General features: G+C 38.8%; 4 protein-coding genes and 1 long non-coding RNA gene across 5 annotated transcripts in view; 1 reads left to right on the top strand and 4 right to left on the bottom strand.

The window, feature by feature from the left end:
- Window positions 1-3,782: 3,782 nt before the first annotated feature.
- LOC140942009 (ERI1 exoribonuclease 2-like) lies at window positions 3,783-11,453 on the bottom strand. The gene is made up of 9 exons (XM_073391002.1): window positions 11,323-11,453; window positions 11,080-11,156; window positions 10,651-10,734; window positions 8,848-8,975; window positions 8,410-8,584; window positions 7,946-8,046; window positions 7,008-7,089; window positions 6,142-6,230; window positions 3,783-5,212 (listed from the first exon to the last, which is right to left on the bottom strand). Exons 1-9 carry the CDS (start codon window positions 11,388-11,390, stop codon window positions 3,809-3,811), a joined length of 2,208 nt encoding a protein of 735 aa, XP_073247103.1. The 5' UTR covers window positions 11,391-11,453; the 3' UTR covers window positions 3,783-3,808.
- Window positions 11,454-17,111: 5,658 nt separating this feature from the next.
- On the bottom strand, window positions 17,112-18,335 carry LOC140942008 (trace amine-associated receptor 7e-like). Its single transcript, XM_073391001.1, has 2 exons — window positions 17,897-18,335; window positions 17,112-17,578 (listed from the first exon to the last, which is right to left on the bottom strand). Exons 1-2 carry the CDS (start codon window positions 18,333-18,335, stop codon window positions 17,112-17,114), a joined length of 906 nt encoding a protein of 301 aa, XP_073247102.1.
- Window positions 18,336-37,257: 18,922 nt separating this feature from the next.
- Window positions 37,258-55,043, bottom strand: LOC140941226 (uncharacterized). Its single transcript, XM_073390205.1, has 13 exons — window positions 54,913-55,043; window positions 51,514-53,317; window positions 49,660-50,286; window positions 48,566-48,663; window positions 47,617-48,479; window positions 47,168-47,393; window positions 45,594-45,995; window positions 44,131-44,224; window positions 42,642-43,408; window positions 41,625-42,120; window positions 40,630-41,071; window positions 39,915-40,073; window positions 37,258-38,691 (listed from the first exon to the last, which is right to left on the bottom strand). The coding sequence occupies exons 1-13, from the start codon at window positions 54,943-54,945 to the stop codon at window positions 38,607-38,609; spliced, it is 6,096 nt and encodes a 2,031-aa protein (XP_073246306.1). The 5' UTR covers window positions 54,946-55,043; the 3' UTR covers window positions 37,258-38,606.
- A 4,121-nt stretch (window positions 55,044-59,164) lies between these two features.
- On the bottom strand, window positions 59,165-60,621 carry LOC140940624 (glycogenin-1-like). The gene has a single exon (XM_073389614.1). It carries the CDS (start codon window positions 60,546-60,548, stop codon window positions 59,379-59,381), a length of 1,170 nt encoding a protein of 389 aa, XP_073245715.1. The 5' UTR covers window positions 60,549-60,621; the 3' UTR covers window positions 59,165-59,378.
- Window positions 60,622-69,923: 9,302 nt separating this feature from the next.
- LOC140941163 (uncharacterized) overlaps window positions 69,924-72,089 on the top strand; it is a 3,908-nt gene continuing 1,742 nt past the window's right edge. Inside the window, exon 1 of the long non-coding RNA XR_012166428.1 lies at window positions 69,924-70,064. This is a non-coding gene — a long non-coding RNA (uncharacterized lncRNA). The remainder of the gene's footprint in view (window positions 70,065-72,089) is intronic.

Below are 72,089 nucleotides of genomic sequence, written 5' to 3'. Positions count from 1 at the left end.
GCAGTCTGCATTTTACACTCAGTCTGCATTTTACCCCTGGTCCGCAGTCTGCAGTCTGCAGTCCGCAGTCTGCGTTTTACACTGACCGATTCCTGAAACGGTTAAGTTCGATTTCAGAGTTATACTATTGAGAAGAAATAAGTATCTATAGGATAATTGTTTAACGAAAAATTATCATACTGACCTTTTCCTCCTGCTCAAAAAATGTGCACGAAATGTTAGGTCGTAAGAACATTCAGCCGCCATCTTGTCTTCGATGTACTGTTTTACGAAGGAAAGACTGTCCTCTCAAGGGCGACAGCGAGGCTACAATAAATTCACTTTCATCGTAGAAATACCACGATACCTTGACGAACACTTTTGTGGAACGTAGAACCCAATACACGTCATTCAGCACCAGAAAACAGCCTGCAAATGCTGGTATTGAAGGTAAACAATTCACAGAAAATGCCTCTGTGGCACCAACCTCATCCCCAGGGGTCCCTTTTGTCATGCGCTGGAAAAATCGGGACCCCGAGGTCCCGATCCCCGTCGCTGACCAAAAGGATCGCGGCCTCTGGGAACGAGATTGCTGTGGTACTTCAACAGCTCATATTGACGCATGCGCATACAAAATGCCCTCCTGTTTTGTTGATCATAACTTTAAGGCACATAAAATAACATAATAAATCATACAGTTTCAGTACAATATCATCAGAATTGACTCTCAGCACCTTACGCGCGCGAACTTTCTGTTTACCCAACAGCCGTCACGTGAGCCTCTGACCAAGGACAACCAACAACCATTTTGACAAGCATGCAAGTAAACATAGTCACGTAACCGATGAAGTCAATAGAGCGTCAACCAGACCAGGCCTCAGTTGCGCTGAACGTAGTGGTGCATTTGTGTCATAAAATAGTGTAGATACCACGCTAAAAAATGCTACTGTCAGTAGTAAAAATGTAAAAACCGTGCTTTCTCTATGTAATAAAGTTGCTGATTATTTACTCGGTTTTACGCGTTGGCTCAGTTTTGACTGACTTTATTCGGCCTTTGTCTATCGGAGCCATCCTATACAACATGGTTACGTACAATCAAAACACGCAAACGCCAAGTTTGGACTTCGAAGCCACTAAAAAGAGGAGAAAGCTTTGAGCAGCGGAAAGGAGAGCACATGGTCAAAGTCTTGGGGCAAAAATAACGTTAGGATGTGACTTTGGGAACTATGTTGTTTCAAATAGAAGTAAGCTCTTCTGGTGAACAGGTCTAGTCTTTCTAGTGGCGGACAGGGGGAACAGAAGTCGAGAAAACGCTAGCTGTAGACTGAGCCCCCTTCTTCCTTTCCACACACGCTTGAGCATGCTGAAAAAGACGAAAGCGACTTTCCTGATCGTGCACGAATGACCCGATGTGATGTAATGGTTAGCGCCTAATAAAGAAGTCTGATAAGGGGAATCCCCTAATTTGGGGCTCAACAGTTCTTTTGTTGAAATGGGTAGTACGCCAATATAAACACTACTCCAGCAGATACTGTTTGTATTCCCTTCAAGATTAGCATCGATTTCTCTTGCGACGACTGTTCCACCCATGAGAAATTGAAATCAATTTTTGTTTGGGCGGGGGGGGGGGAGTAAACAAGGAGTACTGTATAGTGTAGGGAAATGTGACGGTGACGAATGCTCCGAAAAACCCCTCAGGTAATAGCTGAGGACGAACAACAGCTACGATTTTTTAATTTCAATATTATTTCAAGTACAGTAAACAAAGGCGAACTGTAAAATTTAGACGCGCCCTGTGGTTTGACTGGACAAAATTATGTTAAGACTCTATAAATCTCGACAAGCCCGTACGTACGGTCTTGACAAGTCTTGTCAATAAACTATACAGTCGAACCTACGTAAGTTGTCTCCTACGCAACCGCACTGATTTGTCTCGTCACGTAATGCTCTAGCCTTCCATGCAGACGTTGCGTGACGAAACAAAAATGGCTGCGACAAGGAGAAGCGAAATGAGGAGACAGCGAAGGGAGAGAAACTTCCCTCTTTCTTCCCACCTCGCAACTCAAATCCAAAATCTCCCCTCTCCTAACCCCTAAATATAAAGAAGGTCTGGTACCCAAGTTACGGCTGCGAGAAAAACTACTCCTACAACGACCACCTTAAAATGGGGACAAAGGTGGGTCGCCGTTTTATGGAGTGGTAGCCTTTGTAGGAGTAGCCTACGAGAGCAGACGCTTTTTTGGGCTCTTGTTTCACGCTAGCTATTTCACTTCCGCAAACAATTGTGGTCCTTCCTATCCGAAGACATTTTAACAAGCTCAATTTCATTTTATTTTTATCATAATCAAAAACAGAGGCAAAGAACTTACCATGTAGCGCTCGATCGACTTTGGGTGGATGTGTTCACGGTCCATTTTATGCATTTTAAAAATCCCCAACCTAACTTTCTTATCCTCTCCTTCTCACTTGTACAGAGCTTCTCGTAAACTTTTCCTTTTGAAAACCAGTGAGTCTTGTGGCGCCTAGCGGCAGCAAATGAACTGTTTCCGACATTCCTTCCACATTAAGCAACATTCAAGTCGCCAAGGGTACTTCTCGTACTGATTGCGTCTTATTCTTACTTGTAAACATCCCCTGCAGGAGGCTTCTAATTCCGCCAGCTCAATCCCGTCTGAAATATAAAGCTGCATGGCGCACACAGTTTCAAAACTACGCGCCATATTGGACATATAAACAATTTCAACCTCATTCCCAGGGTCCTCTCTTTTTGCCCTTAAAGCCTGGGAATGAGAGACGAATCCACGAAAATGGTTACACTGTAAGTTTAACTCAAGATTAAGCCAAATTTCAAGCAAGGTATTCTTTTCTAAAAACATGTCACTTGAGTTTACAAAATACTGTTGTGTCTTTACTTTGAAATTCAGTGATGATAACACAGAATGTTACTCTAAGTAATGCATAGAAAGCAAGGTAAATACAAATTACAAATTGGATTAGCGCTAATCGGGGACCCGGTTCCTGAAAGGCCGATTAGCACTAACCAGGATTAAAATTTTGGTCCATTTTTGAATTTTACCTTCCTGTTTATTGCTTAGAGTAACATTTTGTGCGAACATTACTGTATCTCGGAATACAGGCTCAACAATACTTTGTAAGCTCGAGTTGCATGTTCTTAGAAAACAAAACCGTAATTAAAATTTGGCTTCATACTGGGTTAAAATTAACCATCTTTTGAGGAACCGGGCCCTGATCAATACAGCACATGAACAGCGCACGTACGCATCATTCTCTCTTGACGTAAGTAAGTAGCATTGTCCAGACTAGATTTTTTCAATACAAAGCTGCGAAATTTACGCAGCTACCTTCTGTACTAGCCCTAAGCAAGATAAGAGACTACTCCAAGTCAAAATAAAGCTCTTCATAGTGGATGAACGATTGATTTTGTTAACTTTTATTTTCACATGCGCAAATGATTCACTTTTTTTTTCATTTTTATGGTCCTCCCGGGGGGGGGGGGAGGGGGGAGGAGCGCGGGCTCATTTCCCGAACAGCGGCTGGTAATCGAGCCCAATTGGATATCGTGATCGATATTTTGACCAAAAGTGTAAAAAAGCGCACAAACTTCAAGACACAGTTCACTAAGTACACAAAATACAAATTACAACTTATAAATCAGTAGACGGAAGCAGTTTTTGAACAATAGTTATCTTTGCTAGTCCTTTGGATTGCTCACTAAATTCCAGACCCTGTCACATACGAACTTAATTAACCCCTAGAACACCTTAACATTAACATCATGCGCATTGAGATATCTTTTGATTGCACACTTTTATAAACAAACCTCCCAACGAAAAAATTTACAACCACTTTTAGACTTCTTTTTATCAGCGTTTGCACCAGAAGTTGTTCTCCCGTGACTAAAAGAGCATGTAAAGAAAGCTCTTCCCTGATTAGGGCCCGGATTGATGACCGCTCTGCGCCGAGTACGACGCCCACAGTGACACAGTGGTGGGGTAATACCACCTCCACTGAAGCAAGCCACAGGGGCAAAAACGGGGGAGTTCATGTTCCCATTATGGGGTGGGTTGAAAGAAGGAAATTTTCGTATTGGAGTAGTACATGGTTTGTTCAAGCATATTGAACTGAGAGTGGTTGCAACAGTCGTTGCTTTTGCCTTTGGTTTGTTTATAGCAGTCATTCCAATGTTATTCGAAGCTACTGTTATAGATTTATTGTTTTTCAGTCCTTCCACCAAATGTCTCTCTTCGATTAAGCTATGGTTTGCTGGTAACCTGAACAGGGGCGTGTTTACATTCTGAGGTTCAATATTTGATGCTTTGCATGGTTGGTTGCAGGAAGTGTAATCCCTTTGTCCCGTTCCAGGAAATACTCGCTGATTATGGCTTCCCAAAGGTGTATGCAGATGGTAGCTCAGTGTCTGTTTAGCAAGACCTCTTTTCACAAGAAACCCTTGTGTTGAGCAGCTCTCCAATTCACTCCTAAACAAACCATTACAGCATCCTCTTGCTCTTTTGTTCAGACTTGATAAGCACGTTGCAGGAGTTATAAGAGACTTGGAGGTCTTTTTGAGTGTGGCACAGGCGTCATCGCAATTCCCAACAGAAATGCCTTCACTAACAGAACTTACCGATGCTCTCCTTTTATTTTGGCCATTTGCTTCACTGTTGTTCTCACTCTTCACAGCTCCCCAAACAAGGCTTTTTTCCCTTAGATTTGTCATTTTATTTTCAGGAAACTGGTCAGCTCTGGCTCCGGTCAGTTCTCTTTTTACAGTGATGCTCTTTTGTGTGCCATGTACATGTACATTGTGACACCCTTCTTGAGCCTTACCAAAGCTTAAGCTTTCGTTTACACTTGTTTCTTCAGTACAAGTTTTAGATGGTTTAACGTGATAATTTGTCGATCTATTTCCAGGAATCTGGACAGATCTGGGCTTTTTCATCTCGCTTTTCACAGTGACCTTCTGTCTTGTGCCATTTCTGCATTGATTCTGTGCTTGAAAATCACCAAAGTTTAAACTTTTGTTTACACTTGTTTCATCGGTACAGTTTTTAGACGGTCTAGCGTTATGTTTGTTATGAAGAACTTGCATATCTTCAGACATCAAATCACTCTGGTTACTGGTATGGAATGCCCCAGTACCGTTTGCTTTCAAATTATTTTGGGAAAGACCAGGTTTCATAGCCACAATGTTCCAAAGTTTTTCCACTGCCTAGAAAAACAAAATTAATAAAGTCTTAAGATTATGTTCGAGAAATAAGCAATCTAAGAGATTTAATTGGCGGAATGATGCATAGAGAATGTGTTAACTCGCCACTGCTTAGCCTACCACGCAGACGTTCTTAACGCGTGACGAACCCCTAAGAACGTCTGCGTGGGAGGTTAGCCACTGCTGTAATTATGTTACCTTTTGTGTCATTTTTCTTCTCCGTTTATAACAAATTTCTTGGGATGAGCCCCTTCAAGATGACGTATAAAGCGAGGATCAGTGGCTATAAAAGGTCATTTCTAAAAAAAAATCTGACAGTTCTTTTTTGATCTTTGTAAGAGAAAAAACAGGGAACACTAGACTTAATTTTTTTGTGTGGAAATTTTCACTTTCAAGCTAGGTTGATGAGGATAGCACACCAATTAAACAACTACATGTACGCATCATAAATTAATTTTATTGTTCACCATAGATTATATTAACTACATTTTTGAAAAACTTTGGTCAGTGTAATTTATAAACGGGTAGCAGTCTATTGTAACAATACAACAATCTCTGCTTTGCTCAGATACGACTTAAGTTTATCTTTTCTATTACTAACTTGCCCCGCATTGTTCGCAAAAATGTTTTTAATACTATTCTGTACACTTCGGTGAAATCTTCGAGAATCACCTTTGACCATTCGGTGAGTTACGTACGGACTTATTCCCTTTTGTTATTGTCTATTGTGCACATAATAATGGTAACTCGTTTCTTCTATATGTTATATATTTTTTATTTATAATAAATTACTACAAGTAATACAATAAGTCATGTATAATACACATCCAACTAATTTTCTAATAACTTAGCCAAAATGTCATTCCTTTTTAGCAAAGGAGCAATTATTATTTTGTCTTATTTTTTTAGCTCTATGTTCTAGGTATATTCACCCCATCGGTGCTTTTTGTTATCTGCATGATGCATCCATCAGACACCATCCTCCATGCTAAGCAAGCTGTGTTTCGAGCATCATCCAGACCTTTAATGAATAAATAAAAAAACTGAATAACAATTTAGAGTAACATCCTTCTGGTGGTTTCTCATCTACCTTGTTCCTGGTCACATGGGAATTTGGTAATGTTGGTTGTTGAGGAGGGGGCAGGGTGGGGGGAACTGGAGTACCCGGAGAAAAACCTCCTGGAGTAAGGGAGAGAACCAACAACAAACTCAACCTGCATTATGATGTTAATGCTGGGGTTAGAACCCAGGCCACATTGGTCAGGCTCAGTCTCCAATTATCATATCAAGACTAGTTTATAGTAAGTTGAGGAGACCTGACTCATTATGAGCCGCGTGGTTTCTTTCAGGTCTCCTCGCCATTTACTTTTTCTTTAATCCCATATTATTTCCATCTTGCGTTGTAACATTTTGTATATATGGCAAATAAAGAATGAATGAACGAACGAACGAACGAACGAACGAACGAACGAACGAACGAACGAACAAACGAACGAACGAACGAACGAACGAACGAATGAATGGGTGTCTCCCCCGTGGGCGCATCGAGACACCTAAGGCTGGAGACTGAGCCTACACATTGGTGGGAGGTGGGTGCTCTCAACACTGCACCACCAGCTTGTTCCCTATAATCCATTTGTTGGACAAACCAACAAATGTAGGACAACAGTATTTTTCTATTTTAATTATTTTGTTTCCCTTATTAGACGATTTCCAGTAGTTTCTTTCACATCTCAATTAAAAAGTGTAATCAGAAAGCAATGGAAACCTGTATTTTTTTAAGAATAATCAATAGTACCTGAATGTTCTCTACCAGCAAATTGAATCCCAAGGTCTTGAAGAGCCCCTGCTAGTCCTTGAGGCTTACGACTGTAAAAGTTCTGTAGAATCAATAAGGTGAAACCAAATTTCAGTTAAAGAGAAAAACGTTACTCTTACAATTTCTTTTAACTTAAAAGATTAAAGCAAACCAAAGAAAATTTGTCTCAATGCAAGTAGAGAAAGAATCTTTTGTGCAGTCTAGGATAGACTCATTAAGATTAGATGTCCTGTGCCAAATGCATTATTCCTTGCAATTACAGGGTGACTAATATAAGACAGGCTAGAAATTCGGTTAATTGCTACTCCTTTCTCAGTATTCATGGACTGAAAAGAACAGTGTTCTCCATCTTGCTGTCACAGATTTACTGTTGTTAAGTACTATGTGGAGTACAATACACTGTATCTACATGTTTACGCCGTAAAGGGTTTTGTTTATCGTTTGTCTCATGATAGTCATTTGACATTGTTGTGCCACTTCGACCACATACTGCAGGTTTTCATCAGGCGATATTGTTGATTTACTGAGTAGGACTATTTGTACACTGTGCAATGTAGGCGATTATTGTATAAATACTTAATATTATTTTTTTTTCAAGATATTGCTAGCTGTCATACACTAGCTGGCTAACCATTCACAAAACTCCTACTAGAGCATTTTATGGCAGGATAATTTGTCACTGTACTCTTAATTTTATTTAATATAGGGACAAAAAAAATCTTGTAAGGTCTTAACATTCAGCCCCCCTGCACTTTTAGTCAGTCAACAGAACAAGCTGTAACGAGAAGACTGGAGGCAGCAATTTTGTAGTTTGCTCACTCCTAATTTTATAATATTATTTTAACTCCCCTGTACAACCATCTTAAGGAACTACTAACAGTGAACTTGTCCTTTAGGCACCATTGCACTATACAAACCTTGTATGTAGCTCGCAGGTCAATCCAGCTTCTTAGGGGATGTGGCACTCTTAACTGCTTTCTGAAGCATTCATTCTTGAGACACGTTCCCAAGTCCCAATCTTCATCATTGAACATATATTGATTTTAAAGGAAACAAAATCAGAGATCTAAATGACTCAATAGTAAAAAATATCCAATATAGGCCTAATGCAGGCCTTTGAAAAACAAGCCCCAGTTCTTTTTTTCAAATTTTGTAGTTGTCTGAAATGCTTTTTCTAGTTATTTACTAAACTATAAAAGTTTCCCTGGAGATGAGAAAGTTTATTTTTATTATAATATAACTTGACTCCCCTCTCTTTATTCCCACATCTCTATCAGTGAACTGTCAATTTATTATTTCATAACATGCACATTGAGATTGCCCTTTAGGAGGAGAAAATTGAGATTGAACTGGATTGATAGCAGATAATTCAATCAAATACCTGACCATGTCACAAATGTGCACCATTTTGTTAAATTCTCTGTGGGCTTATTTTCATCTTTGTTTAAAATCTGATCACAGGGAAATTTGAAGCCTTTTTTCTCTCTCATCTCCTGTAACCAGCGTCCAAACAGCATGAGACATGTCCCAACTGGAACTCCTTCATCCACTTGACTCTGCAAAATTAACATAAAAGAATCAGTTAAAAAACCCTTTATCTTAGCTCCTCACCCATACGTGGGGTTTAATCACTATTTTGTCTTATTCAGGCGGGTGCTTATTATCTATTTTTAGCTTGAAGTAGGAGGGGTGCTAAATTGAAGAGTGGGTAATAATCTCATTTGGAGGTGGACACTAATTCAAGCATTACTATGGTCCGTAACTTCTGACTAAATGTGCAACAGGATCAAAGGGAAACTAAAAATGTAGGCCACTGTACCTGAGTGATACCTGTTAGCTCTGTACAGAACTCACTTAGTCTTGCATGCTCACTTGGTTGTACAAACATGTGAAATTCTGATTCCATCTCACCAGTGGAAGTATTTAGAAGCACAGCAGGAAATTCAACTGCTCAAAACAAAAACAAAACAGATGACTTGAATATATTAAGGAAAACAATAATAGTGGATTTTGCTATCGGGCTGGTGAATTCTGTTTTTAACTTGCCCGATGGGCAAGTGATATTTTTTGAGCAATTTGAATAACAGAAGAACTGTGAAATCAATTCTGCCCATCAAAAAGCGATTGGGGCTAGTTGAAATGACATCCCGGCTAGTAAATGCCTGAATGGCAAGCTGTAAAAATGATTTTCTTGGCACCCTGTTATCTCATCTTACATGTACCGGGGGTAACTCTTCCTTTGCTTAACAAGCAAACCAGAGGGTGAGGACAGGGAGAAGGGAGTCCTAAGACAATAGTAGGGGCAGGAGGGGTACAGAAGGCAGGAGAGGAAAAGGTGGGAGATGAGAGTTCTAAAAGGGGAGGAAGAGGGCGAAATTACTCAATAATTGCAATCAAAAAAGGGGGAAGCCAAGAAAAAAGGGGTGGGAGCTGTTAAAGCAAGGTACTGGAGTCAGAAGGTTTGGACCTCCTTAAACTCCCCCCACCCACCCACCAGGGATGCATGGTAGATGTCCAAGCTAACAATCATATAGCACCAGAAAGTGTCAACAGTGAACAAAAAGGGAATTCCTCATTAATTTTGATTAAGAGAACAGTGTATACACTACACTTAAAGTCCCCACCCACTCTATTAAATTAAATGTAGAGCTAGTGTTCAAATTGTCAGTTTTTCAATCTTTTTCTGGTGTTATATTCAGTGAGGTTATCAACTCAGTTGTTAGCATCAAGTCACCAGAAATGCTTTTTTTGCTTATCAAGGCTTAGAGAACGAGATACATTACTCACTTGTCAGACTTCTTTTGTCTCATCACTGCACATACAATACACATAAATTGTATTGTTATGTCTCATGACTTCAAGAGCTAGATATATTTCACACACTCCTTTATTCATTTTTATTTCTCTGAGTGTTGTGCCTGATAAAATTTTGGGTGACATAACTATATAACCTTTCAGGTAACATAACTGTGGTTTCAGGTGAGACAGTATCTTCAGGCCAGATGACCATTGGTCAATAGACCTTGTCACGGTTTTCGACAGTGTTTGTATGAGAATCTAATGTCGAATAATTTCTGTAAAACGGCTGTTCTGAAAAAAATATGAATGTAAACTAAAGCTACAAAGCAAAGGATTGTACTAAAAATGTTTGGGGCGTACCTGTCCTAAAATTTCTCCAGAGGCTTGCTTTAGATTTTCCATATATTTGTCTGTAATTTCTCCCTGGACTTTCTTACAGACAAATGTATAGAAAATTTAATAAAAAAGTGGTTCTAGGTCTTCTAGCGCATGTTACGCCCTTGATTTTTTTCAGTAGAATCCTTAAGAATGAAGCTTTAGTTTACAATTGATATTTTTTTCAGACAGAACAGCTGTTCTACGGAAATTATTTGACATTAGATTCTCATACAAACACTGTAATTTCTCACGTGTTTGGCTACTCGTCAAGATGGCGTCGAAAACCATGACAAGGTCTACAGAAAGTGGTTTTCAAAACCAAATTTTTGCTATGACAGCCTCAGAGTCTCTGAGGAAAATGTTCACCTAGTACATGCTGAGGAAGGTCATTGAATAGAGCCCTGAGTTCCAGCTACACAATCAGCTCATACTGTTGATGACTTACTGATCTCAGGACCATAGTTCATTTTCTTGTCTTTCCAGCATGTTGATTCAAAGTCAAGAACAATCAAGTATGTAAAATATTGGCCTGTCATTGTTAAAAAAAGATAACATCAATAGAGAATTTTACAATATACAATTGGCAAAGATTTAACGACAGTAATAGTAATCTGCAAGCCTTTTTTCACTTTATGATCTAATAATAATTGATTAATTATTAATTTTTCTTTAATTTGATCATTGATGAATATCTAGTATTTGTAGATACCGGTAGCAGAAAATGCAGTATTAAAAAATACAAAGGAACAATATATATATATATATATATTGCATTACCGATGCAGATAATTTACATTGATTCGAGGTTCAAATTTGAAGACAGCTAAAAAAAACTAAAAAGGTGTTAAGCTTACTAATAAATTGGATTTCTTACTTGGTTTTTTCTCCTTTTCTTGGCCCTTCGATCGGCTCGTGGAGGATGAGGGCCTCTTCTTTACAAGACCTAAACATCTAAAAACGAGCAAGGCGGTAAAAGAAATCAATTGCGGCTGGATTTGTAAATAATTAACATGTTTCTCACAACGCTGCAACGAGAAATATTAAGGAAAAGTTAAAGAGCAAGCCATAAGTGCGATTGAAATGATCACCGACTATGACCGCTTGATCACGTTCTTACCTCGCTAATTCTTTCGCAGATACTGCGTTTGAAGATAATGGCTGTAGTGATGTATCGTTTCGAGACATATGTGAAAGAGAAGGCGTTAAAAGAAACGAGAAACGGCAGTTATTTTTTAGAGAAGTTTCAGCTCGGTTTGCTGTGTTCAAAATTCGCGCATGCTAAGCATGCTCAGTATAAACTTGTTCCTAGTCCCTTTCGGTCGTATGCACGGGAACGGGGGCTGGAATTGGAAGGCGGGAACGCGAATTACGCTGAAATTTTACCGTGTCATTTCACCAAGTCAGTTTACGCAGGAACGTAGATTCGGTCTCCAACCACGGCTAGGCGCATGGTTTTATTAGCCACTTGTCAGTTGGGTCATGACTTTTACAACCTGATTATGCATAAATACGAACTTCTCTCCACTCCACCTTGAACAGGATTCCGGAACGATCTGGTTACTTCGAATAGATTTGGTGGCTTGTACGGGGGAAGGAAGGTGCACGATATCGGATATCGATACATCTTCAACAAAATCACTGCCACGCGTTCATCGTGCAGTGGTTTTCAAGACCAAATTTCGGCACTGTAAGACACAAATGGAAAGGGCCGAATTCAAAAGAATGCTCATCTTTTGGTGGAAAAAGAAAAGCTTTCAGTTACAAATTTTGCCCTTGAGGACTTTGACCTTGTTTTCTTCACTGTGCAAAGTGCAAAGAATCGAGGGGGGAATCAAGACATTCCAAGTAGAGGCCGAGCCTAAAACGAACGTCATTACTGTAAAATCTTTCCGAGTCACTCTTGTTATTGCCAACATTGAAATGAAAGAAGAAGGGAAAAGTTGAAAGAGTCACTTTTGACAGGCATTAATGACAAGTGAGTATCGGACCTTTCTAAGGGGTTATGAAAGAAATATTTTTAGAGCGGCGAGGCGGGAAGGGACTTCTCTTTCTCTCCCTCCCCTCCCCCCAAAGAAACGCCTGACTCTCAGGCAAGTCACCTTCGTACTCTTCCAACGACTACATTTTCACTTCAAGTCCAAAAAACGTTCTCTGCATTTATGCTCACATAAATTTTTTTTTTTAAAAAAACTGAATAAATAACATTAGTTCACAGATAGAGTAGCCTGAATTTCAGACATATCTTCGAGTCGCATGTTCCCTCAGAGACCGCGTCTCTGTCTGAAATTCAGGGTACGGATAGAGATTATATAGATATTTGCCTGTAAAATGGCTTAAAAGTTAGTTGATAATAATAGCTGCTGGGATTCCGAGTGTCTATAATAAAATAAAGTAAACTCAATCACATGCATTCTGCACCAATACCGGCTCAACTGACGTTTAAACTGAAAAAATATATATATAAAATGTAATATGTATTTTTTTGTAGAAAGAAGGTGTTTTAAGGTTTAACCTGTGTTGTCTGTCATAAACATTTTATGCAGACAAATGCGCTATAAGGCTTTTGCTATCGGAGAATATGACATTTGAAAATGTTTCATTGCCTAAATTGGCCGGCCAATATCCGGGCAAATTAAATACGTAGTAGAAAAACACAAAATATTTAATACAAAAAATTATAGACCTTGTTTTTTTTTCACTAAGAACCTTTACTTGAAGTTTTTACTGCTTCTTTAAAATCTGAAAACACCATTTTTGAGATCACGTCATGTTCCAGTTTTACGTCAGTAATAAACATTAAGAGACATTTTTTTTTCTTTTTAAATACAAAGGTATGGGACTGTGAGCACTCAGGTTTAAATTGTGCGTGACTTCTCCCGCTTTTTATGGTTTTGTTTTGAAAAAACAAGGAATTAAAACTGTCATTGGTGTAAATACCGCCCGTTGAGATTTTTTATTTTTGGAAAGGAATATTATCGACAATCCCTCATACCTGAGTTTCAGCTATTTGTGGCTAATAAAACTACAAACAGTCTACAGGTGAAACCAGGTGAAACCTACCGGCATAGTTTTTTAATTTTATGCCACATCAACACCCCCCGCAAGCATTAATCCTTTTAATGTGAACCTAGTTAAAAATCACCTGTTATTAACATGAAAGACAACATATGATTTTCAATTCCCTGTCATTTTAGGGCGCGGCACCGGCTTTTGACAGTTTGCCAGGACGCTAAACGACGGCAGGCGACTGAGAAACGTTATTGACTTTGTCTTCGATTCATTTACCGATAAGACTTCAGTATCAATGCTTCAGAGAAGCTGTACTCTACCGACCATCGTTTAAGCTAATATACGGCGAACAGTTCGACGTTGCTGGCACTTTCAATATGGCTATCGGATTTGGAATCGTTACAGTAGCATTTCTCGCCACATTCGCCAAATATTGCTCCAAGCGTTGGTTTATTTGGGTCATGGGAATATTAATTGCTGCCGAAGTTGCCATGTTTCTCAACGCTGGAAATCAAAAGAAGAGCAGGGGAAGCGAAGAAAAAGTAGGCGGTGAAATCACACGTTCGGCGAAGAAAGAAGAATCTTCTGTGGCAAAAGGACAGGAAAAAACCGCTTAATTATGAGGAAAGCGCGCCCAGTAAAAAAGGGATAGTGAATAAACTCATTCATGATAGTAACGGAAAACCACTTTAACGAAGAGTACATTCAGAGACAAAAAGTTTTCAGTTGAGAAAAAGGAGGTCGTCATACACGAATTTCTTCGCTCTTTAGCACGAACTGTACCTAAACTTCACAACTTGGGTGTGACCTGTCAGATTTACGATGAGAATTGTCAGGACTAAATAACAGATGTCTACTTAAGTGCATGTTACATTCAGTTAGGGGGTAAATTTTAAATAATGTTAGAATACAGGGTTACAAGAACTACTTTTGAAATCACTTTTCTTGTCAAGAGTTTCATAGCATTGAAAACAATTCTGCTAAATGATTAATTAATGAGAAATCACTGCTTATATTGCAAGTGTAACTGATTTTAATCAGATGCGTTATTCGAAAACAACTGCTCGAAGGCCATGAAGGATCCTGGGGAACAAGCTTACTGAATAATGAATAACGAGGAATGCATGGCTAGTAAAAGATGGAAAGTGAACAAAGGGATTTCACAATGATAGTACTGACCAAAAACCACTTTAACGAAGCATCCATAAATGTTTTTCAGTAAAGAAAAAGGAGGTCATCATACTCGGAGTTCGACGCATTTGCTTTTTGTACCTATCTTCGCAACTTGGGAGTGACATGACAGATTTACAGATGAGAATTTTCAGGACTAAATAACTTATATCTACTGATCATGAAATGTATTGTAAATTCAGTTTGGGGGTAAATTTTAATCGATCAGTTAGAATACAAGGACCTACAAGGGGTACAAAAAATTAAAATGAACCACTTTTCTTTTTATTAGTTTCATGGCGTGGAAAACAATATTGCTAAATGATTGGTTAATGAGAAATCACTGCTTATATTGTAAGTGTAACTGATTTTATTCAAATGCGTTATTGGAAAACAACTGCTCGAAAGCCTTGAAGGATCTTGGGGAACAAGACTGGTTAGAAAGCAGGTGGTCGAATAAAGGCAGCAAATCAATTGGAATGTTAATCTGTACATGATCGATATTTCCTGCAGTATCTGGCCTGTTGCCTGGGTGCCCAAGATTGTTATATACCGTTCACCAAAGCACACACTTTTCTAAAATCTTGGGAAGAAAACGAATTAACTCAACAGCAAGCAGCGAAAACACCCTACCGCGGGTATCATTTTGTGTTGTAAAGAAGTGATTTTGATTTTCCGGGAAATCCCGTAGGCTCAATGTGATACACCAAGCCCTACAGAGTGTAAACCTTTTGGATGAGATCCACACTTGGAAAAAAAGCCCCTTAACTCAATGAGTCATTAGATTGAAAATTAAATGTTCTAGTCAATGTAAACCCCCGCACCCCTCCCCCACCCCCCCGGCCGGGACTTAGTGGGGCATTTTCGCAGAATTTTCCACTATTTGACGAGCGAAAGGGTCGCAGGTATCGGGACCTTTGACGACTTTTGCACGCTATCCAAGAACAGAGGGGAATTGAACTGGGGTATTGTTAAAGCAATTTACACGTACATGGGGTTATAAATTATCAGGCAAATGTGGCATTTACGACATTATCTTTGCCTCTGATTTACTCCTTAGCTTGCACATTTTTGCGACATATTTGCCATGAGGAAATTTGGCGCAGGTCTACTTTTTCGTCTCGGCAAATCCCTCTCAACAGGGGAGCAACCGACTAGTGTGAGATTTTTAGACGATTGTAAAATACGCTCAAGCACAAATTCGCCATTCGAGCCACATGTACGATAAGAAATAAATAAATAACGATTTAAAGTTAGCACATCCACTAAGTGGTTCTTTGTCTACCTGATTCCTGGTCAAACTTCAATTTGAAAATATTAGTTTTTGAGGAGAGGGGAAAACCAGAGTACCCAGAGAGAAACCTCTCGGAGCAAGGGACAGAACAAACAACAAACTGAACCCACAAATGGCGTCGACGGTGAGATTTGAATCCTGGCCACATTGGTGGGAGGCTAGTGCTCTAACCACTGCGCCGCCCTTGCGATAATAAGCAATATATGCGATAAAAATAGGTACATTATGTTTTTTATTAATCATAAAGGTAAATCTTCAAACCTTGCTCACTCCGGGGTATGAGCTCCTTTACCAGTGTCTTCAACAAACTGACCGGCAACCGTGGCCTTCTTGACGGAATACCTGACCTATGTATACCATGATCAAAAAAGAATAACAGCTGCCTCGTCCTCAGTTTCTCATTATCGCTTATTTGGGGGCATTTTTAGAAGTTATTGAATAAGGCTGAGTATGATCTGAAAAATTATGGAGATCGAGGAGGGTGTTGTCCGCCGAGGTCGGTAACACCTTCCAAGATCTTCATAATTCTTTACATGAGGTTAAAAACATTGAAAAGTTTCAAAAGGGATCACTGTCTCCTTCAGAGAGGTTCCAGAATTTTGCGGCTATTTTGAATAAGTGGATGCTTTACCAGACGAGATTCCAGCAGGAGTTTCACTGAAAAAAGTGGAACCTTGTCTATCATACCATTCATAAAACATTTTCGAAAATTTTGCTTGGTTACGTTCTTTTGGAAGGAACCTTTTCTTCTTACCAACCAATTTTAATGGTACGATTACGAACGGCCGTGGAACTGGAACTGGTAAGTATGCGCGACATTGTAAATTCAACAAAGACCAGTTGAAGAAATTCAAACGAAATGTTACCCTAGTTTTTTTTATTTCATTTATGTGCCTGAAATCTTTGTCACGGTTCGCAGTTTCCTTGTTTCTCTCCTTAAGCATTGTTAAAAAGTTTAAGAAGTAAGAAACAACAAAAGTATTGATGCCTTTCGTCATATCACATGTGGGGATGACAGTTCAAGGAATCACCTAGAGTTTGGTTCATATGGGAAAAGATTAAACAAATGAGCGGCTCTGCTTGGAAGAATGCAGATCACGATCTGATTCCAGATTTAATTAAAAACAAATTTTCAGTAGGCATAGCTTCTGTTCGGATAAACTGAGTTATCGCTTAGCTGTTGAAAATCTTTAAGAAATGAGCGAGAATGGGAACCTCGCCTGTTGTAGTGGATTCTGGTTTAATAAAACAAATACTCAGGATACGTATGAAGTAAATTGCTTTATGTTTACTCATGGGAAGTTAGCATTGTCCTAACTGCTGAATGCTGCCTTAATCCTCTTAATTCAAGTTTTGCTATCTTGTCACTAGCCATACGTAAGTGCATTGAAAATCAAATCGCACGCATACTTATATATAGGGAACTTTTTAAACTAAATGTTCACCATAGACTTGAATGCATTTCGCAGATATTCATTTCGAACAGAGTAAACAAGAGGATTAATAGTTGACGGAGCAAGTGACATTGTCCGCGCCCATGGGAGGAAAAGTGCAAGCTCCCGATAATATCCCAAGTGTTCCATAATACTGGAACCAAGTATACCTGGTACCAGTGAAGCGAACAGTACCATGGTGACAATGAGCATATCACGAAAAACCTTCTTCTCTCGTTGAAGCACAGCTTTTAATTGTTGCGAGGAGACAACGTTGTCAGCCACCTGTCTATTGTGATGGACAATTGCGAGCCATGTTCTGACGTAATTGATGGGCGGGGCAACAAAAAACAGCAAACCCCAGATGCTGATGGTAAGACCTCTGATAAAAGGTGGCAAAACCAAAATATTCAAGGCCGTGAACATGAGCCAGACCACTCCTGCGAAGGTGACTTTCTTTATAGCACCTGATTAAAACAATAAGAGCTTAGTGTTTTAGCACCTATTGTACACCGTGAGCAGTCTTTCTTTGCTCGAAAATCTATGAGGGAGCGCGATATTTGAGTATAAGAGCGATGATTATGGATTTTCTTCTAGTCACGTGGTCTTTGATTTACAATAGCGGGCAACTTCAAAAAGGCACATGACTTCGATGAGTTGTAAGATTTTTGAGCTTACGACACGGTCATATGATACTGCTCTGCGAATGCCCTGTTCTGACAGCTATAAATTAAAGATGGCGCTTTTTGCGACTTCCTTGTCTTATTATCAGCGGAGAAACCTACCTTCTTTTGACGCTTCTGCCATATACACGAGGGGCTTGGACACAGCATACTGGCGATCAAAACTCATAATTGTGACGTTCAAGAAAGACAAACCAGCTGTAAACACATAGGAAATATAATATAAGTAAAATATCAATAGCTGGTTTGAACACGGCTCTTTAGAATTTGGAAGGACAAGTCGCCACACGATAAACATTGGCTGAGCAGTGAGAGCTGTAAGAAAATCCGTGAAGGCCAGGCTACACAGTAAGATGTTGCTGGGTCTCTGTAAGGAGGGGTTCTTGGTGACAGTAACAATAACAGCAAGGTTACTAAAGAACGCAAAAATGGCACAAGGAGCGTTGGCAGTAGCAAGGAGAATGCTGTTGATGTAGGAAACCGTGTCGTCGATTGTCAGTCCACTCCAGGTGTCACAAAAAGTGGCATTTTCTTCGTTCATCTTTTGGTCTTGTTAATCTGGTGATTTGTTTTTAATTAGCTTGTACCTGAAAATAATAAATGTCAACTGAATTCCCATCATTTCGTATCGCTGGAACAACTACAAAAGTAATTCTGAAAGTGACTTTGCTTTTATTCTTTAACCTGCTCCAAATGAACAGTCATTGAATGAAGCTGAGTATGATATGATGAATTATGCAGATCGAGGCGGGTGTTCGTCACTACAACCCAGGGCGGATAAAGGCTGGGCGGTGAAACGAGCGCTCTGCTCTTCATTTAATGTGTGATGCGGAGTAGGACTGGCACGAGCGCTCTTTCCGCGCTTCCGGTGCGCTTCAAGGCCGGCGAAATTTTCCTTTTTGCAAACCGGAAATCCTATTTTCTTTCTGTAATTTCAGGCTACAATGTTAAATAGATAAATTCGCTTCATAACAATATCAATAAAACAGTTTCATATGTTTGTGTCTGTACGTCTATAAGTCAAACTTGTTAGTCGTATAATGCCAAAATTTGAGTTTAATTTGAAAGCGTTGAATACCTCTTCCTTCCATTAAATATCACCTAATCGTCTTTCGCCGTTTCGTTTGCAAAAGCTTAACACTTCTTAACCTCAATTTTTACATATGTTAAAGGAGGATAAATTTTATATAACATAACAAAGAATTAGACTGATATATATATATTGATATAGTGGCGTTGTACTTCTTCAAACTTTGCTGCTCGGGTGCAACGCGCCATGGCCATTCGCGCAATGCGTTGCAAATCCGGCAACCGCATGTAAACAAAATTTATTGAGGTTTGTTGTAAGGTTTTTTCTCCGTTTTTCTCTCTAAAACAAAACAAGGTAAACAGAAAAAACTGGGGGAAAACTAATTTTGAAGTTTGGAAGAAACAGAAAGACGTCTGAGATGTTTTTTTCAACATTAAAAAGAATGATGATGGTGATTGAAATTAGCATAATTTCACCTTGCACGAGCTGCACGCATTTATAAAATACACGTCATCTAGTTATGACACTTATAGTTTTGCCATGAATGACATGGATGAGATTTTCCTTCGTGTTTCAGACAGTACTTAGTTGTTTTTGTTTTGGAATAACATCGACATTGGCGAGTAGCAGAACGAAAATATAATTCAGTGGTAGAGTCTTGGAAGTAATAAAAGAAACCCTTTGAAAGAGATGTTTGTCTACTCCAACTAAACCTCCCGCAAAAAATAGCAACATTTGCCTCTCGGAGACAGCGTACCAGCACAATGAACGAGGAAGAAGTGCAAGAAAACAATTCAAGCCGCCATAATTCACTGACAGCGGCAGTGTCTAATGTACAAACCACATCATATCGCAAGCCCTGACCGAAGTCGAAAACAAGCGACATTTCTAAGCAGAGTCCCAGTCCACTGCATCACACCTTTTTGCTCGGACGCGCTCGTTTCACCGCCCAACCTTTATCCGCCCTGCCGCAACCCTTTTTGAGCTATTTTGAAAAAATAGCTCATATGTCAGTGGTGTGAGCGTATGTATCTTTGTGGCTTTGTATCTTTGTAACTTTGTAACTTTGTATCTTTATAACTTTGTATGTTCGGATGTTTGTTGCAAGAGCCAATAAGGTTGAAGGTACTATGAGTTGATGCTAAGGAACCAATGAGATCTTGGCATCTACTTAAAAATCACATTGCTAAAGGTCGAACAAGGGCACTTTAAGACCGCCATCTTGATTCTTTACAATTTGTTCGTCTTTTATTACGGCTACAGGTGTTTGGAAACATTATATTAAATATCTTCATGATTCAAACGCTGTGTACAGTGATGCAGCTGTTTAAGGGTTCATATTTTAGTGTGGATGCTACTTCAAGACATTTCTGACCGAATTCGGCTATCGCGAACGGTACCACGCACGTATTTATGAGTTGTGTTTCACCTGCTTCAAGGTAGAGTATAAACGATCATATATTTTCAAAGCTCTTCCAGTGAAGCAATAATTGATATTTAGATATGGACTTTAATTCGAAAGTATGCGGCCTATAAAATGTGGTTTTAGAAGTTTGAAAAACAGCTTATTTTTTTAAAAGCTGTACCGAGTATTGTTAATCCTGTAAACAAGCTGTAGAAATATTATTCTCTCGCTTACAAAGTTCAACAGACCTTTTTCGTTCCGGCAAAACAACAACAAAAAGGAATAATAAGTGAACAACATGATACATCCTTCCTGCATACTAAGCATTATAGTTATTGAAACGTATTTTATTTAGTAAAGATGCGTATAAACTTAAGTAGAAACAGTAGCGTTAGGGAATAAAATTGGAAGAAGCTAGTTGACACAATAATTAGGTACTGCTTTATTGAGTGGAGTAACATGATATGAGTAGAGATATATTTCGGCAGTTTGATAATTTTCTTGGAAGTTAATAAATGTTAGGCTATCAACCTTGACGTTGCATGAAACATAATTTAATTGCAGATGTTGTAATAAGGCCGAGGTGATTTCTTAAAATCGCTTGAGAAAATTTTGTAGTAAACAATTTGCGTTTTTTTTAAGTACGAATTGTAAAAGGGCCAAAGACCAACATCTTCACATGCAAATCGTGTGCATGAGTTATTTTTATAATTCTGTTTACTCGATTACTGTGTGATAACTCGAATTCCCTCACGTACGAACCACGGAAGGGGGCAAAGTCCAACACTTTCACGTGCCATCTGTGTGACTGTACATCTCATGCAGATTGGCTTTTCACAATAGTAATAGTGACTTGAACGTATAAAGAGCTGTTTCGTTTAGTAACCAATGCCCTAAAAAAGGCTCTTGTCTTTTAAGAAGCAATAGCTTTTAAAACATGAAGAAATAAGTTGTCGGAGTTAAAGACTGTCTCACAAATGTTAATAAATGTTAGGTTATCAACCTTGACGTTGCATGAAACATAATTTAATTGCAGATGTTGTAATGAAGCCGAGGTGATTTCTTAAAATCGCTTGAGAAAATTTTGTAGTAAACAATTTGCCTTTTTTTAACGTACGAATTGTAAAAGGGCCAAAGACCAACATCTTCACGTGCAAATTGTGTGCAAGAGTTATTTTTATAATTCTGTTTACTAGTTTATTGTGTGATAACTCGAATTCCCTCACGTACGAACCACGAAAGGGGACAAAGTCCAACACTTTCACGTCCCAGCTGTGTGACTGTACATCTCATGCAGATTGGCTTTTCACAATGATAAATAGTAACTTGGACGTATGAAGACCTGTTTCGTTTTGTAACCAATGCCTTAAAAAAGGCTCTTGCCTTTTAAGAAGCAATAGCTTTTAAAACATGAAGAAATAAGTTGTCGGAGTTAAAGACTGGTTCACTGAGTAGAATCGCACGTGAAAACCTCGTGAATTATGATGACGCAACCATCTACCTCAATGATAAAAATCCTGGTATTTCGTAACTATTCAGTATTCGATGAGTCACATTTTGGCTTAAGAAACTCCGAGGAAACCTTAGAGTTTTCCTTCTAATCAACGTTTGGTGAGTAGAAATTTATTTTACTTTAGCAATTTGTTTAACTTGCACCAGATGTAACTGGGAAAGACAGAGGAAAGTGAATACATAGGTTGAGGATCGACTCAGCTGAGCGTTTCGCGTTTTCATTTATGTAGCGCAATACCCAATTTCGCACAAAAACCAAATCTACATTTAGGATGAAAAAGGTAGATTCATCACTCTTGGTAAGGTTGCACCGAAGTATTATAGTTACACTGAAGCATTCAAAATAGCTCATGCACGTTGAACGTGCCTATGTTTAAAATACGTTGCTGCTCCCCCTCACCCACCCAATGTTGAATCTCGGGAGAAATTGCCGCTACTTGTGTCCAACATTGTGGGTGGGGTTGAGGAAGGCCTAAGCCTGCGCAGTTTTATTTGGCGGGTATGAAAAAGCACCACAAATGCAACACTTGTCCTAAGATTTATCTTCATGATTGCAGCAAGCATTCGTGCGTGTAAACTAATACTAAAGTGAAAAGACTGACTGATAACTTGTGCTGGCCACGAAATTTTCCTTCCTTATTACGTAAAGATCAATTATTCAACATACTCATTATTAGCACCTGTATTACTATAACCGATAAAACCCTAAAAGCTATTATAGTTTCGAAACCATTTTTCTAATCTTTTTTCTAAGGGACTCGTGGAAGCAAGGCTATATCCGAGCGTCCGAACTGGAAAAACTTTGACCTGAGTTTTCTGTGCCTTTGCAGTCACGAAAAACAACACTTTATAACCGCCTTTCATCTAATATCCTGTATTACGAAATGTTTGAACTTCTTTTTGTCTAAATGACCATCGGTTGAAACCATTTTTTTTTCAAATGGCGCTTTAAAATTTGATTAGTATTTATTTAACATGGTCTTTGAATGCCTTAGCTGCCTTCGCGCATATTAGATTTAGATAATCAAGCAGTTTTGAACTTTACAAAAAGTGATGATACATCAAAATTAAATTGAAGAGTTCACGACGATATTTTACAGTGAAAAAACCTCTTCCACAGAGGCTTCTGTGTAGCAGAGACCTAAATTAAAAGCAGTGCAATGATTGATGAATTATTCACAGCCAGTGTCAGCCGATACGTTTATTTCGTTGTGAATGTATAAAGCTTTGCAGGAAACAGCAAATATAAAATTTCGTCCGTGTAGCTTTGCTCCAAAGTTTTAACAAGAAATGGACTTACACAAATAGGTGACTGATCGTCCTAGAAGTGTTAAACCTAGTTGTGCAGTTTGTGAAGAGGCAATTTGATGAAATTACGTGAACTGAATAGTTGTCGTTTACTCCGTTCCCACTCACTCCCTGACCACTCTCAGTCACTCATAATTATAAGGTAAACTTACAGTTATTCAATTACTTCAATTGTCATCGTGTATGAAGTTACTCCTGTTACTGAGGCTTCCCAAATACATCATGTAGCTGGCTGAAAAGGCTAAAAACCCTAAATTTGCATTTTCGGCTGCTACTTTACCTTCCAAAAAGTTTTTTCAAAAGACACACACAATAAGCTATGCAGCTGTAGGCAACGCATTAACAGTTTGAAGTACTTAATTAGCAGCCATCAAGAAAACGCGCGGAGTGAACAGTCGAATGCATGGTTTCCAAAGTTGATTCTTTGGCTACTCTCTCAGTTTTCTTCTGATTGGCTGAGACTGGAAGCAGGCCAAATTATATATTTTAGCTCGCAAAATAGGCTAGAATTAATGCCCAATTAACTAACATGATTTCAAGTACTATAAAAAGAGTGCCGATTTTTTCAAAAGATAGGCCAAGTAAATGTTAATTTGCTGGAAGAAATCGAAACTTAACTGTTAAAATTAAAACGTGATCACCACAGTATTAACAAAAAGTTACCGGACCTTCATGGTCGTCTTGCAGGCCTACAGGCAATATAGCGCGATATCTAACAACCTTATATCAAAGTAATGTTTATAAGGTCAGCCCTAATAAACGCTGAAACTCAAAACTTTTTTTTTTATTTTGCTTGTTTGATCTGTTCTGAAGATCAGTCTTAATGTAGTAGATGAGTTTTTAAGCTGAAATAAACCTATCAGAGGTTAGTCAAAATGATTGATTATTGATAACCAGTTTTCAGTGGAAGCTTAAGAATAATAAAATAATTTCAGTGTAATTTCTCTCAATGGAAAAATAGATTGACCAATTACCAGGTTGTGGATCGCATTATATCTCAAAAAAACAGGCAGGCATCACTTTTATCCTTCCAAATATTCCCTCAAAGAATCAGCATTTTTCACACTTGCAAATCAATGTAATGTAACTGAAGCTAACTGAGAAATAACGAACGAAAGTGTGACGAGCAGAAACTTTGCACTTGACTCATAAGTACATAAGTAAAAATTGATTTTTAATTTTTATTTACAGCAAAATGAAGGACAGCGACGCACACTCAGCGTCCTAAGTGTCATGTAATATTGTGGATTAATAGGTTAGGAAAATCCACTGGTTTTTTCTTTGGATATTTTGAAAAACCAACCCAACGCGGTTAATTGATTTAAACTTTCGGAAGTACGGAATAGTATAAGCAATTATTATAAACGCGGCTAACGAGTAAAAATCATCAATTATGCGAATGAAGTAATTTTACTTGTTTCTCCCACTGTTAAAATTTAAAACGAGCGGTAAGATCTGCATCGCTGCATTTATATTTCGATGCAATGGCGAGCCGAAGACTCCATATATATCTGACTCGTCACGCTCGTATAAATTCCGCGTTAGATAGGTTTATTTTGGTCGAGTAGGAAAAGGAAACGCTGCAGGTAAATACGTAAATGAGGACAATTTTGTGTCCGATTAACAAATATGGCTTATTCTGATTGGTAGCCTGTGTAGCACGCATTTCGATCGAGTTATTGCGCAAAAATTGGAGCAAGAGCAAAAACAACTTGAATGGGTGTAGGGGGAGGGAGAGGGGAAAAACATTTACGTCACCGTACCTGCTGCAAAACAAGTTTGCCTTGGGCTCGTAAAACGTGCAACATGAACAGAGTTTGCTGCAAAAAGTGCAACTTCTCTCTACTTTCTGCAACAACTTTTCGCAGTCTGCAACTACCTGATTTGTTGCAAGACAGGTTTGAATGTTGGTAGTAAAACGTGCGGAATACCTTTTCAACTCCTCGGTCTCCATAATTCTTCAGATCATACTCAGCCTCATTCAATAATTGTTAAATAATTTACATTAGTCAGGTTCCCACAACCTGGAGGAGGCAACTTCCATGTTCTCGTGTCAAGGCGTTTTTGCTGACCAGTTTATTTTTAGAACGATTTTGGCGCGAATTTAAAATATCTTCTACTGTCTACGTCGTCCCATAAACCAGTCGGGAAAACCTACACACTCCTTATTTCCTCCTTATTTTTAGACCAAAATGAGGCCCGAAGGGTCCAAAAAAATTTTTTTGAGACCACCCCCCTTATTTCAAGGTCTAAATGACCGGCTCCTCCCCTACATCTAAAGTTCTGGATCCGCTAATGCTACTATACTATCTGAGAGCCTGGTACACGCTAGGTTCAGTGGGCAAAAGATTAAGCAATCTAAAGTAACGGCTCTGCTAGGAAGAATACAGGTCAGATCATAATCTGATTCCCGATTTAAAAACACACTTGATTCGGAGATTCTGTGCAGATGGATCGGTTTTTCACCCAGCTGTCGAGAATCTTAAAGAAATGAGAATAAGGACCTCACCTATAGATTCTGGTTTTAATAAATAAAAAAAAAGTCAAGCTAAATATGATGTAAATATTCTATATTTCTAATACTCCATTTATTTCATGTCTTTGGAAATATATGTACTGAATTCTCTTTATTTATCAGTCTGTGTGCATTAGGGAGAAATCACAAACAAACTTACAGCTATGAAGAACTTGTTGTTACCGGTTCTTTAAGATTTTCTGAGCCTTGTAATGCGTAAGGAAAGGATTTTACGACAGCTTGAAATTTCAAAATTTAAAAGAATTTGTACGAAATACCACTCAACCATAACTGGGTTACAAGGGTTCTTTTCCCCTTACATATCCTTCTAATTTTTTGCGGCTTTAAATCGCTACTTTTAGATATACGGCAGAAAATTACGGGTTACCTAATTTTAATATGCTCTTTATTTCGTCCTTTTTTCGTGTTTACAGAAATCGATCACTTGACAAACTATTGCAAAAGGCCTATCTGCCACATGGGATTTATTCCATTCCGTTTTTTAGAACAATACTTTCTGTCGCACTTTACATATAAATACAGTGCACTGGAGATCAAATCGCAAGCATACTTTTGAGGAACATTTTAAACTAAATCTTAACCATAGACTTGAATGTATTTCGCAGATTTTCATTTTGCGCAAAGTAAATGAGAGGATTAATACTTGAAAAAGCGAGTGACATTGTCCAGGCCCATGGGGCAAAAATGGTATGCACTCGAGAATATCCCAAGTGTTCAATAATCAAACCGACAAGACCTGGCACAAGTGAAGTGAAAAGCACCACGGTGACAATGAGCATATCACGAAACACTTTCTTCTCGCGATGAACCAGCGCTGATAACTGTTGGGAGGAGACAACGTTATTAGCCACCTGTCTATTGTGATGAACGATGGCACGCCACGTTCTGAAGTAATTGATGGGTGGGGCGAAAAGAAACAGCATACTACAGATGCCGATTATAATGAGCTCCATAAACGGTGGTAAAACAAAAACAGTCAGGACTGTGAGTACCAACCAGCCCACTCCAGCAAAGGTGACCTTTTTTATAGTACCTGATTGGAAAAATAAGAGATTAGTATATTCGCCACTTTAGAAACGAGAAGGAAACTGGACCGAGTTAACCTTTGTAGAGACTTCTGGGACGGAAAAAATTCGCCAATAGCTGACCGCGCGTCTTAATAAACGATCCCAGAAGTCTCTGCGAAAGTTAACTTTGTAAAGTTTCCTTTTCGTTTCCAAAGAGTCGAATAGCCCACGTTCAACATATCTAACATCACTCCGAGGCTTTGTGATCATATTTCTTTATATGGTTTGTCTGTCTGTTTGTTTGTTTGTTTGTGTCCAAGTCTCTTCTGGGAGTTACGAGAGAATGGAGTTGTGAAAAAATTGCAATTTTGTCCCTAAAGTCTCGGAGTCATGTCAGAGTTTTAATATGGGCTATTGGTATTGTGCTAGTGAAGGGTGCTTTAAGCGCGTTCGAATTCTGGTGTATTGATTGGGCATCTCTGAGGTGAAAGGATTTTGCTATTTACCATCAATCGGAAAAACAAGTTTGCTTACTATAAACATGTGAAGTACAAGCATTAAGGCGGCCTATACAAAAAGAAAACATACAAACTAAAAAGGTCTATTACCACGCGTGCAAGAAAAATCTTGACACGGGATAACATCGTCATGATATTGAATCAGTCAAGTCTAAAGGCAGACACCTTCAAAATACTATCAATTCACTTAAAACGTGATCGCACAGAAATTCGAAAATCTTCTCAACTGTTATCTTACTGATACTTCCATTTTATCAGTTGATACCAATCAGAAATTCATTTTTAATTCATATATTTTTTTTTTGACAGGAGCCGGTTTCTGTTTTTTTACGGTTGATTTTCTTCTAGTCACGTGATCCATGTCTTGCAACATTGATGATGGTACCCCTCTAAGCTTTATTTTTCTTGTTTTTCTACAAAAAGATAAAGTGATTCGATGGGAAACTATCAACAGGACAGCGGGTAACTTCAAAAAAAGTACTTGCCCTCGATGAGAAGTAAGGCTGTTAAGCTAGCGATACGGTCATGTCAGACTCAGCGGATTCCCTATTATGGAAACTTTGTGTGACTTAATTTACATCGAGGAAACTCACCTCCTTTTGTGACTTCTGTAACATATACCAGGGGCTTGGATAGAGCATAATGGCGATCAAAACTCGTAATTGTGATGTACAAGAAAGACAAACAAACTGTCAGCACATAGGTAATATTATATGAATAAAAATACAATATTTGTTTTGAACACGGCACCTTAGACCTTAGAAGGGCTAGTCGCCATACGATCAATATTGGCTGAGCAATGACCGCTGACAGGAAATATGTAAAGGCCAGGCTACACAGAAGAATGTTGCTGGGTCTCTGCAGGCAGGGGTTCTTGGCGACAGTGACCATGACGGCGAGGTTACTAAGGCACGCAAAAATGGCACATGGTACATTAACAGCAACGAGGAGAATGTTGTTGATGTAGGAGACCGTATTGTTCCTTGTCAGTTCAATCCCGCTAGGACTGAAAATACAAACAGTAGTATTTTCTTCATCCATCTTTTGGTCTTGTGAATAAAGTGATTTTTTCCAGGTTTATAGTTTGTTCCTGAAAAGGATAAATGTCAATCGGAATTTCCATCATTTCTTGTCGCTGTAACAACTAGAATAGTAATGCTAACATGCAGCACATTGTTAATAATTTCTCTTTCAAACTTTAAACTTTTTTTACATCTTTCCTGACTGACTAAGGCGTAGATTTCCTAAGTTTTTTTCAATGTGCTGATTATAACATGCAGCAAGGCATTCCAAGTAACTAATAATACTCTTTATACTACTGAATTCTTCATGTAATAATAATTAAAACGCCTGTGATCTCGTACATTGAGTAAGACTTATTTCCAAAATTCTATATACACTCGAGTGTAGAATTATTATGAATGTAAAAACTAGCTACCCGTTTCTTTATTTGGTTAGTTTTGACAGTTTTTTATAGAGCACGCGCGTCCTTTTCCTTCGCCCTTAAAAACCCGGCGCCTGCTACGCAGGCTAATTTCTCCAGATATAAATGGCCTGCCTAGACACTCTTACACTCTAACTGGCTGTCCGGACACTCTGTCTCGCTGAGCTGCTAGGGACTCATGGAGGCTAGGCTATAAATACATCAGGTACATCGCAGTGGTCCGAGATTGCGAAAAGACTGACCTTTCCAAGACTTTTTTTATGAAAAAGTTAGCAGAAATCCGTCGTCTCTGCTGGAAAGAACGTCTTTAAATTAGTAAAAGTGCCAAGTTTGAAAGTGATTTGTTTCAAGCAAATAAAAATATAGTTCCTCAAGGTCGCGAGATCTTATAGACGTTTCCTAGTATGTTGGGGGGCACAAACTTGCTCCGCACCATACAATAAGGCGCTTTATCTAGTGATATCGACCGATTTTCCCTAACTGGTACATGTCAAAAGTTGAAAAAAACCATGGAAGGGACTAACGGAAGTACTTTGATCTGAGTTTCTAACACTGAATTTTTAAAACCATATTGTATTCACCACGTTCAAAGTTTACCATCGCCTTTCCGCATCGACTACGAACTGAACTAGTAAATCTTTTTTAACTATAAATGCAATTTGCCTCTTCTCGTGGGGAGTTACGGCGTTTTTATTTTGAAATGTTTGATCATCTCTTTGGTTGAAATAGCCATTGATCGAAAATGCATCTTTTTTCGCCACACGGCCAGACGGCGTTTAAAAATTAATTCGTTTTTTAAACATGCATATGGAGTTTTAAATTTAGAAAATATAACGGATTCAAACGTTAAGAATGGTGCGTCAAGAGGGCGTTTAACAGTGATAGCAGAATTAGCCTCCCCAGAAGAGGTTCTCTTTAAATATTCCAATAAAATAGAAAAAGGCCTGTGAACGATGATTGCCCACAGCTGTCTGATAGGTTCATTTCATCGTGTTACAGGTCAATAAAATTAATTTTAGGTTAAAATTTTTTAACCTAGCTGACCTAGGTTGATTTGGCTCAATTTCGTTTGTCTCCTAGCCCTAATCCAGGAATAATTATGGCTTGGAGACGAGGGAACTAGAGAATCAACCTAGGTTAAAAATTTTTAACCTGAATTTAATTTTGACCTATAACATATATATATATATATATATCTACCTATAGGCAAATAACGTTCCATGAAATTAAGGCATTGGAAATTGATGCGACTTAAATTAAAGCGAATTTAATGAAACACAACTTTCAAAGAAAGAACATTAACGCGATAGAGAGGATCACATTTCAAAATGAAGGAAATTAACACAAACGGGTGTTATCCTCCTTGAAGTATCAAATTAGTTGTACAATTTGTGAACAGGCAATTTCGATAAATTTAGGAAAACTGTATGGTTATCATTTACTCACTAACTCTCTCAAAGTCCTAAGCAAACTTACGTTTACTCAATTGCCGTCGTTTATGAGGCTAATCTTGTTACCTTGGCTTCCTACATGCATGTAGCTGGCTAAAAAAGACTCGGCTGTAAATTTGCATTTTTGGCTGCCACTTTATCTTCAAAAATGTTTAAAATAAGACACACACACAATAGCTTTGCAGCTGTAGGCAACGCATTAACTGACAAAGAGCGGTAATAAGTTTGAGGTACTTAATTGGAAGGTAAATGGTAAGGCCACTTTTCGGAAATTCCAACCGAAAATTGAAGAGTACGTTTTGAGGTAGTCCTTTCATTCCGGTTGGTACGAACCAAACGGAATGTTGCTCACCATTAACCAATTTCTCGGTTCCTTCTCGGTTCCTTCTCGGTTCCAGACTCACGCTACACAAATTCGCCCTTTTTTGTATTCAAACTGTAACGGATGTGGCATTTCTACGGTAAACTGGTAAATCGCTTAGCATTATGCTTTCGACACCCCAACCGGATTTTTCTGTCAAATGGTAAGCATGATTGGCTGAGAATGGGAGCAGGTTGAATTAGATATTTTAGCTCACAAAATACGCTAGAATTAATACCCAATTAAATATAATTTTAAATACTTAAACTGCAAGGGCCGATTTTGTTCTTCTTAGATAGATGCCCCGTTGATTAAATTAAAACTGATAGAATCACTACGTGTTAATAAACAAGTATTATCAAAAAGTTTACCGGTCCTTCAGGGTTGTCTTCTGTACAAGCGATGTAGCGCGATCCCTAAAAACCTTATATCAAAGTAATGTTTATAAACCTTACTAACCAACTCGCTAAAATTCTGTCAGTTATTTGTTATTGCTACTTTTTGATCTGTTCTGGGGATCCATCTATAAAAATAACTAAACCTGCCAAAAGTCAGTCGAAATTTATGATTTTAAAACGATCTCACAGTATAAGATTAGATAATGCACTTATTTCTGTGAAATTTCTCCCAGTGGAAAAAAAACAGATTGACCAATTACCAGTTTGTTGATCGCATCAGAAGTCAAAACAGCATGCATCACTTTTTATCCTTCCCAAGATTCCCAGGGAAAAACATTCAGAGTTATGACCAAATCAATGCAATAAAACTCAGTAACAACAAACGAAAATGTGAAGGGCCGAAACTTTGAACTTGACACATAACTACCCAAAATGAATTTGTAAAACCAAAAATTGATTTGTCATTTTTATTTGCAGTAAAATGGATGACAGCGACGTACAGGTCCTTGTTGTTACGTAATACATACATACATACATGCATGATTGCTTCGTGAGAAGCATGAAACTCAGAGTTGCAAATAAATGTGTTTGAATTAGTCCGACTCCAGAAATCTATATTATATTCACAGCTCTGGTTTTAACTTTGAGCATTATTATAGTAGATGAAGTCTTCAGTTTATCTGCTGCTAGTCATATGTACATACATACATAGAGGATATTACATGGCCGCGCGAAGATACGATATTTCTCTTCTCGTGTTGAAAAATATTTCACGAGTGAGCGCAGCTCACTCGTGAAATATTTTTCAACACGAGAAGAGAAATTTCGTATCTCTAAGCGGCCATGTAATGTTCTATTTATTATATAAACACCAATGAAATACCAAACCATTTCACTTTAATAGTTTTTTGGTGTGAAAGGCGCGATTTATTAATATGTTGCCTTAGCAACGGTGATATTTTCACATGTGAAGATATTATGTTTACGCGCGAAAGCTCACCTGGTATTTCATTGGTGTTTATATAATAAATGACTTTATTTTATCTCGAATTTACACGGTAGCTAAAAAGCTAATATCTTCGAGAAAAGAAAAAAAAGAAAGAAAGAAAGATTTAAAAATAATAAAATAACATCACTAAGTACTAATTACGTATCTGTTAATGCTAAGTGCTATGAAAGGAGATCGTTCGTATTACTGAGACGTTAAAACCAGCCAGAATGGACTCCTTTCTAATGTTCTCAGACAGGTAGAGAGTTCCAAGTTTTACAGGCAAAGTACTTAAAAGAGTGAAGACCATAAGAAGTGAAAGCAGGTCTATACAATGACAATATATCAGTTCCTCTAAGAAAGTACACCGTTGAGCGCAGAGTAAATAAGTCCTTAAGATACGCAGGGGTAGAAATTGATATAGATACATTTATGAATCGTGATTAACTTACTTTGTACTCTCAGATTGTTAAGTGATGTAGCTGCTTTTCTATTTAATAGCTGACTGTGTGTTGATTCCCTGTCATCAAATCCACACGCAGTGCACGCTTATTCAATGACTCAAGTTTTTCGCTATTCCTAAAGCTACAGCTGAAGCTACAGAAGTGCCATACTACAGAACAATACTGAAAACGTGGCAGAGCAAAGTCCTTATACAATTGTAGCATGGTGGAAGTGTTTACAAGCTTGCGAAATCTTACCATAACATTCAGTTGATTGTTGACTTTTTTACAAATAAGCGAGACTTGTTTGTCGAAATTCAATTGATTATCGATAGTCATTCCCAGGAGGCCAGGTGAGACTTTAGTGGTAAAAGAGAACTGGTGATCAGTGAACTCCAGAACAATGGCATGGTGCTTGCTAGGGTTGACAATCATTCCGTTTTCTGTATACCAGGTATTTGCCTTCCGCACTTCGCACTGCATACGCTGGTCAAGGGCGATAGAATCAGAATCCGAGTCATATAATTGCTCGTCGTCTGCATACATGAAGCTTCACTTCTTTGATGACATGCATAGAGAAGGTCATTTAAGAAGATATTGAAGAAAATCGGTCCGAGTACACTTCCTTGTGGTACACCTCTTCTTACAGATTGCCAGCTAGAATATGCATCGCCAATTTTCACCCTCTGCATCCTGCCGCTCAAGTGATCCTCAAGTAGCGCGCAAGCGCTGCCGTTCAAACCATAGGCTGATAGTTTGGCAAGCAACAGCGCATGCAGTATGGTGTCAAATGCTTTTGACAGATCCATTGTCACTACAGCCACCAGTTCCTTCCTATCTCGGCTACCTTTCCAATCTTCAGTCAGCCGCAGCAATGATGTTTCACAACCGTGGTGTCGTCTATATCCTGAGATATAGTCCGATGATAACCCCATTTTGTTTGTCATTTAGTTATTTGTTGCATAGTTATTAGAGGTGTTTTTACCAAATTTAAAGCTAAACACGGAAGCAAGATTTCTGCATTTTTGCTGAAAGAGCATAATTTACAAAAACTCAGCATAATTATTGGCATAATTTTAGAAAAATGTGAGCACTGCTTGGAACACATCAAGCTTCTTTTGCAGTGGCCAATACAAAACAAAGAGAACAATATAAAAACTATAAATAACTTATTTTGACATGAATTTTTAACAACAAAAGTGTCAGATTTACAGTTGAGAAGTTTCTTAGTTGTTGTTGGAAATTCAAGAGGTGTTAAGCTTCTTGTCGAGAATGATTGCTTAAACTTCTCCATATATTACCTGCTGACGTGTTCGCAAAAATCGAGCGTCCTAATTAAATAAAAATACAGCACTTGGTCAAGAGTAGAAATTACAACAATAGATGTTTACTTAGCAAGCACCTGGAAAAATAGTAGATATCTCGCTCTTGTAATTGAAATATATTTTAATTTACGTAGAAACTACTGACTTATATTAATGCGGTCGAGAGTGCGAGAAAATAACTCTAAAACCGGTCAAAAAAAAAAGAAGGTAGTCTTTTCCTGGAAAATACTAACAAAAGGTGAAGTTGAGGTCAAACATGTCAAATAGTGTAATTCTTAGTGTAAATAAGGCTTTGTTCCTTTTGGGAAACTTATATTTGTATTTCTGTGGAGGCGTACTAAAATGGGACACGTGTCTCTCACCGAATTCATGTCAGCACAAAACTTCAGTATCGATCATCATTTAAACTTATAAGCCAGCAATAAAAGGAGTAAAATAACTCACTAAGATAATAACAGGAACACTTAAAATAACTCTGGTACCGACATGTACCGTAGCAATTTGCCACAAGTGGCTAACGTAATTCTTCAACCGACATTTTCTTCCAAAAGACCAAGAAGAATGAATCAACAGAAAATCATTTTCTCACTTCGGGAGAAGACGTCATTTGATCAGTGTTGATGCGTAGGTGTTGAGCATCAAGTAAAATGAGTCAAATTGTTTCTATGCTATTTTCCTTCACATATAGATATTTCCCAAACCCAAAAAAAATTGTAATAAATCTTAAATTAAAAAACTAAATAAACCGCGGTCTAACTTAGATTTTGTTCAAATAACCGACCCAAAGTGTTGACGTAAGAAGCGTCGCAGTAAAGATCCAAAGGAAATCATTGCACTTAAGGCCTGTTTACATGGAGGTGGGGGACCCTAGGTAGGTGAGGTAACCCGCTTACTTGGGGTAACCCGCCTGTCAATATAATCTTTCATTTTAATGTAATCACGTTTACATGTTTGGGCGGGGGGAGTGACCCGCCACATGTTAATTCACCCACTGGTCGGTATCGCAGCAGCACTATGACCACTCTAATATGAAAATTGGCTCCATTGAAGCGTAGAAAGATGGTTGATTCCGAAATCAATGCCAGATAAAATTATTATAATTTTGGGATTCTTTAAGGTGTTTCGATACATTTCTTGGCAGACCATACATGTTTTTCAATCACCCTGAAAGTGATTTTATTCTTGTCCGATCGCTACAAAATTTTCACCAGTGATTGACTATGAATTGAAGTTTGTCAAAATGCAGTTGTCAGTAAAATCGATATCACTATGACAACAATAAACAAAAACTTTAAAAACGATAAAATCCGAATTTTGCTCGATCGAGACCTGCTACTGAAAACTCCGACTCCAGGAACGTAAAGTGTGGTGTTTAGCAAATAGAAGTAAAAAAAGAAAGTAAAAAATTGTGTTTTTGAATTCAAATAACACGTAAATTTATCTCAGACCTTACATTTTCAATAGCGGCGATAAATTGTTTAATAAAAAAGTTCTAAATAAAACTCACATTACTATTAAGTAGCGTCAGAAGGCTGCTTAACATCATATTTCGATGCTGGGAAATTTTGGTGTATTTTCTTTCCTGCGATCCTGAAAACTAACCTGTTTTCTCACCACCTGTCGAAGTGCAACTTTATTCTAAATTTTGACTTTCAGCGCTTTTCTGTATTATCTCTAAAACGGCTCGACAGAATTCTTTTAAGCAGCCTTCTGACGCTACTTAATATTAATTTGAGTTATTCAGAACTTTTTGTTAAACAATTTAGAATGTAAGGTCTGAAATATATTTTCGTTTTATTTGAGTTCAAACATACAGAATCTTTTACTTCTCACGGAGGTTATCTGCTAAAAATTTAATAGCAGGTCTAGATCGCGCAAAACTCTGATTTTATCTATTTCAAAGTTTTTTGTTTATTGTTCTCATAATGATATCGATTTTACTAAAAACTACATTTTGACAAATTTCAATTCATAGTCAAAATCACTGGTGAAAAGTTTGTAGCGATCGGACAAGAACAAAATCACTTTAAAGGCGATTGAAACATGAAAATCGGTATGGTCTCCGAAAAACTGTATCGAAACACCTTAAAGTGAGTGCCGATTTATTTTTTCGAATAAGGTAACGTAAAGGTTTTAACCTTTTAAACCAGCTTAAAAACTGCCCAAAGAGATCGAATCGAACGTATGGAAGTTGATGGTTTGCAAGGAGGAGAAAAATTGACTTTTAAGTGGTAACAAAGTTACTACAATCAGCCACAAATTAGTTGAGACAATTTGCCATGAAGGGTCTCTCTGACGTTTTGCCAACTTAAAAAGGGGATACGTTCATTTCATCGTGCAACAAAAACAACAACCTTAAGGGTTTATTATTACATCCAACTAGAGAGAATTTTACATTTTTTGATGGCTAATGGAAAAAAATTGTTGCATAGAATGATACATTGTGATAACAAGGGTGTCTAGGAGCTAAATTAACAAACGTTCTCGTACTAGCGCCTAGCAGAGAACAGCAATTTTAATTTGTCCAATTTATCTTTGCTACAAAATTTTGACAAGAAAAACTTATGAGAAGATTATGCAAACAGGGGTGATTGTCCTAGAAGTATTAAATTAGTTTTAAAATTTGTGAAAAGACGATTTTTAAAAATAAAATGAATGAATGGTTGTCGTTTACTTAGTCACTCACGCACTCGCTCACACACTCGTAAGCAAACTTACCTTCACTCAATTGCGGTCGTGCACTAAGCTAATCTTGTTACTGCGACTTTCCAATTACATGTTGCTAGCCGAAAAGGCCAACCCTAAATTTGCATTTTCGGCTGCCACTTTGTCTTCCAAAAAGTTTTAAAAAAGCACACACACAATAGCTTTGCAGCTGCAGGCAGCGAGCGCATTCTATTAGCGGCAGACATCAAGAAAACGTAGTGAACAGTCAAACGCATGGTTTCCAAAGCCTATTGCCTAGTTACGTCCTCAGTTTCCTTCTTCTATTAAACTGAGACTATAGATGGTTTTCACAGTGACGTCATCAAATTGTAACTCAAAATAGCGAGGTTTTACGAATTCTTCTTTACACTACGTTGAAGATAAACAAAAATAAATTTTTGTACAAGTTTCCATCTCCATAGCATGTTTCATTTCGAAAATACAGCGATTTGAACTCCCGAGTTTTCACAGTGCGCGACACCAAAATAGGAATGCTGTCTCGTTGAAAAAAGTCTCTCCTCTTGATTTTCAGCACTATAGCCATTTCAAGCATTAGAAGATATGTTTATGCGCACGTATCCTAGTTCTCGAATAAAAAGAAAGAGCTTTTACAGCAAAAGTGAACTCCATATGCTTTTGTTGATTTCCGGCGGCCATATTGGTGCACCAATATGGCGTCTCCATACGAAGCTCTACAAAGGTTCGTAAAACGTTTCGGCAAATAACTCAGAACCTGTGGGCCAAAAAGACTTGAGACTTGGACAAATCGTTTATATTTTAGTCTTTTATAATATTTCATTTTCTTGGCTTCTTCCACTGTACGGTTTCCAATTTTTTTTTTGTTGCGTTACAGTACATTGAAAACGATCGTTTTATGCAACCGGGCCGAGCCCCTTCATTCAAATTCTCTTCACTAATTCTCTTCCTCAGGGTACCCGAAAGCCGTATATGTCCCGCAATTATACATACGGCTTATTACTGGGCTGCCTGTGGCACGTCCAATCGAGCTTTCTGTTCCGTCAGTCGTGAGATTTAGGTGATTCTCTTTATTAGACATTAACAACAAATACAATCCCACTGATACAATTTATGTTGAAAATAAAATTATGTTTGGTTTAACTCTTGTTAGAGAAAAAACATGAGAATATCATAAACAAACCTTAACTGAAATACATTTAGTATGAATGAAAATAAATCTAGATCTGAAACGATTTAAAAATTATTCTTCATGTGTAGTCAGTTCGCACAAAATTATTTACAGTAAAAAGTCACACCTAGCTATTTATTTCAAAAGTCAATAATCAGCGCCCTGAACACATGTCGTTATTTTGGTGCCGGTTTATTAAGCTTTTAACGCCAAGCACCACTGTTCTTTACGATGTCTGCGATAGATTTCTGCAAATAATGTGTTCGTTAAGGGCCACAATAATAAATATTTTGGGCTGGGCACAGCAGTGTGAACTTCCAGTTGACGCTAAAGTTCCCTTTCCCACCCACAGTTTCTCGAGGAAATGGAAGATCCCTGGAAGCTCCGCACTCTGTCTCGAGGAAATCAATATTTCCCCAGCAAGGAAATCAACATTTCCAGCACGGTTCCCGCCTTTGTTATTACAATTACCTAAAAGACACCAGCGTAAACGTGACGTTAGAAGCAAACGCGTTTTGCTTTTCAAAGGGGGTATAGGGGCGAGAGCGCAGCCTAAGTCAAACTATACACTTGGTTGTTTTGACCCTGTATGACCAAACAGTGACCATAATAACCTTTTCCCCTTTTAAGAAACCAAACCAGGTAAATCAAGGAAATGATAATTTCTGATGAACGGCTTCCTGGCAGTATTAAAAGTTTAATGCACCTTCCATTGTTTTGAACAAGTTAATATTTTCAATAAATGGAAGAAAAGGTCAGACAATGAGGTAAACAGGAGGTCATTGTTACAAATAACCTACTGTTCAACTTCAGTCGCCGCAATAATCACCTGCTGGTTCTAAAACAAGGGAAAGGTGCATTTAATCGGATAATGTCTTCGCTCCCCGGCCTTCTTGAAAATAAAAACCATGCGCTACGCGCTCGGTCATAATTTTTAGGAAGGCCTCGGAGTTCAGGCATTATCCTAGAAATAAAAAATCCAGTAACTTGAAACTTAAGGAGTTGACACCAGCTGAGTTGTCAATTAATCAAGAAAAACACGCCTAGAGAAACAATGTACATATAGAATACAGCAGCCTTTCTTCGCATGTGGCTAAATAGGTTTATTTACACAGGGATATTCTGATACTTAGGATAAACTAATTATGGTGCATTATTTAGTTTTGGAACTAAAATTACAGTCATACGCATTGATTCATGGGAAAAACGACAAACCGCGTTCCTTCGTTGATGTTAAGAAACCATATAAGAGTCGGCTAAGGCATCCATGGTTGCACGGTTAATGGGGAACGAATTAGAGTCCAGATAATGAAGGAATCTAGCAAAGGAAAAACATACTTTACAGTTTAGGGCTTAAAACTACATATAAAGCAATAGAAAGGAGAAGTCGTTACGTTATGTTGCCATGGTAGCATGGTCCTGCAAATATGGCAGAAAAAAAAAAACGAAAAAATAGACTTGTATGACTTTGTTCTTGTGCATGATTGCACTCAGGAACAAAACGGGAGCCCATGCTTTTCTTCCATCGTTCGACATTGCCAATAGCCATCTCTGTCAAGAAAGACTGCTGAGTTCTAAAAATTTTGCTACCATGGTCACATGACGTCACACCTCCTCTCTATTAACCAATCACGACAAGCTAAGTCACTCATCTGAGCCAATCGGAATTTTCAAAAAAATACAAGTTGCCGGTCTCAGGAGCGGGAAAAAGAGCGCGTACCAGTCATGACTACAGAGTTACTTCTGACTGGTCAAGAAACGACACGTGACTGCTCGCGAAACAACAAAAAGTGGCAAGGCAGTTCGACCGACTTTTCAAGGACAACTGGAAACTGCTGACAGACTAGGTTTGCCCTTCCCGCCAAAATTAGCCCTACTTCTTGCGAGTTGCGCCTGTTAATGTTGAATAACCGTGAAAATTGGAAACACTTGTTTAAATTCCGTCATCGATGTTTTATACAGTAGGACGCAGACGGTACTAAATAAGACGCAGACGGTCCTGCATAAACGGCACATTTCGTGTGAAATAAGACGCGACATCGATGTTTTTAGGGCCACTTATACGAGTAAAAATAAGACGCACACTGTCCCGTATAAACGGCGCATTTCGTCTGAAATAAGAGGCGCCTTAGCTAAGTCGCGACTTATCTAAGAACAGGTGTTAACGGTTGTTCTTAGATAACACGCGTCTTAGCTAATCGAGTCTTATTCCAAAAGAAATGTGCCATTTATACGAGTTTGCGTCTTAAGGTGGATTGCCACTGTCGCCTAATTTACGTGCGTACGCGCATGAATGAAATAGAGGCAATGTATGAAGTGTCGCGTATAGACGTAAGAGTTGAGCGAGTTTCAACTCTTACGTTTCTGCGCGACTCTTCACACATTACCTCTATTGTATTTACGCACATACATTTTACGCGCGTACGCATGTAAAATTACGCGACAGTGGAAATCAAGCCTTATTTAGGAAGCGTCTTATATTTCCTCGTAAAAACGGACCTAATAATGACAAAGCAAAAGTCATTAAAGGATTTGCCATACCTTCTTTTGATATGAGCTGCCTCTCGGAGTCTTTCAGAGTGACAAAGCAGGCGAAAGTTGGGAATGTAGTCACATACTACACTGCAATGGTTACAGTGGTTGAGAACGGGAATGCAGGAACTCAGGGAACTGTAAAGTTTCCGTCGGCTTGCAGTTGAACTAAAAAAAGCAAAAACAATTCATTATCAGTTAATTTGTAATCCTGGATAAAATCTTGGGGCTGTCAAATGCTTAACTGCCATTTGGTTTATTATTTTAATTTTTCGCCAAACCAGTTTTAATCAACTTTTTGTGGTCATTAACATTTAAAAAAGAGCCAACAACGCAGTTTTTACTCTGACGGCCACTTGGCTAGTTGGTGTTACAACCCTACTAACAAGGTACTTAGCTAGCTAACTGACTGGCTTACTGACTTACTGACTAACTAACAATCTACTGAGCTAGCTAGATACAGTCTTGGACAAAAGTCTTAGGACAATACTTCTTAGAAATCACACATGCCTAACCACTCCTCCCAACCCACAAGCAACGTTGGAAAGGTGTATCCAGACTTTTTTTTTTCCGAGTTTCAACATTGTATAAGATGGGGGCAAGGAGAACTGCAAAGTATTTACCAAAATGAAGCACTGGCACTGTTTCATGAGGGTACCCATAATTCACAGATTATTACGAATTTTGCACCACTATCTGAAGGACTTTTGTGCTAACATCTTACCTCTTTTGTGCCTGAGTGACTGCATCCAAACGCACAACAGAATTGAAATCACGGGGAGGAAAATCTGATGATAATCTTTCCAAGTCACAAAGCAGACTTTTGCCTGTGGAGGTTTGATCTCCTGTGATTTCTTCGACAGGAGAATTTCCAGTTTCTGTAAGATCTTCAGACAAAGACTTAACTTTGACAAAACAATCATCTAAATTGGCCACCTCCAACGCTCCACGGATAGATGAACGCGTTTCACAAGCCAGCCAATCGCTTGACTCCTCCACAGTCACGTGTTCGTCTGTAAGTCCAGGTTTCAGCTGCGCTCCCCACCAGCCAAACCGCGCCGAGTTGGACTGGGTTTTAGAAAGGTTTGGACAATAGGCGTCAGCAAATGACATGTTTTCTGCACACTGTGCAAAGATTTCAAGAGCTTTGCTGGTTAATTTTTCACCTGAAAAGAAAAAGGAACGATGAGTTTGCCAGTCCATGTTTGACAAAACTAAAAAAGCAAGACGACAAGATCTTTTTCATAGAGCTATTAGAAGGAAAGCTGAAAGAATGCACCAAACAACGTTATGGCACTACCGTATTTCCTCGAATAATAGCTGGGGGCGATTTTTTTTCGCACAAAAAGGGGGCGGTTATTTCAAATATGGCTCACTGAAAGTCGTGCTCTAAATGTATTTTGTTTTATTATGCCATTAAATCAAAAAATATTCACATCAACTTAACTGAACATGGGCTTTTTAAGTGTTCCAAGTTTAGTTCCTTGATTAATTTTCATGGCTTGAATCGTCACTGATGAGTTTTGCTGGATCACCTTGCACTTACACTTGACAGGGAAGGGATAAAAGGAAGATAAGATAGCCAGAGGAGCGGGGGGGAGGCGATTATTCGAGGGATGCGATTATTATAAATATTTCCGTCCGAGGGAGCCGATTAATCGATGGAAGGCTATTATTCGAGGAAATACGGTATATTTACATGTTTAGTTTGACATATACCTTGGGATGGCTTCCGGTGCATAAGTTCACTTCCTGTTTTAACAGCGATGCCTGTCGTCATTTCATGATTTTGACCTTCGCCAATCTCCCAAGTCTCCTCTTTTGTCTGTGACTCACTGAATCCTGTGTCCGTCGAGTCCTGGGAACTCGGTGCATTCTTGTTAGTCTCTAATAATCCTTTATCTGGCTCTTTCTCTATTCCTTCTTTACTCCCAGTAATCTTGACGGGAGGCTCTGTCCCATCATCAAAGAGGCTGGTATCTGAAAATATACCTGAAAACATATTCCCCCCTTTGGTTGTAACATCTTTCGCGATATCAGAAGGAGCACAGTTACTTTCCTTGGCTTCAGACTGGTCAGGCACTTCCTCCTTCTGCTGTGAAACGGATGGATCCACAAAAAATGGCAGAAGGCCGCTCAGGTTTGCATGGGTAAGGTTTACGCCAAGAACTTGGCTAAAATGAGCCAGGTGTAACTTCTCGGGTATGTTACGGACCTGCCCAAATAATGAACAAACCATTAGTTGCCACAAGAATCAGTTGCCTTGCTTTTAGCCGTATCAGATGTCAAGTAACTAAGTAACAAGTCTACAATGCGATTAGAACAGAAAAAGAAGTTACCACTATTATTGTATTAAGTTCTTTTTAGAGAAATATCTCATTAAAGAGCTTATTCTTGGAAATTAGAAGGAGCATCCATCACGGAAAGGAGTTTTTAATTTAATGCACGGCTGTTAATTCAAATATCTTGGATCTGCATTGATCATAAAAAAGTAAGGCGCCTTTATTTCCCCTAATATCAGTGGCTAACTTTGCTAATAGGACGTTTCCGAGTTCCAAAAACTCTCATCACTTTCAAAACAAGCCTAAGCCAAAACTTTTCTTGTAAAAATAAGTTAAATTTACATGAAATTCATATCGATGGCTTTGCACTTAGCCTCACTTTGAAACAGAGGCTTTGGGAAAATCGGAAATGGGCTATTTAAAGACCATATTTTAGAATAAACCATAGTAACACCTGCAGTTCATCTTTTGGTTTTGCTCCTTTCTGCAGAATGGGCAGGGAGCCTTCAGCTGGTTGCTGTAAACAGTTCAGTAAGCCAAGGACGCTTTCAAAAAGTAGACCATCCATAAAAGGAAGTTGTACAGAGTCATCTGGTCTCTTGTCACTGTTGACTGGCTGGCTGTCATTGGTGTCAGTGATTTCAAAGACGGAATCAGTGGAACCGTCCGTACATACCAGCGTCTTCCTTTTTGGCTCACAGAAATCTGAGTCAGAGTTGTCAGCCTCAGTTGGTTTCAAAGTGCCACTGCGCGAAGAACGTGAACTTCGTCTGAGCCCTCCACTCTTGATTATCTGCCAGTCGCTCAGAGAGAGAAACATACTTTCTTCACCCCCTTCATCTAAAACTCCACCAGTCATGGTAGGATGAGACTGTGGCACGTCTTGGGATAGACTATTTGTCTGTACACACTCTGCGCTTCTAGCATGACCACTGGTTTGAATAGTTTGATTCTTGTCGGAAATGCGGGAGGAGTCATTCAAGTGTGCGGGCCTTTTGTATGGCATCTTGAGCCCCCCATTTGACGCTGACCAGAATTGCAGGTTAAGAAGAGACTTGCGGATATCACAGTTGTTGTGCGCCACTAGTGACTTGAGGTCTTCTGGATTAATAAACATATTGTTCATCAATCCTGCCAGCTGTAAATGAGCTGACAGAAGGTTCACCGAAGGACACTTCACGTTTATCTGATCATACCTCCCTTCACAGCTTACTTGAGATTCTGAAAAACAATTATAACACACAAACATAAGTCAAAAAATAGCTCAACTTACGGATCAATATTTTTGGGAAACAGCCCACCTACCCCTCCCCTAAGCCATCATTTTGCCCTAAGTGAGAAGTAAGTGTTAATGCTAGCTCAGGGGAGGGGTTGGTGGCCGCCAGCATTTCTCATTTCCCCCCGCCGCTACAAAATTTTCATATTGTTCTTCCAACAAAAAATGTCTCCTTTGTTTTTTATCTCTCGCTCTAGCTCTCTGTCTCAATATTTCTCGTTGAGCTTTGCTGGCCTGTCCCCTACATTCTCTTTTTCGGCTCTGTCTTTCTATTTCTCTATATTCCAAATTTGTGGACATGACAATTAATCTAAGCTTAATACTTAAGACAATACGGATACAGAAAAAAATTCCGCTCTCCGTTTTCGTCTTTATTGGCTTTAGTTGTCTCTGCTTTACAAGACGCGGGTGGTTCTGCAATTTCCCGCCAAAATAACCTCGAGTTCCATTTGGGTTGCCATACCTGTTGATTGAGTTATTTTACATTGGTATGCCTGTGGTGCGGACGGACGGCTGGACGGTCACGTGATTACCAAAATTTCTCGGATGGGTAGATTACCACTTTTTCTTAGGTATGGGGCTACGCTCGCGCGCGCTTCGCGCGTGGAGCTCCGCTATTACTACTGGGATGATCATTATGTATTTAGTAACTACAGCAGTCGCTGACCTGTGCTTATCAAAACAATTGGGCACTTAGCATTCTGCATGAAAGAATTCACAGCCATCCAGAAACTCTTGTCCTCTTCAAATATAACATCCACCTAAAAAAAAAATGCAAGGACACGGTGACTAATGATTAACTAATGTCAGGTTCCCTGAGTATCAACACTTTTAGCACTGGTAACCCAGGCTCACTATTTGTGTCACGTACGGGTTTCATATAACATGAGTAAATATAGAGAACATATGAGGCGAAGTTTAGGTCTCGAAATTTGCTAGAAAACGGAAAAATAACAATCAATCAAACTTACCATGTGGCGAGTTGTTTGACCTTAATATGCACAAAGTTTCGGGAAAGATAGTGTCCTTCATCTTTCCTACATAGTAAAGTGGCTATGTGGGAAAGATCAAAGTTACTAACTATGGAAAGATGAAGGAGACTATTTTTCACGAGACTTTGTGTGCATATACTAGACTAATGCTCTACCGTTAAACGGGTAAGATAAACTAAAACTCACTGTTAACTGATATTTAGTACTTGTAAAACAACTACTTTGAGACAATTGAATGCAAAATAACCACACGAGTGGAAATTAGTTTCCTAGAGGGCCCTGAAAGGGTCCTTTTAAACTAAAATCAAGCCCTATCACACTGGGAAATGTAACATATATGTACAATAATTTATTCAACATTGATTGCCAAGAGCACGGATTTGCTGTTTATTCTAGCAATTCTCCATAGTAGGATATCATATCCTCCTACCGTATATTATATTCGATTAAGTGCGCAACCTCAAATAACAGTGGCCGTTCCAGACCTTCAGATAAGGGGGGGGGGGGGGGGGGGGTCCGGTTATCCAGACCAAGAGATAAAAGGGGGGGAGGTCTTAAAAATTTTTTTTTGGCCCTTTGGGACTCAGTTTGGTCCAAAAATAAACGGGGGGGAGCTCTCCCCTAGATCCGCCACTGAATAAGCACCCATCTTGAATAACCGCCCACCCTATTCATGTAGTTAAGCCCCAGACTCTCAGGTTCCCTCAAGAACACCTGTTGGCCACTACTGCAACATTTCACCATGATGGTTGATACATGGTTAAATTTGCCATTTTACCATACAAAATTCTGACAACTAAAGAATCCCCTTTAAAAGAGTATCCGCTGGTTAGCGAGAAATAGGCACAATGTGACACAATGGAATGATCCTTTTTAGCTCCAGTAGGCAATAAAAGTGCACCTGATCAATATTGTTATTTTGTACAAAAACAAACCCTTGAAGGGACACTGTTGAAGAAATTTCTAGGATCACACGCTATGTTTGCCTACTGCAACGAGAGACCAGCGTCGAACAAGGCAAATTACCTTACAGCAATTATCACGAAGAATAAGAAGGAAGAACAGGCTGTCCATTATTCCATTATTTCGATCAGGGGATCATCCCATGTAAGTAAGTAAGCTTAGGAAGACTACTAACCTCTTCAAACAAAATTAGTGACGCTGCCTTAGAAGATAAATTAGACTCTGTACCATCTTGACTTAGTGATTGTGACGGCTGCTTCAGAATAGATTTTCCCTTTGTTCTGGACTTTTCTTTCTTCTCCTTAACACTCTTCCCCTTTCTTCCTTTTACACCCTTCTTTTCCTCACTCTTTGAGGCTTTTCCAGCTTGCTGAAATAAGACCCCCAGGGGTCCAGATGCACAGGACGAATTTGCCTCAGGCTTACTGAACAGACCTGCAAATGATGACTCAGGGACTGGACCCTTAATGGCTGTTGTTGGCTTGTTGCTGATAACCAGATGTGACTGGGTGGCTTCTTCAAGCTGTGAAAGGATGTGTTTGCCAGAGCGTTTGGAGGCACTGTTAACTTCAAATACCTTTAAAAGGGGAAACAAAACTTGTTGTTTGGTTTCATAGCCAAGGAATGGGATTAATCAATCTTAAAAAAAAATGGATAGTGGAAGCCTTCATTACAACAACACTGTAGATAAGACGGATCACTTTAGGTTTCTGGGAAACTACCCACCTACCACTCCCCTAACCCAACATTTTGCCCTAAGTCAGAGATAATGTTGGCTTAGGGGAGGGGTAGGTGGGTAGTTTCCCAGAAACCTAAGTTGATTTGATAAGACCATCTTTTTTGTATTAAAATACTACATTGTACCACCCAGCAAATTATGGATGGTTGTGATAACAGGATTTTACCATACTCTAACTTGACTCTTAGAACTTTTGACTCAGGCTGCAACTCTCTTGAGAAAAACCAACTCCAAAATACTTTATACCATGGACAGCACTGGGGAAATAAATTGAGATAGGCGGTGAAATCTAAGAGGGACACTGCATAATAATTATCTATAACCCTGAGAGCAGAGCATGACCTTTTTGTCTTCTTGATCAAGGAGTGAAAAAGGAGGCTCTACTTGAATCACATCAAGTCTTTGAGGTTGCTGCAACCTGAATGTCGGCACTAGTCAATCTTGTTTTCTTTCGTCAAACTTTTTCTGTTTAAAATTCAAGCATCTGTTTATTGACAAACCAACGGTCATAACTGAGCCCACAGTAGCAACTGCGCAGCTATTACATATAGGCCTGGGTTTCAGCCTACATCCATTTTTCCAGACTCAAGGTTATGAAGTTGATGATCAAAAGAGACCTTTAAAATGCAGGAGCAAAGCTTTTTTCATGATGCCCTGGAAACGCATGGGTGAGATTGAATGAGATTTGACCAAAATGAAAAAAACAATTCACTTATAAAGTGCTTTTTGTGGCTTTGGAAAAAACTCAAGACTTTTTACCATTTTTGCAGACTTTATCTCCATTTTCCAGACTTCTTCCAGGTCTGGAAAACTGCTGGGGAAATTTCAAGACTTTTTCAAGAATTCAAGACTGTGTGAAACCTGTACATCATAGCAACATGCCACCCGAGGTCAAAATAAAATCTCACTCCTTTCATGCAGAGTCTTTCTTGGTTATGCCAAAAGCGGACAAGAGAAAGCAAGATTCTGCCGAAAAGAATTATCAATACAGGTTAATAGAGAAAAACAACCTTGTAGCCTAGTTCCTCGGCACAAGCATACACCATGGCAGTCTTCCCAGCTCCGGAAGGACCAGAAATAAACATGGCAGTACTCAGTCCAATCCCTTCAGTGTCACTATCATCTGAATCACCATCACTCATCTGGAAGTCAGAGTCACTGTCAGCATCCCACCACTCCAGTGTCTGATTGCTGGTTTGGCTACTTGATGCTTTGCTTTTCTGCTTTGCTAACAGCCTAGAAAAGCAAACAACAGTACAGTATAGTGCAAGCAGTTACAATATTGTGGTGATCTTAAGGCCAAGAAAGGCTGTTGTAACTAAAATGTAAACTAAGACAATGTCATGCATACATTTCTACTTTTCTGTATTATTAATTTTGAAAAAGATAAGACTGATGCTATACTACCGTAAAATCCCTAGAAGTTATCAAAATTACACAGCATAAAATTAATGTGTACCTTTTCTGTTGTTGTAGTTCTTTTCGGAGAGTTTTCTCTCTCTTTATCTTCCATTCCTCCAACCAGGATCTCAGTTTACTCACAGCAGAAGCATTCGCCATAACTTCAGTAGAATGAACAGGACGATACAAATCAGTCCACAGAGCATCATTGACAGCACTCGCAGTCTTATCACTTTTAGAATCTGTGGGAGCACTAGGGATGGCACATGTGAGTTGCTCTTTAGAAACAGTATGAATTACTTCTGTCACACCTAAATCACAATCAGCTGTTCTCTTTCGCTTCTTTCTGCTAGACGACATCTCAAGCTTTTGAGGCAAGTTATTGTCAACAGATTTTTCTTCAGCACAGGTCTGTTTCTTTTCCTGTAGTCTGGTGGACAATCTTCTACCTTTACAAGCCTTTTCTTGAAGGTGGTCCTTATCTTCTTCTCTCTGTCTTTTCTTGCATGATTTTCTTGCAGACTGATCTCCTACTAGGCCTTGATCTTTGCAAGGCAATGTTGCAGAAAAATTACCACTTTTTCTTGCAATTTTTTTCTCTTGACCAACACCACCGTCACTGGAGAGTCGTCGCTTTCCTCTTCCTTTCTTACATGGTAGACTATCTGCATTCACCTCTTGAATTCCTTCCTTACTTTCAAGTAACTTTTCATCCTTTTTAGTATCATCCTTTGGTACTTTTCTCTCTAGAGCAAGTGGCTTGTTCTCACCTGATTCAATGGATGCCTTGTACTTTTCCAACTTTGATGCATAACGTTTGTAAAGTTTTCTCAAGGGTACACCAGGGTAAAACAAGGCTAACTCTGAAAGTATCTTTTTAATAGCTGCTTCTGGGAAGGATGGTTGTTCTGTCTTTTTTTCCTGTTCAAACAAACCAAGGAAAATTCATAAAAAAATTAACTTTCTACCAAGAACTAAGAGTTGAGCTTATCAAATAGAAAACTAACCATATGAGGCCTGTTACCCATGGAATGGCCAGCAACATGCAAGACCTTGTTCTGCATAATTAATGGTGATTGGCTGTAAATTGCATTATCTAGTGGACCTGAAAAAGAAAAGAAGAATAGTTTAGTTTTTGTATGAAACAAAAAATTTTGAAAAAAAATTCCATGCATAAATTATTGGAGTTGAGAGAAATTAATGGGTTAAGAATTTTATACAGAACAGTCATTGATAATAAGTAGCACTCATTCAGTTAAGTGGTAGATGTGTGGTGGCCAAACAATAACATTAACTTTAGATCTGTAGGTACAAGTTCAAGCCTTGTCGTTGTATTGTTTCTTAGAAAAAATATTTATTTTGAATCCACCAGGGTTGCCACTAAGACTTCAAGTTATCGGGTAAATATAACAGGTAGGCAGGGAATCAAACAGCTAAGGATTTCTTATGGTTCTACTTTTCTTCTTCTTTCTTATGAAAATAGCTGCAGCGGGCCACATTCATAGCGGCTGGGGGAAATCCCTAGCCCCAGGCTCTTAATGGCAGTCAGCCCTGATCCACTCTCCCTCTTCTCTCTGATGTTAGTATAAATACTACAACACACATATAGCGTACCAATGTGGATAACCCTGTGATAGAGGCGCATCCCATCCAGAGAGGCAGGGCAGGGGGTGGGTGGCGGTAGTAACAGGTGCTTCACTGGGTCTTAGGTTGGTACAGAGTAAGTGCAGACATTAAATTTCACACAAAAGGAAATAACAGTCCCCCAAACTTTCCAACAAAAAAGGTATAGCAGAGTATTGTCATCCAACACCAATAATGTTTAAAACAGTTAATTATATATGTTAATTAGGGACAGCTCCAGTATAAGTTGCTCACAAATAAGGTACACCCCTATAAAGTTTAATCCAGGACAATATCGGCAAATGAATGCTCAATTCAGTATTAATAAGCTGTAAAAACAGTATCTGCTTGTTTGATACAATGTAATGGTACATTCTGATTGATTCTGATAAACCATTTCATTAAAAATAAAAATAATCGTTAAAAATAATCAATGAAAATAATCATTCATTGAATGGTACAAGTACATTTCACTTACGTTCTGAGAGCAAATAGCAGTGTAAGGAAACATCAAATTTGCAATCCTTTCCAACTGGCCAAGGAAGACACCAAAAACTTTCATTGGAAGAAAAATCTTCACCTTTTTGCAACACATGACTAACTGATGGCCAAGGAGCAGGACATGCTTCAACAACACTAACAGAAGTGGCTGTCTTCTGGGAACTTGCACCTGTAAACAGAGCTTTGAATGCTCTGTTAGCTGCTTCCTTTTCTTCAGCAGATGTTTCCTTGGATTGAGTAGATTCTTTGTCAACACTTTGTTTGGTAGACTTGTCACTGGTCTGGAAAAGTTCTTTGTCAACAGGAAGTGCCTCAATAACATTAACAGAAGGAGCTGCCTTTTGGGAGCTTGCACCTGTGAAGAGAGCCTTGAATGCCCTGTTTGCTGCTTCTCTCTCTTCAACAGACTTTTCTTTGTTCCGAAGAGGTTCTTTGTCAACTGTTTTCTGCTTGTCTTTAGCATCAGTTGAAATGTTTGATGGACAGGTTAAACTGGATGAAGCTGATCTACCTGGACTGCCAACAGCCTGGTTTTCTTCCGTGATTTCAGTTTTAGAGGAGGTTGCTGGTTTCTTGAGGAATATGGCTGCTAAAGGTTTGGGATCTGAAAGAAAATAAAAACAAAAAAGACATCTCTGAGCAATCACACCCATACTGACAATACAATAATTTGCTCGGCCACCAGCTGAATTTTTCAAGAGCAATCAAAGCTCTCGTAAGCGACCATCTCAGAAATTCGAAAAAGTGGTCGTAACCAGAGCTGGTCGCTTACAAGAATGAGCTCTCATAAGCCACCGCATGGTAAAACAATAGAGGGTGTTCACTTAGGAGAGCTTCAGAAAATCGTTAATATTCATAAAGAAAAACAAACAAAATTAATGTTTAACACACCCTGAGTAACAGAGATTTTTTCTCATGTGCAGCAGGATGCTTCAGTGTCAGCCACAGGCCGAAGTCACCCTAAAGATTTAACTGAAAACCGGAAACCATGCATGAAAAGTCTCTGGCACCCAGGGTATGTTTAGTAAGCTTTATGTCCAATTTTTTAGACCGAAATAACCTCAGATCTAAATATTAGTACCATTAGCACAGTGTGCAACTTCTTCAAAGTGTCGATTTATATGAATAAGACTCTGAGTGGTTGCTTACGAGAACTTAAAAACAAGGGAAAAGTCCAGTCAGGAGCAGTTGCTTGCGGGAGTTTTTTATTACAAATAAGTTTAAGTCACAGTTCAAACGAGGTTTCACAAAGGGGGTCATAAAAAATTAAGTAGAGCTGGTCGCTAACAAGAGTGGTCGCAAGCAGAGCTTTGACTGTAATAAAAATCACTTTTTTTTGAAGCTTTTACCAGACAAACTTCAAGTGATGAATATTCAAAAATGCAGCTTTCTCGAAACTCGAGAACTTGATTCTTGCATCTCAAGACTCGAGAACCCAATTCGTTCGAGTTTCAAGACACAAGAATCAAGTCTCCTCAATTAATTTTACTTTTGAGTGGTACTGTATTGTAAACAACCAGACTGACTGCTCCATTCAAGTTCTAATTCCTTTGAGAACAAAAAAGGTGGTTCCTTTTCTTCTTGCTCCCCACTCACCCCAGGTAAAAGTGGAAGGCTCCTGCATCAGAAAAATCCAGTTGACGTACAAAATCCCTTCAATCGCCTAAAAAGTTTCTGGCAGTCTCACAAAAACTAAGAGCTTTTCTTATTACAACATCACTGACTGGTACACAAGTAAGATGTGTTAATAAAATTAATGATACATCTAACCTATGTAAATTAGTCAAGAAGTAATAGTTCATTCTTTTCAAATCTCAATTTATAGTCTTACCTCTGCTACTGCTGGTTTCCCTCTGGTTATCAGAAACGGTTTCCAGCTCTATTTTTTCCTCAGCTTTTTTGCTGGCACTAGCATCACTTCTTTTAGCTTTTCTTTTCCTCCTGGAATTTCCTTTGATATCTCCATGATTCTCTTCATTGCTCCCCTCATGCTGTGCCTTTTTCCTTACATTTTTGGCTGCTGGTTCAAACTCTTTGGCATCATCTGGGTGGTTAGAATCAACATCCACTGCGACCACATTGGCGGCACTTTTTCTTCCTGATCTTCTCTTTTTCTTCTGAACCTCATTCTTATTTTCCTCTTCAGAATGCTCCTCAAGAAGGGAAACATCAGCTGAATCTTGTTTGCTCTTGACTTTGCTCTTAACTTTGGACTTTTTTCCTACTTTCTTGGATTTGCAAAAATCCCCTTCATCACTCTTTTCATTGACAAAAGAATGATCACTTTCGCCTTCACCAGCAGACATGCTGTCATTTTTGTTTTTTCTCTTTTTCTTTTTGCTTTTCTCTTGAGCTTTCTCTTGACAAGTATCAGCACTGACACTTTCAGATTCAAATGAAATTTCAATGTCCTTTTTGTTACTAGCACGTATACTAAGCTGAAACTCAAAGGTCTTTTTCTTGGGTTTCTTTTTCAGTGACTGTTCAAAGTCCCCTGTGACGTCAGACTCTAATTCCGTCTCAGCTTGTGAGTCTTCAGTGCAAGGACTGTTAACAAACTTCCCTTTTTTCATCAAGAAATCAAAAGCATTAGTTCTGTGACTACTGTCAATTTCATTTTTATCAGATGAAGATTCTTCTGTTAATGACTTTGATTGACAAGAAGTAGTTTCTTTAGACTGAAGATTTTCCTTCACATCAGTTATTTCACAAGAACATGAGTTACCCTCTACAGTGTCACAAGGTATTGCATCTGATTGCAAAGCCTCAGATAGTGTGCTTTCAGTGCTATGACTGTCTGTTTTCTGAGCTCTTTGACTTTTCATCAAAACATCAAATGCACTAGTCCTGATTACTGCGGTCCCTTTACTTCTCAATGCATCCATTGCTTCATTTTCTTCACTATTTTGTTCTGCTTTTAATTCAATGTGTTGATCAAAAGAAGGTTCCACAGAGGTCTTGTTTGAATCCTTTGACTGATAATTTCCAACAGACCTACTTTCTCTCTCTTTGCCATCTATATTTTTGTTATTGTCTTGACCAGACTGTTCTAAACTTCTGGTACAGTTGCCTCCAGTTCCTGTACCTTTTTTTCCTTTCTTGACCGACGTCCTTGGTTTCTTAACTGCCTTTTCTCTATCATTTACAACATTCTTTCCCTCAACCTCCTGAGTACCAAATTCACTTCCTTTTCCAGCTTTCACCTTCTTTTCCCTGGACTTTTGTCGTTCTTTGCTTTTTGCTGTGAGCAAATTCTTTCCATCATCTTCAAATTCTGATCCTGAACTACTCAAAACTTTTGATGCATTTTGAAGAGTGCAGGTTACAGAAGACTTAGCTTTTGTTTGCTTAGATTTTACACCGACACGCTCTTTGTGAGATGAAAGTTTGTTATCAGGGTGTGATTTTGTGTTACAGCACTTTTCCTTTCGCTCAAATAAACCTGACTGATTAGATTCTAAAATGATTTCAGCATTGTCCTTCTTATTACCATCATCATCAGAGCTAACACTTGCTGATGTTTCAGTTTCTGACTTTGATTCTGTGTTTTCTTTTGATTTAACAACAGGTTTAAAAAATGAATTAATTAATCCACACTTCTTCATTTCCTTTGGACTTCTATCTGTTGCATCAGGCTGTGAAAGGAAACAAACAATACATGATGTGGTTCAATTTTATACTTGGTTTACAGTTTTTTGTTTTGTTTTGGGGTATGGTAAAATTATGACATTGAGATTGAGACAAAGGGAAAGAAATTAAGACCGAATCCACCAGGAAATTGAGTAATTTTAATAAATATTCAGTGGACAAAAACCTCATACCAGAATAATTTAAAGCATATTGCATTTTTTTTTACATCTTCCAAGGGCTAAAGATATAATTAGTCGTCTGTAATAACACCAAAGAAAATTTCTTATGGGAGCCTGAGAAAATGATTGTAAAATTTCACAAAATTGCATCTTACACATGAAATTTTCAGAATTTTACCAGTGTGTTTTCACAATTCTTGTGAAATTTGACATTCATTTTCTCAAACTCCCATGAGAAATAGTCTTTGGTGTTATTACAGATGACTAATTACATCTTTAGCCCTTGAAAAAGGTAAAAAAAGAATGCAATATTCTTTAAATTGTTCTGGTACAAGGTTTTTGTCCACTGAAATTTAAAATTACTCAATTTCCTGGTGGATTCCGTCTCAAAGCAAGAATAAAACTAAACCACAACATACACACATGACACCATTTTGCACTTGTGGACTGAGTACCCTAGCCTTCGAGTGAATGTGAGGCTGACGGTGACCTTGTTTTGATACAAACCTCCTTTGCTTTGTTATGGAAATTGTCCTTGAAAAATACAAGTGAACATAAAAATAACTAATACACAATAAAGCAGGACGGTTTGCATCAAAACAAGGTCACTGTCAGCCTTGCTTCCATCCATAACTTTCAATGATCTTTTGGCTTCAATCATAGATCATTTGATTCCTGATAAAGATTGGCAAATTTAAGAGGATCCTTTAGCATAAGCCAAAGGAGTTGCAAGATGCTTACAATTATGGTATATTTCTAATGTTACATATCATTTTGTGAAAGACAAGTATTTTGCAGTTTTCCGATGAAAAATGAAAAACGCCTAACAACAGCCCAGAGAATAGGCATAATTTTATTGGAATTAACTGAGTGACCATAGTTATTGAAATTAGTGTTACTGTCGTTGTTGTTGTTGTCGTTGCCGTTACTGTTGCTTTTTGTCATTTTTATTATTGTTATTACAAGAGCTAAACCTCTGCTAATCGGCCAATACCAGTGGAGAAAATTGTCAGCATGTCACTTAAAACAAGAAAATACAACATCTTTTCCGTTGGCAACTAACCACTTTTTCCTTCCCCAAGGGTACTCGCATTAGGTTTGACTGTATTACTAATATTATGGTTCAAAATAATAGTGCAATCTTCCCCTCCCCTCATTTCAAAACTCGTTGATTGTTACTTCTTGTAGATAAACTAGAATGGTCATACTTGTGTGAAAACTAAGTCAATTAAGACTTCTAAGGTTAAAAGTTCTATTAAATTGCAATTCAATGGTACATGACGAAGTGGAAGTAGCCTGGCGTCAGTTCAACATATTGTATTTTTCTCTAGGCTTTCACCAGCTGAGCCGTTGATTTATTTGATCGTTAAAACTTTTAGTCAAAAATAAAGAAGAAATATGAGACAAAAAAAAACACTCACCAGCGTTTTAATCTCGGTCTCTTCGCCCACCATTGTAGTTGAAATGGATTGATCTCCGCGAATTAAACGCGGTTAGAAAATCGCTTTTTCCTGAAAACATTCGAATTTTCGCAACATAAAGAAGTCAACCAGACTACGAAAAGTGCTAAAGTCTACGAACATAGACAAAATCCTGTCAAAAGAAGGTAAAATTTGCAAACGAGAGTAGGGAATATAGGAAATATTCGAACGAAATTTTTGGCGCCATTTTGTAGTTGAGCCCGCGTAGCTACTATAGAACCCAGTCTTTTCTCGTCGAAGGCGTGCTATTATTATCAAAAAACAAAAAAACAAACAACCAGGGAGGAGAGGGCGATAGAGAAATGTTGTTCCTGTTTGTTTGTTTGTTTGTTTTTTTCGCTTTTATTTTGTTTCTTATCGAAAAGCAAACATTTGCTGACATCTCAGATGCGTTACCCCTCCCACAGGAAAAAATTAAAGATTCCCTTTTTTGGATATTTTAGGGTATTTAAAAAATACCCACAAAAATCCCAAATTTGGAAGAGTGAGACACGTCCCAACCAGGGAACTTGGTTGGGAATTCCCTGGTTGGGACTTGTCTCACTTTGCCAAATTTGGGATTTTTACCCTAAAATATCCAATAATGGGAATCTGTTATTTTTTCCTGTGTCCAATGGCTCCATATATGCTCTGATCCAGTTCCCATAGTGAAAACCTTGGGTACCTGGAGATAATATTGGTACATATTGATTGTGAAACTGTGAAGGACACAAGTGCTTGGGCACTTTTGTTAAAGAAAAAGTTAATAATTTAATATGCTGCTATGAAATATGAGTGCTTTATCACTTATGTAGGGGTCAGCTTGTCCTTTAGTCAAACATTTCAGCTACTATTGGGAAACACATTGTATTGTTGTTTGCATTTTCATGATTTTATTGCAAGACCACTTGCTTGGGCCCTTTATTGTGTATCATTAAGTGCCTGAGGGCACAAAAAGTTACTTGCCATGCCAGCACAACCATGCAGACAGACTTATTTTCAAGCTTATGGCCTACTAATTAACTATGGGGATTCAGCTAAGAGGCCCTGTTAAGGTAAAATTCCAACAAGCGACATGGCCTTGAAACAGCGACATAAGTCTAGATGAAATGGTGAAAAACGGCATAAAGAAGGATTAAATATCGAATAAGGGACGTGGCCTACTTGTGGCCTATTCCTCATAATAATATTAAGCAAAACGACCACATTGTGGGACATGCATACCCCCACCCCCCTTCCCCACAAGAGGGTCTCAGCTACAATAAGAAAGCCGTTTACTTGCATCAGAGACATTCATATCTGAGAAAATTTAAAAAGCCAAAATGGGTCAAAAAACATTGAATGTGCAACATTCTGAATTGTGCCTCTTTAATAAGGAAGCCCAATCAATGATTAAGAACAAGAGAAACTAAAAGATTGTGTAGGTTTTCTGGTAGTTCCTTGGTGTTATGGTTGTGTGTAATCAGCAAATGACATGATAGAAAGGATTAAAAAGATGTTGAACAGTTTAATAGCTCAAACAATGCAAAATATTTAAAATTTTATTGTCAAAAAGTATAGTCTACAAGAAATGGCAAACTTTGGCGATTAGCCTTGAGATCTCAGACTCTAATCTGGAGACCGGGAGACTACAGTCCAAAATCTGGAGTCTCCCAGATTATCTGGGAGTGTTGACAGCCCTGCTACACCTCTCTTCAAAAATACCCTAAAAAAGCCTCTGGAACCACCATCAACTTAGCCTTGGCCCCCTAAATATGTGTTTTTAAGGTACTAATATAATATGACAAAGAAAAGTTTTATTTGTGCTTTATTAAGGTTGACAATTCCAGTGTCTCATGAAAAGCTGTGATTTTTTAAGCACTCACAAAATAAATATAGCATCAGACAATTAATTCATGGAAAATTTATATTAAAATACATGTAAACATATTAAACTCTAAAACCCGAAAAACAACAACCTTGCTTGTACCCTTGATGTACTTTTTCTGGGTAGCCTTTGCAAGTTTAATTTTTTTAGCACCATCAAGTGGTCATGGCAAAGTATTAAATTATTATTATTAAATTTCCATTTCTTGTGTTTATTTTCATCATAAATAACCTTATCATAAAATATACGTATTCCAGTAATAAAAATCTTCAATTGCAACATTTCACTAAGCCCACAAAGGATCAACTACTCATTTTCAGCGAATACCAATGTACCACCAAAAAGCTACAACTTATCTGTGAGGACTCCAAGTGAATGTAATAAAAAAATTCAAACCTTCAAACTACTATTTTTGATAGACAAAATGTTAATAACATGAAAAACAATCTGAAACATTTCAACTACTACTTTCCAAATATTATTCAAATTACTATATGTTATAACTTTCAATGGAGCAAACTGTAAAACATATAACAAAAGTGAAAAAACTAAATACGAGCAAAGTGAAGTCAACTTTACAATTAAATATTATCAAGATTATGCCTGCTCGTCAAAAATGTGCCATTAAAAGACTTCAAGCAGCAATCGTTCACTAGAGATCATAATAAAAAATACCCGTGATAGTTCCCAGCCATGTGATTCCAGGTTTAAATCTTTGATAAATAACCCTAAGGGTTGATTTCCACTATCGCATAATTCTTACGCACGTCAAACGCAAAATTTACTTTCACAAATAAAATAGAGGCAATTTATGAAAGATCGCACATAAGCATAAAAGTAGAACCTTACTCAATTTCATGTTTAATCTCAACACTTTTTATTATTCATTCAAAATATTTCCCCAATTCTGATTGGCTAAAAGCACATGCATAATTCACCATAACCATTTAATGATGACCAAATTTGGAAGAATTTTGTCTTTGATGAGGAAATGACGTCAAAATTGCAGCCTTCTACAGGTTAATGCACCATTAACCAAAAAGACCTGAGGACCAGATTGAGTTGTTTTTTAAAATGGCGAACACTTCACTCGTTTCAACAGTAAGAACTACAGCTGGAACTAGGCTAAATAATGGCTAAAAACATAGCAAAAACAACAAGAAGACAACTCAGAGGGCGACATCCGCTATTTGGAGAATATTTGCGGAGCTGGACAAACCTAAACGTAAACTATCGAAGATAAACTTAACATCGATGCAAGTAAGCTTGTTTTAGCTGTGTTTTTAAACTAGGAATTATTTTGAATGAATAATAAAACAATTATTGAATTCGGCTTTCGTATCATATGAAGAATTATGGAGATCTCAGAGGGTATTATCCACCTCGGCGATAACACCCTCCTCGATCTCCATAATTCTTCATAAGATACTTAGCCTCATTCATTAATTGTTAAATATCTTGCCTCTATTTTATTTACATGATAAAAAGTTTACGTGAGTTAATGTACAAGCCAAAAATGCGTCACTGGAAATCAACCTTACATGTAAGTGTCATTTCGTTCCCCTTGCCTAACTTAACGCTATTGAAAATAATGCAATGAAAGCTTTTGCAATGTAAATGGAAAATTTCAATTTTAATTACAATGAATTTGGTTAGCCACCCACACAGACATTCTAAGGACTTTTTTGCACAGTCCATTCTCACAAACGTCTGCTTCCGTTTGTGGTTGATGGACCAATCAGAGTCAGTTTTACAACTTTTGGTAAACTTGTGGTTGTTATTAAAGGTACTACACAGGACAAGATCAATGGCATAAAACCTTTAGCAAATATGGATCTGGTCAGTTTGAGGCTACTTTGAAAATAAACTGACAAAGAAAATCCTTCTGAAATATGAATTGACCATAGGCAAGCTCATACATTTAACAGGGTTCAATCTATGAATTTTACAAGTTAAACAGCAGCCTTTCAAAGTTTCACTCAGTTGTCTCTATGAATCTCTTAAATAAAGTGCGATACCCACTCAAACGTATATCTGGAAACAACAAGCAAAGCTACAGAATTGAGGTAAAAGTTCACACAGGCCTGTTATTTCTTGCAGAAAGTACATTAAAATAAATTTTATTTTCTGCACTTAGTATTGGGCAGAAATTAACTTGATAGGTGTTGATTGCAATTAATATATTGATAGTGGCTGGTAATGGCTGTAAGTGTTACAGTAACTTAAGGTAAGATAGACCCTTATTGAGTGAACAAAAATAACGGTCAAAATGGTACTTTACATTGTGGCCCAACAAAAATTGATTTTGATTATTTTTATTATTATTATATCTTTTTTTTACAAAAAAAAAAGAAAAATAGTGAATGGGAGTATCTGCTCTGTTAACCACTGGAGACGTTTGTGGGGAAGGAACCTGTGACTTAAGCCTGAAGAATGTCTGGGTGGGAGGCTAGGAATTTGGTTGGGTTACAAAAAATCTTATCACCATCTCAACTAAATTTTTACTTCCTAGGGATTTTTCCCTCTTAACTGAGCTAGACAGTAAACAACTCTGCTCTGACTAACTTGTTGCCCTTGGTTCTTGTTTCCAGCAATCAGCATAAGGCACAACACCAAACTCCTGTTCTGGTCTAAAAAACTTTGTAGACCTCCACCAATCTTCTAGTCTGTATTTCTTTAGAATATTATAAAAATTTTTCCAGAAAATGAACACCATATCATCAACAACCACAATAGGTCCTTTAAAATCACCAGCTTCTTTTCTGCTAGGTCGACACCGTGCGGACCAGGGTTTTGGTGGTTGGCAGCAGGCAAAGTGAAATGACTTCATGGGCCTAAAGACAATACGTCTTATATTGTATGTATAGGGTAGTGCTCTCCAATTTCCATCAGCAGCATAATAATGCCAAAGTAAAACTTGATCATTGGGACAAGTGTCTTTCATTGTAGTTTCAAACCACAGTTTCATGATTCCATAATAGTCAGTAGAATCTGGTCTAAAGACCAAAAGCCCAGCATTGAAGCAGGGATCAAGGACACCTGGGCGGGAGCAAGTTGCCGCAGCAAAATCATCTGGAATGTCAAAAAGCTCGTCAATATTTGACATCAACATGTAATCAGCATCAACGTATAAAATCTTGGAAAACTGAGTGTAGTTCAAAGCATGGAATCTCGTGTGAGTGCCTCTTATCCTATTTCCTCGGGGTCTACCAAAAAAGCCCCGGTTTCTATCGCCCCCTAATTTACTGTCAAGCCAGTCACAGTCCATTTCTTCGACTAAACGGGTTTCCCAGCCAACACTTTGAAGTGCTTTTCGCGCACCCAAGCTCACAGACTCTGCAATAAAAGCAATCATGTTTTTCTGGCAAGAAAACGTGCGAATTGAGTGTCCTAAAACCAGCGTAGGAACCACGAATTCGTCATTCACTACTTGTGTCAACCACGTCACGTCGCTCCGCTGTCGGACGTTTTCTTTGCACCACTCTTGTCCAAAACGACTTTCAAGTTCGTATAACCTCCACTCCTTGAGAGCAAATTGTAATTCGTTCTCCAAAAACCTTTGTTTGTCGTTGATAACTTCCGTTATAACCCACTTCGCGTATCTAAAAAAATATGGAAGTAGAAGAGGCCTCCACGAGATAAGAAAAATCACAACGATCAAAGTGGGAACAAAGGACACCATAAAAATTGTTCGCCTGGTTCCTTTCTCTTTTGCTCGACCATGTCTCATTTTGAAAGATTAATTTCTTTAAAAAGGCCTCAGATTACCAAACAAAAAAATAAACCACCTTGTAAAAATATCCCACGACGGCCAGACGGCCATTACATTTCATTCTAGTGCCCAGAGCCCTTTGGTTTTGTTAAGGCCGAGGGAACCTGAGGACAAGTAACGGAGAATCCCGATGACGTTCCCGATCAATAATTTTTTCCCGATCGGTTCCCGAGTTCCCGAGTAAGTTCCCAAAAGAAGACGTCAAATTTGATTTCAAAAGTGGTTAAAAGTCTCTGGCTAATCATCGCCTTTCTTAGGGATCTTTGGGTTGATTACCGACTACTTCCCAAGCTAAGTAGCATAGCCTTGCCTACATGAAGTCGAGCTCAATTTTTTTCACGAGCGCGAAGCACGATCGGTAGATTTTTATGTTTTCTGCGGCAAAAAGAGAGCGAGAAATAAGAAGCGAAGGACTTTGAGAAAGTCCAAGTAGCACAGTGCTGTCAACTCTCCCCGACGGTATCTCCGGGTCTCCAGATTAGAGCATGAAATCTCCCGGATAATCGCCGAGGTTTGCCAATTCTTCGGTAGACTCGACTTTCGACAATAAAATTTCAACTATTTTGCGAAGCTTGAGGTATTTTAATGTTAACTGAAACATCGCACGTTTCCTCATAAATTCTGGTAAGCCATTGCAATATAATATATAGATTTAGCCAGGGCTATAAGCGAAACTCTCGATAATATTTATAGTTTGTTCAAACATAATATAAAATCGTGTAATGCTAGGCGGCGAAAGCAACGCCGGACGGAACGGCGAAAAACAACGGTAGTTTGTTAAACGAAATGAAACGCGTTACTCCCTGAGGGACTCTGTTAACAAACTATTTGTCCCATTTCCGCGAACTAATTTCATGAAAAACAGCTTTACTTATAGCGGAGCAGTTCTCTGGAACAGCCTACCCTGTCATGTGAGAGAAGCCGAATCTCTTAGTCAATTTAAAAGATTAGTTAATGTTCATTTTTAATGTTATACACGGCATTCATGAAAAACAGGTTTTAGTTAGATTAGTTGTAGTTAGGTTTTGAATTTTGTTTAGGATAGTTAGGTTATCTTTAATTTTTAAATTCCTGATGGATTTTACCGTGTTTAAATAAAGATTGATTGATTGATTGATTGTAGGTCTAATTAGCAAAAAAGCAACTTTGCGAGTGCAGCACACTTTTTTTGTACATTTCTTTGCCGTTGTTTTGCACGACTACAACGTGAATTTTCCAGAAACTTCCTAGTTACACGTTTTATGGAAGAAATGTCGTAGGTGTTCTCGTAAACTTTCACTGCCGCTTATATTCACCTTGCATTGGTGGCGGCTAGCATTTCTCATTTTCTCACCACTGCTGCGAAATTTTCATCTTGGTCTTCTAACAAAAAAATGTCTGCTTTGTTTTTTATCTCTCGCTCTAGGTCTCTGTCGTTCTTTTTTTTCTCGTTGAGCCTCGCTGGCCTACCACTTAATTTCTCTTTTTCTCTATCTTTCAGTCTTTCTCTGTATTTCAAATTTGTGGACATGACAATTAATCTAAGCTTAATACTTAAGACTACACGGATACAGAAACAATTTCCGCTTTCCGTTTTTGTCTTTATTGACTCTTTAGTTGTCTCTGCTTTACAAGACGCTGGTGGCTTTGCGATTTCCCGCCAAACTAACCTCGAGTGGCATTTGGGTTGCCATACCTGTTGATTGAGTTATTTTACATTGATATACCTGTGGTGCGGACTGTCGGTCGGACATACGGTCACGTGATTACCAAAATTTCTCGGATGGATAGATTATCACATTTTCTTACCCATGGTGCCCCGCTGCGCGTGCTTCGCGCGAGAGCTCCGCTAATAATGTGATTGATGGGAATTGGGAACCAAACCAATCAGGTCAGATTTTACAGTGCAACAACATCTTTTTGGCGCGTTTTCTGTCATCGTAACCTGGGACGAGGCTCCGCAGTGGGGGAATAAGCCGACGGCACCCTTTGACCCTCCCCAGGCTACCTCTCGGCACGCTTCGTTCGCCGATTTTTTTTTCTCCTTTTTCCCCCAATGCGGAGCTTGGTCCCAGGCTAGCGTCAAACGCTCCTCCCCTGTAGAAACCAAACCACTTTTAACATGCCTTATTGGAGCTAAACAACTGTCATCATATCACCAGAGAAAATAAATCCTTTACTCTACCTCTTTGCTGAACCATACAGCATATACAATATGTTCCAATCCACAACAAAAATCCTCTCACTTAATGACAATTAAATGAAATGCACATCTTCAACACAGACTTGCTTTCAGCCAAATTGAAACATAGGACACGAGTGCTTACAGCCCGGACAGTAGGGTTTATCTCAGCTCCACTGATACTGACACTTTGAGGAAGATCGACCGGCATCATATGTCTTTCCACACACACCCCTGCACACATCACATGTACAGTGTATTTCGCTAACAAGGGCAGATAAAGTTCCTGAAGTCCAGTATCAGCAGTATTCACAAAGATCATAGTTTATAATAGATTAACACATTGCATAAACTGCTATAGCACAATACTGTTTAGGAACCTTGGTAACTATCAACATTTGATATACTACAATATTTAACACAGCTTAAAAAAAAGATCAATTTCAAATTTGGCAATATGTACACCCTTAAGCTCATACATATCCTGATTCTTATCTAGACTCTGAAAATATTGTACTAATTTATGCATGGATGGTATTTCCAACAATACACATGTCCCTTCACTATGAATGTTACCACACATATCTCTAGCATGAGTAGTTCAGAGCCAAGAGTGTTTCAAATGCTGTACCTGCATGAGTGGCATATGTATCTCAATTTCTTCGCGCCCTTTAAATTTAAGGAAAATTTTCCTTATGACGAGAAAAATTTGCCAAAAACTGGGTTACTTCCAATTGCCTCCAAATTTGGCCCACAAGAAGTTTTTAACAATTATTCCTCGAGCCCGAATGGGTTCTGAGTCAATACAGAGGCCATGAGAGCGACAGGAATAATTGCTTTAGTAAAATCCAACTAGTGCAAAGTAACGTATAAAATCGTGTTCTTGCGTAAGTTATATATAAAATAAGTTGGCGACCAAAATTTTTCCGTTAGTCGCCAGCTGGCTCCCGAACGAAAAACTTAATTTCGAGCCCTGCATTTGAATATCTCATCCCACCTAAATTGCCTCTGCTTTGATGCTTAGACGACAGATACACTTTCCCTTGTTTACGGACTAATTTTAGAGTTGTCCTTTGAGTAAAAACCTCACACTGTTATAGTTACTTCAGTTACTTCTGTACCTGTTTAAGTCTAAACCATTTGTATTATTAATGTAACAATGAATTTTAGACGACAATGGTGTATTTTTCCGAATACCCTTCCATACAAAAACTCTCGCTTTCAGTGTTTTCTGTAACAAAGATTTTATTATATATCTATATCTATATGGCTTACGTAAGGGAGTGCCCCCCGGAATTTTAGCGAAGTTTTGCTTTAATAAACTATTCATATCGGCAGACCAGGGCTGCCTGATATTAGTTCTTCGACCTCGCATTTTGTATGAATTTGACCGTTTTAAATATCACATTTTCTGCCCGTTCTCCGCTAAAATGCAACAAACCCTAGGAGCCCATTTCTGAGTCCTGCGAAAATCTGTGGGGTATTTTTTCAGTTCTTGAATTCGCTCTTTTTGACGCTTACCCAGCGAGAGACGAACCTGGGAAGGAGGTTATACCGTACTTTTTGTCCGTAACGGAACATAATACGTGGGGTAGTCAAGAAAATTTTAGAAAAAGCCGCACAGTAACGTTTAAAAAATCCGTTGTGGAAAAAAATATTGCGCGCAGACTAACGTGTTTTTCACCATCAATATAATTTCCGCCCGAGACACTTGACTGGAACAATAGTAAGGGCAAAACTCGTTATCAATATCGCTTTCAGGCTCTGTTGTTTCTTATCACGTCTTTATTGAGTTTATGATACTCGGAAAGCGAATAACACGTTTTATTCTCTCTCGTGAAAGCTACTTGTGCATATACCCTCTACAAAACCAAAAGAGATGTTTTCTGGACAAGAATTTTGGCTAGCTTGTTTCATCATTGGTGGAATAATTATTGCAGTATGTATGAAAGTTTGGGAAAAGCTAAGGGAATCGAACAAACAGTTGCGGTTTCCAGTCCAAGAAATCGGAGATGGAGACATGCCAGGTACAATTTTATTGGGAAACATAAAGAGACAAAGAAAAGTTCCTCAAGAACACGGCCACTGTTAAGGTATTTGCTGAGATCTTGAATTCCTTTTTTTTCCAAAGATGTCTTCAGTATGGTACCAAACCAAAATTATTTGGCTCCGCGGTGTATTGTGGAATGCTTCTATTATTATTATACGTTGTTTGATCAACTCTAATTGTTTAAAAATTTATTTACTGTATTTTGATCAGATCAGCAAACTTCATAACATACAATGTTAATAATCCGGGACCAGATACATACAATCGACTCCCGGTTGACTCGAAGCAATTTTCATTTCCCTTTAGATCGTTTTCCATATAATTTTACCCTCGATAACTCGAACTTCCGATAACTAGAACCCTTTTTTCTATTTCCCTTGAAGGTTCGAATTATCGGGAGTCGGGTGTCCCTGTTCTTAGAGAGGGTTTACTATATTCCACTGCAAAACCTAAGGAGGCTCTAACCCGAACGCGTTGAAGGCTAGAATCCAATCGATGGACACTCTGCGGGAATGCACCATCACCAATTTTTTTTTTTTTTTTTTTTTTCAGTTCTGGCCATGAGAAGGACCCTTTAAGCTTAAATTTTGGTCGTGGACAAGAAGAACACTTAACGAGTAAACATACAGTAGACTGAGAAACCTGAATAATCCTCTTCTAGTGCCGCGTTTTACATAAAAAAGTATACTAAAAAGATGCTGTAGTAGTGAACAATGTAAAAATAACTTTTAGTGTAACAGAACAGCCTGTAGGTCTTATGTCATGGCCCAGTCGAGATTAACAAATAGATTACGTGTTGCCGTCCATCAAAGTTCAGTATAATCACCATCACCGAGCTAGCGGGTGATCAGTTTATCGACATCCGCACCCTCCCCTCAAAGAGCGAGTGGGCGGCCGTACACAGGCTGGCGGGTAATCGGCTCCTGATATCACAGGGAGCCCACACAATCTGTTTGTGTAGCCGATTGTTATTTTATAGTAAATGTAATGAATTTACCGTTTGCTTCACCTATAGCGATATATCGCTAACTATGTAGATAAATCAATGATAAATAAACGTTGAATTACCTTACCTGTGGTATATAGTCGTCGTTTTACCTCAAAAGCGGTTTTTTGAGCGATTTTGAAGGAGTTTAATTCCCGGGGGGGGGTACTCCCATACATTACCTATACGGGTATGTGCCGCCCAACGGGGTCGCGATTTTGAAGCTCCTGGTTTAGAAGGGGGTATCCATTTCAGAGGCGTTTTCTAGAACGGGGTATAATATTTCGAACGCACGAGAGCTCCAGTTTTGTAAGCAGCCATTTGAAATTATTCAAGGACAGATTGCTTTTAAAAATACGGTTCAATGCGTTAACAAGCAAACTGTTATACTCTTGTTGCACCCTAGAACGGAGTATAAAAAATTGGCCCATTTCTAGAACGGGGTATCAGTTTTAGGGCAAATTCTAGAACGGGGTATAAAAAATTGGCCCATTTCTAGAACGGGGTATCAATTTTAAGGGAAATTTTTTTTAGAACGGGGTGCCAATTTGGAGTCCCGGGCGGCACATACCCACCCAAAAAATAACCAAGTGCCCCGCCGGGGTTTGATTTCGCCGTTGACTGTTCCTAACAATAGAAGGACAAGGGTGGAATCCATGTTTTGAAAGGGCTCCAGTGCCGGAGCGATTTTCCCCAAAAAAATCGCATTTCTCCGCTCTCAAACCCCGTAGCAAAAAGGTCGAAAGATTCATGTTTCTCCTCGTACCTTCAAATCGAAAATCCATCCAAGCAGCCCGGAGCTAGCCGTCGAAGAAAATTAAAATCCCACAGTATTCGAGCGGCAGGAATGCGTAGCAAGATTCATACGTGCCAGCCAGAAACTGTCCCGCTGATTACCTCTTTTTGATTGGATGTCGTTAAACAACAAACGCTTACCAAGTCTTTTTCATCAGTTATTATTTAACCATTTGATCTAATTTGGGCTGTTCGGATGGATTTTCGATCGGAAGGTACGAGGAGAAACGTGAATCTTTCGACCTTTTTGCTACGGAGTTTGAAAGCGGAGCAATGCGATTTTGGGGAAAAAAATTGCTCCGGCACTGGAGCCCTTTCAAAACATGGATTCCACCCTTGTTCTTCTATTATAAGGAACAGTCAACGGCGAATTCAAACTCCTTCAAAATCGCTCAAAAACCGCTTTTGAGGTAAAACGACGACTATATACCACAGGTAAGGTAATTCAACGTTTATTTATCATTGATTTATATACATAGTTAGCGACATATCGCTATAGGTGAGGTAAACGGTAAATCCAGAGCATTTGCTATAAAATAAAAATCGGCTACACAAACAGATTGTGCGGGCTCCCTGTGCTGATATCATGTCTTTCGCACCACGGGTTTGGGTACTAGTCGGGTTGAAGAGACACCAGGAAAATAATGTCTACGGGATCTACCAGTTGTTTTTGAACTACTTCAATGTCACAGCTTCCAATTTCGCGACAGGTAGCTAAATGTTTAGTCAACTGAAAATAAAGGCATGAATGCTTACTCGTGAATCGACTATAACTGAAAGCTTGATAAATCGAATCTAACCGAAAATGAAATCAGCAAACTTTCTTCAACAAATTTGAACATACTTACAATTCTGTAAGGCGCAATCCCGTTTATTTCACGGCGCTTTTCCTATCTTATTTGAAGAAAAGGTATAAAACACTGTTTTTAATATCAGGATTCTTTCTCACTGATCCTCAATTTCCCTAATCACCCTTGTCCCACAAGCGAGCTGAAAACTGATTGGCTAAATTTTAAGAAAGAAGAATAATCTTGCGTGTCCTTTTTTATCACTAATAAAAAACAAAAAAAGTTACTCAAAATTAATTACAGCCGTCAACGGAGTGCAAAACACTCGCATGAGCGACGATCAAATTAGCACGAAGTTAAACTCAGCTATATTCTATCAGTTTAGTGTTCTTGAGTAAAAATAGTTCGTATTATTGTTCTTCTCCACAAAACTCTTGCTTTGTAGCATTGGCGCATATTTTGTGTATGGGGCGATCCTACTCGCCATTCTGGTCCCTGATGCGCACCTTCCTGACTAATCCATCCTCGCCTGGGTAGGTGTCAGTCCACAATCAGCGCCATCTCCCACTGTAATCTATTCCGATGTGGGTTGAGCTCGAGGACCAAATCGCCGATTTTGACGTTCTCTTTTACGAAACCACTTGTTTCGAGGCAGCAACGATGAAGCAAAGTACCTCAACCAACAAGCCCAAAATTCAGCAACTCTGTTTTGGACACCCTTAGTAAATGCCGCGGAATAACTCTGGCTTCTTGCTCGGGCTGAGAAGGACAGCTATGACGATCAATTAGGATGTTGTTCGGCGTAATAGGTGGTTCCTCCCAGACGTCTTCAGAATTTGGGTAAAGGGGCCAACTTTTGATCATGTAGGTAACCTTAGCCGGGAAACATCTCCATTGCTCTTCAGTAAACGCTTGTTTCTTACATACACTGTTGAGGGCTTACCTGACAGACTTGATCAGCGACTCGACAACCCCGTTCTGGTGACTTGCATTTGGGATGTTCCACTGCCACACAAAATCGCAGACAAATTCCTCCGAAAGGGTGCTATGTATCTTGGGGATTTCCCGGTTTTGCATTACCTCTCTCAGGTATTCCTGTGCCCCCCAAACACGCCAATCGACGAAAGGCCATTAGGAAGGCTTCTGTTGACTTGTCAGTTAGGGAGGCAGCGTGGCCGAGTGGTCAGCGCGTCGGACTTGCAATCCGACGGTCCCGGGTTCAAGTCCCGCTCTGGCCATGGATTTGTTTTCGGTCGTCCCGAGTTCAAATCCTCGGCCATGCTTGTAAATAGCCAACTGGTTGCCTCCTGCCAGTCAACCTCGTTCCCAGGGTTCTCTCCTACCCTGTTATGTTGTATTTGAATTATTTGTTTTCTAAGTATTTACTGATTGTAAAGCGCTTTAGATGCACCTTTTCCACCTTGTCAATCTGTGTGATTTTTTTTATTGTGAATAACATTGTTGATGCCCACGGTTGTACTGGTTGATAAACAACTTGCAATTCTGTGTCTTCACTCACGTGGCCAGCATCTATGCAAATTTATTGGTACAAAAGAAAGCGTTTACATAAGGGACGGACCATTAGAAAACTTATGGGGGGGGGGGGGGCGGGCGAAGTACAAAAAAAATATTCGCGCAAGAGAAAATTAAATGAAAAAAAATTCTTGCACGCCAATTAGTCCTAAAAAATATTCATGCCATGGCCTAAAATAAATTCATACAAGGAATTTGATAACGAAAAAAAATTCCTGCGGCTCGAAAATTCCCCTCCCCCCCATAACTTTTCTAATGGTCCGTCCCTAAGAAAAGAGTTCAACTCCCACAGGACTGGTTTGGGACACAAACATGGCCACCGTTTCATTGTTTTGGGACACAAATATGGCCGCCATGACGTCATGTGAAAACACACAATACAGCAAGAAATACTTCATGCAAAACATCCTCAGTGTGTTAGGTTGGGTAATTCTTTCCCTGAGTTTCTAAAGCACCTCACTTCAAAATCAAGACAAATGCTAAATATTTCAATTCAAACAACACTGAATCACTGAAGAAGTTATATTTTAATAATAATATTACAATACAAGATCTTGACTTGTCCACAAACTCGCAAGCGATAGAACAAAATTAAATGTCTCCATCAGTAAAATAAGGGTTGAGTAAATCACATATAGACCACATAGACTGTAACTCGTTCAAGACTATCATGACCTCTACCATAAAAAGACACGATATTATCACCAGAAGCAAGTTGACAGAGATTAGGGGAATCACCGCTCCCAGAAATATTGACTATGCATATACTTTCCATTTTGTTTACAATCAAATATAGCGATTATTAAATTAGATACGTATTAGTCCTGCATTCATCCTAAAGCTCAGTAAAGCTTACTAATAGGTTCATAATTCACTACGTATTCACTCTTAATTTTAGCCTGCGTCAGGCAGGCGCTTGGAAGTAGTGGGCACAAGGAAAAACGTGTCTCCCTCGCGCAGGTTATCTTAATTAAGATTTCCAGCGGACATATTCAGTTACTATTCCTTAACAATAATACGGGCTTTTCGATGCAGTTAAACGTTTTGCCTGCACCATCGTGACCCCTTCTTTTCTGGCCAACAGAATCCACAGTTTCAGCAGTTTGAACTTCTGTCAATAATTTCCGGCTAAAGAACTGTGTTGTGTTTTTCACTGAATCAAGTAAATTGTTTTTGACTTCCGCTAGCCTGCGAACGGCAGACGTTTCTCCTCGCTCATCGCCGATGAAGGACGTTTCGCGAGGAAACGAAACGTCCCTCAGCGGCGATGAGCGAGGAGAAACATTTGCCGTTCGCAGGCTAGACTTCTGCTTCCTTGCACATGTTTATCACGCATATCGACAATAGCGCAAGTTGAGCGTAAAATATAAGGATGCATGTGGGATGTTGTAACTGCTATTATTGATATATAGAAATTACCGTTGCGAGAAGGTGCAGAAAATGCTATCGAAGATCACTTGTCTTTAGTTGTGACAATCAAATCACCCGAAAATATTCCGTCTCTTCAGGCCTATTTTACCTTACATTCAGTAAAGTCGATGTTGCTCTGGTATGCCAAACTCGCAATTTTCAAACAGAGCTTGTAGTTTGTATGCTCTGTTTTCCCACTATAGTTCATGTAATATTCATAAGAACTGTTTCCTTCAAGTTTCACCTCAATCACGGGCATTTACGGGTATGGTTTTTGAAGGAACAAGAAGCACATTTTATTGAGAAAATCCGGCATTACCTGTGATTAAAATCATGATTTCTTTGTCAAGTTGACAAGTTGCGGGATTTCATTCAGATTTCTTTTTTACAAACTTTGAAAGCTAACGATTGATCCAGGAAATGCTATATTTTGTGCCAACTTTCTTTTGGGAAACACTCTTTGTCCTGCAGCATCTTTCGTCAAGAGAGTTTTATCAGCGCTGGCGACTGGGGAGGGGTGGGGCGGGGGCGGAAGTCACGGCTTTGACCCATCCCCAAAATGGTCGCTATAGTGGATGATTCTTTCTGATCAAAACGGGACTATTGTTTATTTCTAATAAAACAACTAACAGTAGATTATTAGCACATGGAGGGACCTTATGCAAACAGTCGTGCGGTACTGTGCTACCCGGCGGTAGCACGATTTGGTTTCAAACGTCGTGAGTGAAAAAAAAAATCGACTAGCTTTTAGTCAACTTCAGCGTTGCGGACACCCCGCTATAACGGACAGCAGCAAAAACCCCGGCAAAGATAAATTGCAGACGTTTGACTGAAACCAGTGAAACTGGCTCACCCGCTCAAAAATACGGACTATCACTAATGAGGACACTAACTGTCTAAACTTGAGCTCCCTACAGTGTTCGCTATAAGGAGAGTTGGCAAATTATCATGTAGCGTTTTCTGCAACAGCTATTAATTATTTGACTGAACAAAATTTGCCGTTTCAAACTAAGGCATGCTAAGATCGTCGTGCTTTTAGTCGAGCCAGCTTAGCAAGGCAGTAACAACACGACGTTTGAAACCGTGTGGCTGGCTGAGGGGTCATAAATGTCTACATCGCAGCTTTCCATAATTACATTGCCCGAGGGTGTATTATATTGTGAAAACAATGTCATGATGGAGCCTCATTTTGTAAAGAAGGAGAAGTTAAGTAATGCAAGATACCGGGTCCGTTTTATTAATGTCGTGCCCTATCTAATAAACGGATACGGTTATAAGAAACCGGTCTCGGTTGTACAGAAATTTAGCGGAGGTTTGCTTTAATAAACTATTCATATCGGCAGACCAGGGCTGCCTGATATTAGTTCTTCGACCTCGCATTTTGTATGAAATTGACCCTCTTAAATATCGCATTTTCCGCCCTTTCTCCGCTAAAATGCAACAAACCAGGTGTCATTTCTGAGTCCTGCGAAAATCTATGGGGCATTTATCAGCTCTTAAATTCGCTCTTTTTACGCTTACCCTGTACTTTTTGTCCGCAACGGAACGTAATACGTGGGGTAGTCAAGAAAATTTTAGACAACGCCGCACAGTCACGTTCCGTTGAACCATACCGTTGCGTAAAGAAGGCATTGCAGATTAACGTGTTTGCTACCATCCATATAATTTCCTTTCTCGACTAACCCCACTTGACTGGAACACTAGAGCGTGACTCTTTATCAATATCGCTTGCGGGCTTCGTTGATACTTTCCGTGCGTCTTTATTGAGCTTAATACT

This window comes from Porites lutea, chromosome 6 (genome assembly GCF_958299795.1).
Source record: "Porites lutea chromosome 6, jaPorLute2.1, whole genome shotgun sequence".
Taxonomy (NCBI): Eukaryota; Metazoa; Cnidaria; class Anthozoa; order Scleractinia; family Poritidae; genus Porites; species Porites lutea.
Note: the sequence above shows the minus strand (reverse complement) of the source record. Positions and strands in the feature narration are given on the sequence as shown.

Coding starts and splice junctions, on each gene's coding strand:
- LOC140942009 (XM_073391002.1), bottom strand. CDS start 11,390: ATGTCTCGAAACGATACATCACTACAGCCATTATCTTCAAACGCAGTA. Junction 11,157..11,322: donor TCTGCGAAAGAATTAGCGAG/GTAAGAACGTGA, acceptor GCTCGTTTTTAG/ATGTTTAGGTCTTGTAAAGA. Junction 8,047..8,409: donor CACATTTGTGACATGGTCAG/GTATTTGATTGA, acceptor TCAATGATGAAG/ATTGGGACTTGGGAACGTGT.
- LOC140941226 (XM_073390205.1), bottom strand. CDS start 54,945: ATGGTGGGCGAAGAGACCGAGATTAAAACGCTG. Junction 50,287..51,513: donor GGAAACCAGCAGTAGCAGAG/GTAAGACTATAA, acceptor ATTTTCTTTCAG/ATCCCAAACCTTTAGCAGCC. Junction 45,996..47,167: donor CCGAGGAACTAGGCTACAAG/GTTGTTTTTCTC, acceptor CCCCTTTTAAAG/GTATTTGAAGTTAACAGTGC.
- LOC140940624 (XM_073389614.1), bottom strand. CDS start 60,548: ATGAGACATGGTCGAGCAAAAGAGAAAGGAACCAGGCGAACAATTTTT.
- LOC140942008 (XM_073391001.1), bottom strand. CDS start 18,335: ATGAACGAAGAAAATGCCACTTTTTGTGACACCTGGAGTGGACTGACA. Junction 17,579..17,896: donor GGCAGAAGCGTCAAAAGAAG/GTAGGTTTCTCC, acceptor TGTTTTAATCAG/GTGCTATAAAGAAAGTCACC.